General features: G+C 34.7%; 4 protein-coding genes across 6 annotated transcripts in view; 2 read left to right on the forward strand and 2 right to left on the reverse strand.

Annotated features, from left to right (window-relative positions):
* Positions 1 to 91: 91 nt before the first annotated feature.
* LOC112034682 (cysteine-rich and transmembrane domain-containing protein WIH2) lies at positions 92 to 1,870 on the reverse strand. The gene is made up of 3 exons (XM_024067503.2): positions 1,623 to 1,870; positions 1,355 to 1,535; positions 92 to 313 (listed from the first exon to the last, which is right to left on the reverse strand). Exons 1-3 carry the CDS (start codon positions 1,672 to 1,674, stop codon positions 268 to 270), a joined length of 279 nt encoding a protein of 92 aa, XP_023923271.1. The 5' UTR covers positions 1,675 to 1,870; the 3' UTR covers positions 92 to 267.
* Positions 1,871 to 31,844: 29,974 nt separating this feature from the next.
* Positions 31,845 to 36,586, reverse strand: LOC112034676 (exosome complex component RRP41 homolog). Of its 3 annotated transcripts, none has more exons than XM_024067494.2 (12): positions 36,415 to 36,586; positions 36,265 to 36,311; positions 36,101 to 36,161; positions 35,964 to 36,002; positions 35,798 to 35,865; positions 34,152 to 34,230; positions 34,030 to 34,066; positions 33,380 to 33,496; positions 33,194 to 33,279; positions 32,492 to 32,581; positions 32,234 to 32,293; positions 31,845 to 32,116 (listed from the first exon to the last, which is right to left on the reverse strand). In XM_024067494.2, exons 1-11 carry the CDS (start codon positions 36,466 to 36,468, stop codon positions 32,246 to 32,248), a joined length of 726 nt encoding a protein of 241 aa, XP_023923262.1. In that variant the 5' UTR covers positions 36,469 to 36,586; the 3' UTR covers positions 31,845 to 32,116; positions 32,234 to 32,245. The 3 variants fall into 3 exon arrangements, with proteins under 3 accessions (XP_023923262.1, XP_023923264.1, XP_023923263.1); XM_024067496.2 differs by having other exon boundaries at positions 31,845 to 32,122; XM_024067495.2 differs by having other exon boundaries at positions 31,845 to 32,174.
* Positions 36,587 to 51,417: 14,831 nt separating this feature from the next.
* LOC112034674 (nucleobase-ascorbate transporter 4) lies at positions 51,418 to 59,958 on the forward strand. The gene is made up of 14 exons (XM_024067492.2): positions 51,418 to 51,572; positions 52,235 to 52,332; positions 52,512 to 52,688; positions 52,903 to 53,003; positions 53,095 to 53,170; positions 53,520 to 53,579; positions 54,065 to 54,249; positions 55,179 to 55,275; positions 55,677 to 55,763; positions 55,842 to 55,900; positions 56,213 to 56,304; positions 56,482 to 56,559; positions 59,227 to 59,387; positions 59,492 to 59,958. Exons 1-14 carry the CDS (start codon positions 51,446 to 51,448, stop codon positions 59,708 to 59,710), a joined length of 1,617 nt encoding a protein of 538 aa, XP_023923260.1. The 5' UTR covers positions 51,418 to 51,445; the 3' UTR covers positions 59,711 to 59,958.
* Positions 59,959 to 64,639: 4,681 nt separating this feature from the next.
* The window catches only part of LOC112034684 (cyclin-D1-1), a 2,182-nt gene continuing 978 nt past the window's right edge, over positions 64,640 to 65,843 (forward strand). The window contains exons 1-3 of the mRNA XM_024067505.2: positions 64,640 to 65,295; positions 65,376 to 65,462; positions 65,562 to 65,843. The exon at positions 65,562 to 65,843 is cut by the window's right edge and continues 28 nt beyond it. Of these exons, the coding sequence (XP_023923273.1) occupies positions 65,014 to 65,295; positions 65,376 to 65,462; positions 65,562 to 65,843 (651 nt within the window). The 5' untranslated portion in view covers positions 64,640 to 65,013. The remainder of the gene's footprint in view (positions 65,296 to 65,375; positions 65,463 to 65,561) is intronic.

Genomic DNA, 65,843 nt, shown 5'->3' on the forward strand with positions numbered 1-65,843 from the left:
ATTGTAACATTCAGGAAGAGACATTTACATCAGAAGAAGTGACAATTCAAATGAAACCCACAAAACATATAGGTGATAACCAAACGTTCAATTGGCACACAAAAGGTTCATATTATTGAGAATGATAAACAGTCAAAAACGAAAAATAACAATACTACTAGACAATCGAAGATAGACAAAGTATTTGACAAATAGATTGGGAATCAAATTTCTCTACGCGATATGATTGTTCTTGCTTCAATCCATTTGCTGCAATATTGTCTCTCATCAGAAGCAGGCATCCAAGAGGCAGCAACAGCACAAAGCAGCCAAACTGAAACAATCAGGGGAATGCAATCATAATTAGTACTAGTACTAGTACTACTTCATGTATGCAAATTAATTACCTAGTAATAACTAAAACACATTGACCAAATAAGCAATAATTGAGTCTTGTTCATGATCATGAGTGTGCCTGCTAATGCCTATTTTACAAGAAAGAAAAACATATTTGTCAATAGACTCAAATAATAGTTCATTAATTTGCAGCAAGCATAAATTCACTGTAATTGTGTGCTTTTCTTGATCCGCATATTTTTGACTTTCTTGTAATTAAAAATAGTATACTACTACTACTACTCCATAGAAAACATCATTTAATAGAAATATTAATTACGTCTTAACCTGCTCTCTCTCTCTCTCTCTCTCTCTCTCTCTAAGGACTCTCCTTAATAAAAATAAATATAAAGCATGGCAGGCGAACCTAACCAGTAGCCAACTTTTAACAATGCCAATTAGTTAAACATATATAAATTACGTCTTAACAGACAAAAGGTATTTTCAACTTTTTCTTTTTTTAAGTTCGAAATTAGAATCAAATTTGTACTAAGAAAGAAAAGCAATCCTACCATAGCATAGTTTCTTTTTTTTAGATCTAGAAGACACAAATTCAAATTAAACTCTGCAAACTTGAATTTTTCTTTTTAATTATTATTATTTTTTTTAAGTTATCCTTTCTTTGGACTGATCTTCAAAAATGTTCTGTGTCACCGACAGAAGATATCAATCATGTGATTCTAGAAACATAAGTACAAACTCTTTTTTTCTTTTTTTTTTTCCTTACAAATTAAGGTTATGAAAAAAAAAAAAAAAAAAACTCAATAAATCGAAAAATATCAGACTGGCTCGATTCCCCAAAAACTAGAAAACCCAACGGCCAAATCATTGAGTGTGACAAGACAAGACCACACCACCCACGTGCGGCGGTGGGCGAGTTGACTCGTTCTAAACCCCAAAAACCCGATCCGGATCTGAGTCAACGAAAAGAAACAATCGAAATTATCCCAAAAATTAAAAAGCATATTATTATTATTACCAGCCTTCCATGCAGCCAACACCGCTACTCTGTTGTTGAGGAGGAGGCTGTTGATACTGAGGAGCATAGGCTGGAGGTGGAGGATATCCTTGTTGGGGATATCCCTGTTGTGGTGGATATCCCTGTGGTGGATATCCCGGTGGTGGATAAGCGTCCTTGGGATATCCCTCAGGTGGATAACCTTCAAAACTCAATAGATCCACAAAATCAGATCCAAACAATCAAATTTAAAATTAAAAAAAACAAACCAAAAACCAAACAAACAAACCTTGTGGGGGAGGAACACCAATAGGGGGTTGTTGCTGATTGTAATAACTCATTCTTTGCTTTGTTGCTTCAACAAGTTTCTGAGCATTAATTAGTTTTGAGCTTTTGGGTGTTTTTTTGTATCTGGGTTTTCTTTGTTTTTTATATATGGTTTGTTGGGAGAGAAATTGGAACCGTGTGTGTTGTGAATTGTGATGAGAAAAAAGGAGTTGGAACCGAGGTAGGTTTGTCTAGTACTTTTTTTTTGCGTTTTTGTGTTTTTATATTTATAAAACAAAAATTATAACTAAAACTATAATTGTTAAACACGTTAACAACGAAATGGTATTATTAGGTATGTTGACGATGAGGTGGCATGATCAAGGACTGTGATTGATTGGATTGAATCGAAATGTGTGCTGCGATTTCTCAAAAACTCATTGACACCGTGTCCAATACGCGTAGGAACACAGAGTCTCTAAAAACAAAAAAGTAAATTACAAAATTAGTTATTATTCTTTACGCTAGATTTTAATTTGATATCTAACTTTTCAATTGTGTCAATATAGTCCTTAACTTTTGATATTATGTCAAAACAACCACTACCGTTAAGTGATGGATAAAAAATACTGTCGTAACTAACAACTAAAATAAAAAATAATTTTTTTACCACATAGACTTCCATTTGAATTGCCATATCAGCATCATAATTAAATAAAATATTAATCTTTCTTCCTCAATTTTTAAAGAAAAAGAAATCTGCATTTTTTTTCCTTTCAATTTCTTGGCACCTAAACACACTCTAAAATCAAATCCTACAAAAATCAACCCTTTCAACTTTCAAATGACTTAATGTAAATATGACCTTCACATACTAAAATGAAAACATATTCAAACATTCACATTCATAATCAAACCCACAACTCTAAAAAAAAAAAACCAAAGATCGTAGATTGATTTGAATTGAAAATACCAATTTAGGTGGTTGAAACCCAATCAAATACATATAGCGAACCAGTCTCCTTAAGCCAACTACAACCCATATGGTGGTTGAAACCCCAAAACCCATAACGAGACCAACCATGGGAGATCTAAAACTTCTCAGAAGGTGGTGAGAATCGATCTGAGCTTGGGTCGATTTGAGAGTGAAAAAGAAAGAGAAAGTTATTTGGGTTTGGGTCAATTTGAGAGATCTAGCCTAGATTTTAGAGAGAGTAAATTATCGAAAGTAATTATAAAGATTGCACAGAGGCTATTCAGGGGCTGGGTCAGAGTTGTCCATGGAGGAGTTCAAGTTGGAGCTATATAGTTTGTAATCTAGCAAAGCATAGGGTTTTAGTGTATGTATTTTCAATTGGGTTAGTAAGGAAGCTAATAAATCTCCTCATGTGTTGGCGTCGGCTAGGTGATCTTTGAAGAATAGGTTTTTTTTGTTTCTTTGATTTAAGTTTAGGCCCCCAAGCTTTTTGCACACGTTTTCTTACAGGAGGTTTGCCTTGGTTCTAACATGGGTCTTCTCCTAAGTTGTCTACAGTAGTTTTCCTCTTTGGTTTTTTATTTTTTTTATTTTTTTTTTATTTTACAAAATAGAATTCTAATCTAGCTTAATCTAAGTATATATGTGTGTAAAACTCCCTAATGGAGACTTGAATCTTAACCCTTGATCCCCACACTTCACAGGTACTTATATTTATGGAGAGACCATTGCACCAAAGATATGTGGTAGTTCTCTAGATTTTTTAAAATGTACGCAGATATGTTTTTTGGTAGACAGTAGATATGTTTGATTACCAGGAAAGTGCAGTAAAAAATTAAAAGAAAGTATAAAGAATATGAAAAATTTTGGCATATTTTTTTAAAGATTTTTTTGGTACACAGTAGATATGTTATTTTTTGGATTTTTTTTTTCATATAAATACAGATATGGCATATTTAAATGTTAAATAAATTTTTAATGATCATTTTGTTTTGGACGTGAGGTTAGTCAATTTTTTAAAAAAAGTTATGCTAATATGGCAATCTTTATGTGGCATAAAAAATAATTTGTTATTATCATGTTTGCTACCTCAGCTTTTTTTTCTTTCAAAAAATAACGGTAGAGACTAAAATGACACAACATTAAAAAGGTTAAGGACTAATTTGACACAATTGAAAGGTTATGAACAAAATTGAAATATGATGTAAAGGATAGGGACCAACTTTGTAATTTACCAAAAAAAAAACTACCACCAAATTTTTTTTTTTGAATATATCATTATATACTTGTAAGGTTGAGATTTGTGGCCCAAGCCCAAAACAATTAATTTGTAGAGTATGGGTGAAAGAGCTAGGTTAAGTATGAGATTAACAACGACGAATCACAACTTTCAAGCACAAGTTAACATGAAACTACTCGTAAAGAGTGAATATCCGAAGAGCTACATTATTGATTATCTGATGAACAAAAATCTTAGGGTTACAGTCCAGTTCTCTCTTCTTCTATTTTCTTTTTTTCTCCCTGCTTTTTTGTTAGGAGTCTCTTTCCTTTATATAACCCCCCTTCTCTTCATCTCCATCGTCCACTTGTTCCTCATCCATGAGTTTACTTGAGTACGTGTCACGTCAAGCATCTTCTTTAGCTCTGTGTGAGTGGCGGTAGGTTAGGATGCACTGTTCAGGGATCTTCTCCACATAAATGCGGTCAGAAAAGTTGCTGCAGAGTATTAAATACGGTGGTAGCAGCTTTCTCTTTAGATATTTCTCCATCCTTATCGTTTCCCAACATACTCAGAGCTTATCTTGATCAGGTGGAGTCCTCGAAAGGTCATTTTGACCTTTTACACACTCAATTGATTTATAATATTCGCGTCAGAGGATTACAACCTCTTCGGACAGGAGATATCCTCTTCGGATTGTAATCATTCTTCCTTCTGAGGGTCCCACTTCCAGATGGGCCCTACCCTTACCATCTCCTTCTTCTCGGTCGCACAATAGCTCTCATATGGGTTCTCGGCCCACTATGTTGGACTGGGCCCTTTTCCCCCCACAATACTATATAATAAAAGTTGGGCATAGATATCATGGTTGCGCCAAGTGACTTCAAATTTTAGATTTTAAGAAAAAATATATATAATTTTTCTTCTCCTGTAATTTCTAAGTTGATAAAAATCTTATTCTAATTACAATTCAAATTCTATCTTAATTTGATCATAATCCAAATTCTTCATCTAATCATTTATTAAAATTCATAATTAAAAAATAAAAAGAAAAAGCAACATACTACACATTTATTAAAAAACAGCAACATACTACACATGTAGAAATTTATAGATATAATTTTGTTATTATCAACTTTTCTTCTATGACTTTATCACTTTTTTGGATAAAGTTATGTTGAGTTTAACTTTTTCTTATTTGGATAACTTTAAACTTCTAAGTTGATTATAACTTTAAATATATATATATATATATATATGTGGGGCCCGTGGGCCTGATAGCCTCGGCCCATCGTGTAGCAGGCCCAAGGCCCATGCCGAGGAGCACAGACTATTCAAGGCTAAATTGGGGAAAGCCTCTTTTCCCAATCCACGCCGAGGACCTCCTTATCCTCGGCCTGACAAGGATGATTTTTGGAAAAGACTAACCCCAAAGTAAGCTGTCACCCTCGTATTTAATGCACTCAACTAACCCCCCTAGCCGCATTAATGGGGAGGTAACCCCTTGGCAGGATAACGTTGATCAGAGTGAACCACTTGAGTACTGATAAGGCCTCTGATGGGACGGACGGCCAGAAGAAAGGCAAATAGATGATCAACAGATGGAAGAAGGAGATAGGAAGATGAAAACTATATAAGAAAAGCAAGTAAAGTAAAATAGGGGGGAAAAGAGGGAAGAAAAGGGTCTCCTCGGCCACGGGCCGAGGAGCATCCCCCCATTTGTAGAGAAACTCTTAGTATTTTTTATAAAGAAAGTTCATGCATGGTGATCGACGGCCAGCGCCTAAACCTTTAACCCACTCTCTATAAATTTATTGTTTGGGCTGGATTGGGCTGAAAACCCATTCATATTCAGGGTCAATCCAAATTGAGTCCCTACAATTGGCGCCGTCTGTGGGAAGGATTAGGGTGCTGGCCGGCGCACCAGGCGAGTGTTCTAAGTATTCGTTTTACAGTAGGTTGAAAAAAAAAAAGAAAAAAAGAGAAAAAAAAGTATATAGAAGATTTGACAGTAGAAAAAAACAAAGAAAAATCTTGATATTATTATTTTATGAATAGAAAAATTACATATTACAATCAGAGGCTCAGGCAGGCCTGTTTTACAAGCAAATTTACAAGCTAATACTACCAGCTATTTCTACAATCAGAGGCCCAGGTGGAGCCGCCCTAAGAAAAAACTAGCCGGTGGGAAGTGTCAAGCCGTCCCTTTATTGGTATAAAGAGAATGGGAGAGCTTGACAAGAGGCGGAGAAGGGGAAGGGCAATCATGTTCCCAGGCCACCAACAACTCCCTTCTCGGCCAGGCGGAGCTGGAACAAAGAAAGGAGCAGATGCATGGGCTCCGGGATACCTTCCCCCATGATGTTCCCTCGATTCTCTCCTGCCCTCACGAGTGTTAGCCGTTGGAGACGGCAACACTCGAGCACCGCCCATGAGGTGAATTCGCACGCCTTCCTCGTCGGGGGTGTGCTCCGAGGAAAGATGTTAGGTTCTTTAGCAACATCCCTCTGGGATACCTCGAAGGGCGCCATCGGGGTTACGCCTAGACTCTGCCGCACCGAAAGCCCAGTGGGGGCTGCGGCCATACCGGTTTTTGTCAACCCCGGTAATAATTCCGGCGAGGTTGTTAAAAGGGCATGGGGAGCTGGAAGAATGTGTTTTTCTTTTTTTCTGTTTGTGTTGAGAGGTCCATGGATTGTGGGGAAACCATCTCCTCACCTTATATAGGGGATTGGGGTTGGTGAGAATTAATTCATGCAGAGTTCGAAAAGAGAATTATCAGCTGGGCTAATAATGAAGCTGCCAATTTCCAAGGAGGCCGTAGACCGTTAGACTCGTGTTAATTCATGAGGACATTAATGAAGGCGCGTTTCGCGCACCGAGGCGTCCAGTGCGGAACACGAACAGACAAAGGGCACTTCATAAATGAAAAAGATGGGGCCTCGAGCTGGAGGCGAGATCAATGCCACGTGTAAAGATCATAATCTGACCCAAAGAGGAATCATCTCCAGTGAAGCGGTCTGAGGACAAACCTCTACTTATAGAAAATAGAAGTGGTAGACAGAGCCAAGGTATTGCATGGTCCTCGGACCCAAACCTATGCTAAAACTACACACACCATTATATCTGGGTACTAGACAGAACCAAGGTATTGCATGGTCCTCGAACCCAAACCTATGGGGAAACTAGATACTTACAGAAAATAGAAGTGGTAGACAGAGCCAAGGTATTGCATGGTCCTCGGACCCAAGCCTATGGTAAAACTACACACACCATTATATCTAATACTTACAGAAAATAGAAGTGGTAGACAGAGCCAAGGTATTGCATGGTCCTCGGACCCAAACCTATGGTAAAACTACACACACCATTATATCTAGGTACTAGACAGAACCAAGGTATTGCATGGTCCTCGGACCCAAACCTATGGGGAAACTAGATACTTACAGAAAATAGAAGTGGTAGACAGAGCCAAGGTATTGCATGGTCCTCGGACCCAAGCCTATGGTAAAACTACACACACCATTATATCTAATACTTACAGAAAATAGAAGTGGTAGACAGAGCCAAGGTATTGCATGGTCCTCGGACCCAAACCTATGGTAAAACTACACACACCATTATATCTGGGTACTAGACAGAACAAGGTATTGCATGGTCCTCGACCCAAACCTATGGGGAAACTAGATACTTACAGAAAATAGAAGTGGTAGACAGAGCCAAGGTATTGCATGGTCCTCGGACCCAAGCCTATGGTAAAACTACACACACCATTATATCTAATACTTACAGAAAATAGAAGTGGTAGACAGAGCCAAGGTATTGCATGGTCCTCGGACCCAAACCTATGGTAAAACTACACACACCATTATACTGGTACTAGACAGAACCAAGGTATTGCATGGTCCTCGGACCCAAACCTATGGGGAAACTAGATACTTACAGAAAATAGAAGTGGTAGACAGAGCCAAGGTATTGCATGGTCCTCGGACCCAAGCCTATGGTAAAACTACACACACCATTATATCTAATACTTACAGAAAATAGAAGTGGTAGACAGAGCCAAGGTATTGCATGGTCCTCGGACCCAAACCTATGGTAAAACTACACACACCATTATATCTGGGTACTAGACAGAATCAAGGTATTGCATGGTCCTCGAACCCAAACCTATGGGGAAACTAGATACTTACAGAAAATAGAAGTGGTAGACAGAGCCAAGGTATTGCATGGTCCTCGGACCCAAGCCTATGGTAAAACTACACACACCATTATATCTAATACTTACAGAAAATAGAAGTGGTAGACAGAGCCAAGGTATTGCATGGTCCTCGGACCCAAACCTATGGTAAAACTACACACACCATTATATCTGGGTACTAGACAGAACCAAGGTATTGCATGGTCCTCGGACCCAAACCTATGGGGAAACTAGATACTTACAGAAAATAGAAGTGGTAGACAGAGCCAAGGTATTGCATGGTCCTCGGACCCAAGCCTATGGTAAAACTACACACACCATTATATCTAATACTTACAGAAAATAGAAGTGGTAGACAGAGCCAAGGTATTGCATGGTCCTCGGACCCAAACCTATGGGAAAACTACACACACCATTATATTTGGGTACTGACAGAACCAAGGTATTGCATGGTCCTCGGACCCAAACCTATGGGGAAACTAGATACTTACAGAAAATAGAAGTGGTAGACAGAGCCAAGGTATTGCATGGTCCTTGGACCCAAGCCTATGGTAAAACTACACACACCATTATATCTAATACTTACAGAAAAATAGAAGTGGTAGACAGAGCCAAGGTATTGCATGGTCCTCAGACTCAAACCTATGGTAAAACTACACACACCATTATACTTGGGTACTAGACAGAACCAAGGTATTGCGTGGTCCTCGGATCCAAACCTATGGGGAAACTAGATACTTACAGAAAATAGAAGTGGTAGATAGAGTCAAGGTATTGTATGGTCCTCGGACCCAAGCCTATGGTAAAACTACACACACCATTATATCTAATACTTACAGAAAAATAGAAGTGGTAGACAGAACCAAGGTATTGCATGGTCCTCGGACCCAAACCTATGGTAAAACTACACACACCATTATACCTGGGTACTAGACAGAACCAAGGTATTGCATGGTCCTCGGACCCAAACCTATGGGGAAACTAGATACTTACAGAAAATAGAAGTGGTAGACAGAGCCAAGGTATTGCATGGTCCTCGGACCCAAGCCTATGGTAAAACTACACATACCATTATATCTGGGTACTAGACAAAACCAAGGTATTGCATGGTCCTCGGACCCAATCCTATGGAAAACTAGATACTTATAGAAAAATAGAAGTACTGGGCATAACCAGGGTATTGCATGGTCCTCGGACTTAAACCCATGGAGAAAATAACTATCTGAAGAAAAACCAAAGCGTTACTTAGAGTCAAGCTATAATACTATCTTTAGATTTATATTTGAAGGATAACAGATGGTTTCATGAGGCTAACTCCAGAATAGAATACGAATATTGAGCAGAGTACAATAGTAAAGCGAATAAAAGAGAACATCATTAGATGGAAGCAAAGTATTAAGTATTCAGTTCAAACGGAAAGTATACAACCCCCTTTACAACGCCACTGAGGCAAGAAACAAAATGAGATAAAAGAGAAAATAAACAAATTTATCCTATGTCGTATACTAGTCTCCTCAATTCAGTGGGCAAATTAAGTCAATAGGTAAATCAAAAGGCTTTGGCCAAGGCCTAAGGGCTTGATTTCGAAAGGTCCGCCGGAGGACTTGCCATGTCTTGTGGTATTTCCTGACCCTCGGTTATAACTTCCCCCAACGCTCTCTGGGGCTCAACCTCCTCGGATGGTTGATCAGTTAACGGTGCATCCTCGGCGGTCTTATCGTGACTCTCAATCGCTGGTAATGAGGATCCCTCCTCGGAAGCAGCTGGTGCAACCTCGCGAATGGCAATAGGGTAATATACCCTGTCCTCCCTTCTAAGATCAGATGAAACATCAACCCCTGCTTGGTTGAGGGCTTCATGCCAAGTTTGAGAACAGTAATGCCTGCACACTGCAGGAACTTGAGCCCGAAGGATGGCTTCAGTCTTAGCCACCCCTTCTGCGAAAGCATCCTCCTCTGTCTTTTCCACAGAGCGCTCAGCGTCTATTTTCGCAAATACCGCCTCGTCTTTGGCTCTCACAGCCTCGTCCCTGGCATACTCGACAACACCTTTTTCATGGATTGCCTTGGTCAAATTTTCCTTCAGATAGGTAATGTTCTCTTTGACAGTTTGTAATTGACCCTCAACGTCTTGCAAGCGATTAGTTTGATCCTCAGCTTGCTTCCTGGCCACGGCTAGGTCAGAGACAGCAGTATCCCTGGCCTTCGTCATTTCTGTCAAATCATCGGTCGCCTTTTTTAGGTCGGCCTCAGATCTCTTAAAAGTATTGGCAGCCTCCAAGAATTTGTCGCGCTCTTGCGCTAAGGCATTGCTATGGTCATCAACCTCCTCGCCTAACCTGAAAAGGGCCTGGATAGCCTGCCAGTAAAAACAAGCAACTTTGTAAAGAGAAAGAAAGATACTAAGCGACAAAATTTTGAATAAAGTGAATAGGTGCCAAAGGACCTACCATGCCTAGATATTTCTTAAGGTCGAGGACAACCTCTGACCCACTCATTTTTTCTAACTCGGCCATGTCAGTGGGAAGAAAAAGAGATTTCTCCAGGGCCTCGGCTACGAGAGCCCCCTCAGCTCCTTGAGACTCTCGCATCGACGCGTTATCCATCAGGGGCTGATCATGGAGCATGGCAGCGGGCAGCCAAGCTTGAGCCTCGGACTGCTGGGTGGCCTTCTTACCCTTCTGTTGACCACCGAGTTTCAGTTGCTTCGGAGGCCTGCAAAACTTACCCTCCTCGGATGGGGAATGGGATTTACTCCCATCCATTGGTTCCTTACCCTTGGAAAGTCTTTTCCTTTTTGGGTCGTGAGATCCGGTATGAGGTTCTGATACTGTAGGAACAGAGGACGACCTGGTTTGCATGGTTAGAATCTGGGGCTGAGGTGCTGGGGGCTGGGGCTGCGACTCCCCTGGTACATCCTTCTTGGAACCGCCTTCGAGCAGGTCAAGAAGATTGGTTTGGGGCTGTCTTTTTAGACCCATCTCAGCCTGAGTACCAACTCTTAGGAACTGGAGATCGGCTTCGGACAAATGAGGGTCTCCTAGGTCACCAGGGGGATCCTCAGACTGATCAGATAGGTCAAACACACTATATTCGTCCTCGGAGGAACTCAGTTCAACCACCTCCCTTGCCTTCTTAGATGGTCCTTCCTCGGCCACCGTTACTTGCTGGGATGAAGAGGGACCTGATAGCGGAATGCCTTCAGGTATATAAGACCCCTCAGTAAATGCAAAACCGTCTTCCACCACGATAATTTGCGTAAGCCGAGGGTCATGAGCTCTAATTACGTGCCTCGGGACTGGGAATGATTTCTGAGCTGAGTCGCATCCGAGGATTTGATGAGCAGCTCTGACCTGGTTATCAGGTTCGTTCAAGAAGAGGTCCGATCTAAGAACGGTTTCCAAATCCGCTTTGTTAACCAGGTGGAAATGACGTGCAAAGGCGTGCGGATCTGCGAAAAGAAAAGCGAAATTCCTATGGTTAATCAACCAAATCGAATATACAGGTATAAAACTTGAAAATACTGAAACCTAGATTGTCTTGTACTTCAGATGCCCTACCTGGCTCCCCCTCTACTGTTGGGTAGTGAAAACCATTGTGCCACTCCCCCGACACTATGAGGAAGTCCTAGGTCAACCCCTTATTGGAATCAGGAAGACACTGGATGAGATGAACCCTATCGTCCCTTGTCTTCATATAGTACGTCTTACCCCTCAGGTGGTGAAGGTTGTAACACCAGTTCACATCGTGGTGAGTCAGTCTCAGCCCCATTTTCTCATTCAAGGTATCTACACACCCTAATATCCTAAATACATTCACGGCACACTGAGTAGGAGCCAGGCGAAAATGCCTAAGGTAATTGAGGGTCACTGGCCTCATAGGGATTCTCATCCCTCCCTCTACGAAAGCAACTATCGGGATCACGACTTCACCCTCTCTCCTCTTAAGGTACCACTCCCCTTCTTCACAGTACTTCAAACTCACATTATTGAGTATTCCATAGTCGACAATGAATTTGTTCATCATCTCGTCGGACTCGACCAACTTCTTAAACTTACTCATTCCCCAAAGACAACTAAAAGTTCTAAAAGAAGAAAATGAGGAGTAAAATCAAGGAAATTTGGGGTCGCTAGAAAAAGAAGACTTACAAAAGTATGACGATACTCTTCAGATAGTGTACAAGTCGAACCAGATTCAAATCATACGCATCAATAATTGTAAGCGCGAAAATGATGAAACCAGGCGGTTCAAACAGGTATTTATACTCCCCCTTAGGTTCCCCAAATGTAACCGCTTGCTCATAAAAGCAAAAGATCATTCCGTTGAAAATGGGAAACGTGGTGCCGCCAAAATTTAATGTGGGCACCCATTAAGTCTTGAAACGCTAAAAACGCGCATCGGGCAGTCAAAAAGCTGCCAGCATCAACACAAACCGAAGTGGGGCAACTCGTCTAGAGAGCCCGCAGGTATCAAAACCCTCCTTCCCGTCCGAGGGAACATGCAGCAGGGTTTTGAGGGGCTATTGTGGGGCCCGTGGGCCTGATAGCCTCGGCCCATCGTGTAGCAGGCCCAAGGCTCATGCCGAGGAGCACAGACTATTCAAGGCTAAATTGGGGAAAACCTCTTTTCCCAATCCACGCCGAGGACCTCCTTATCCTCGGCCTGACAAGGATGATTTTTGGGAAAGACTAACCCCAAAGTAAGCTGTCACCCTCGCATTTAATGCACTCAACTAACCCTCCTGGCCGCATTAATGGGGAGGTAACCCCTTGGCAGGATAACGTTGATCAGAGTGAACCACTTGAGTACTGATAAGGCCTCTGATGGGATGGACGGCCAGAAGAAAGGCAAATAGATGATCAACAGATGGAAGAAGGAGATAGGAAGATGAAAACTATATAAGAAAAGCAAGTAAAGTAAAATAGGGGGGGAAAAAGAGGGAAGAAAAGGGTCTCCTCGGCCACGGGCCGAGGAGCATCCCCCCATTTGTAGAGAAACTCTTAGTATATTTTATAAAGAAAGTTCATGCATGGTGATCGACGGCCAGCGCCTAAACCTTTAACCCACTCTCTATAAATTTATTGTTTGGGCTGGATTGGGCTGAAAACCCATTCATATTCAGGGTCAATCCAAATTGAGTCCCTACAATATATATATATATATATATATATATATATCTATCCTATTTCCTTATTGCCATTCGTGCTTACTTACCTTGTTCCTTCTTCTTTCTTTTTTTTCTTCTTTTTTTATTACTTACATTATGGTCAATGGTTATATTACTTTTTTTTTTTTTTTGGATAAACATATATCCTAAGTTAATTCTTCTTCTCTTATAATTTCTAGAACGATTAGAAATCTAAGTTCCTTACAATTGAAAATTCTCTCTCTCTCTCTCTCTCTCTCTCTCTCTCTCTCTCTCTCTAATGTTTTTCATTGTATTTTTATATATTCTTAGGCACAACTTCTTCTTCTTCTTCTTCTTTTCTCTCCCCCATTATCAATAATTCTCATTCTCTTACAATTTCTATTTTGTTTAGAAATCTAACTCTCCTTTATTTGTTTCTTTTTTTTCTTATTACCTAGGCAATTTGATGTTTGTGAAATCTATAGTAAAAGTCTTTATCAAACCTACAATCCAAACCATTACAGGTATGTATTTCTCTTCTTTGTTTTTGTTTTTGTTTTGTTTTTTTCTTAAAGGTTTTGCTTATGAGTCATAAATGTAATTTTAAATTCATGATATCTATTATATAAACCTCTATAAATATTATTTAAGAATTATCAAATTTTGTATTCTCTCCTACAACAAGGGTTCTATTTGTATTTGTGTTATGTTTATATGTGTGTTATTAGATTAAATTAATTTTCTTGAGAAGTAAAATTTTTATGTTACTATTTCTCATTTTTTATTTTTGTTGTTAATGATATTATATGTGTGTGAAAGAAATTGTCTAACATTAAGAGCATGTAACTTTTTTTATTATTTTAAATTTCACTGTAATTAATTTTTATTTGGGTTTTTACAAATATCAATATCCATACCTATATTTATCACCCACAACACATTTGAATAGTATTCATTAAATGTTTTTATTAACATAGCATGTTATAAATATCAACAACATATTCCTTCACAAGATTGCTATTAGCAAGTAATATTAAATCTACATCATGAAAATGAATTCCCATCTTAATATGATCGTGCAACTATTTACTTGAACTAATAATTTTTTTTTAACAATTGCCTTTATCCTTTTTATCCATTAAGACTCCTTTAATATTAAATCTTCATGACTCTCATCTAATTTTTAAGGAGATCCCGTTTAGATAAAAGAGGCCATTAGTGTATCAAAACGTAACTCTAAATAAAGGTTTGAAAAACAAAATAGCATGTAGTCTATACTCTTCAAGTACATAACAGATTTTAGATGTACTACAAATATTCTGGTAAATGAAAAACCTTTGGTTAAGTTTCCTTAGGTTTTTAATTATTAAATTCTGGAATTTTTTTCATATAAATATGTTGTGTGATTGTTTGAATCCAAAGAACAATACTTTTTTTTTAGAAGACAAAGAACAATACTTGATATACAATTTATATGATCTAGACTCAAGTGATCATTAATTTGTTATTTTTTCAATAAAATTATTCCAAAAGTTTATAACCAAAACCGTGCAACACACGGGAGTAATGCTAGTATATATATATGATAGGTCAAAAACGTATTGACCCATTGTGATGAATTAATTGATTAATTAGCCAAGTTTATTAATTAATCAAATTAACATGCAAACGCGTGGTAGCACAAACAAATCACCAATAACTAAATATGTAGCGGAAAATAAATTGACACGGTAATTTGTTTACAAATAGGGAAAACTTACATAGTAACAACCCCACCAGATGATTTTAAGGTCATCACTCCCGAGAATTTACTATTATCACAACAAGTGGTTACAAGTAAAGGAATCTCATTACCTTATACTAACCTACAGTTGAACCCTTATCCCAATATCCAATTGGACTTGTTCTGTAGTGACAATCTCTCCTTGTAATGCACGTCTCCCAATACGTGACTAATCAATTGTGCGGATCCCAGTACGCAACTTCAATCACCAATTAGAGAAGGTTGTTGGCTGCAAAGTTTTTCAGTTCATCACACGATGAAAATTGAGAAGCTCATTGATTACAAAACCCTACGGTGTACAAACACAGTAGCTTCTTCACAAGAAAGATGAATTAGGGCAAATTCTGTCTACGGTCACAATTTGCTTGAACAAACTTTACTCAACACTTGTGCAACTTGTGTCACCTTTGATGACCCTTAAAATAATCATTTTATATGTCTAGGGTTGTAAGAAAAGAAAGTCCAAATATACAATCACAGATTGAATGAAAACAGTCCTGAAAAACTAAATTTTATAAACACAGGCTTCAACAGCTCTATAGGTCTCGATAGATAGCTAGTTGTCGAGCTAGCTATAGAGCTTTAATGAACAGTACTTTATGCACTTAAATCTTGGACAGACTTGCATGGTTTTAACAATTGAACTTGAAACAAGTTTCTTGAAGTATTAAACACATCTTAAATCTACCCAAATACAAGTAAAGTGCATTTTGTCAAAGGATTAGCCAATTACATAAAGTAGTGACATATGTTTCTAACAAGTGAATCACATATGTCCTAACAATATATATATATATATATTAGATCAGTCTGTGTTGTACATCTACAGGTTTAGTGACATAAATTTTCTAATTATTGAGGCAGTGGAATGTTAGTATGTTAGACAATAATAACTTTTTTTTTCCCTTTTATAGATGTTAAGAAATTCAATATATAGAGTTTGTTCTATGATTATCGTTCTTTATCATACATACATACATACATATATATATATATATATATATTGAGAAAGATATCATGATAATATCTTGATATCTTAATAAGTTGTAAAATCGTCATGCATTCTTGTTGCGATGGTCACTCCACGAGTATAAGTACTTGTGGGGTGTGAGGGGTAAGGGTTAAAGTTTAAGTCTCTATGAGAGAGTTTCACACACATATATACTTGATTATGTTAGAGTAGAATATTGTATCCTTAATATTGACTCTTTTGTTAACAGATTTGTACCTCAATTGAAAAATCTTGAATATATATATATATATATATATGGGTTGGGTTCAAGTTACATCTGGTATAACTTTAAGCAATGTTACACCACCCAATAACTTGTTATTGAACTAATATTTTGAAAATCCAACTGTTGAATTACATATTCTATATGTTCTTAACATGCATGTCAATTTTCATATCAATCGAATGTTATTTACCATTTGATCCATAAACTCATTTTTTATGCATTTTTTTTTAACTATAAAAACTTGAATTTTAACAATTGATTGATGACATGGCTATTAATCTTTAATCACCTTGAAATTTTGCAAGCATGGAGAATATATAAAAATATTTTAATCTAACAATGGATTTGTCAATATTAGCATCCAATTAAAAAAATATTTAGTGGTGTAACATTACTTAAAGTTACAACAGGTGTAACTTGAACCCAACCCTATATATATATATATTATTTTTATTTCAATTTGGTTAGCAAAACAAAAATTATTTTTAGGCGGTAAAAACTTAACAGAAAAAAAAAAAAAAAAAATCTTGATTTTGACCTATTGTATTTTTTTATTAATTTTGTTGGTACTGGTCAGAAACTTATAATTGTTGAGAATTAGAAGGGGAATTTCTAAATCATATCATATATTATTTATTGAAAGAAAAATTATATCATATCATTTCATATCTTCTTTTTTTTTTTTTTTTTGAGAATCATATCATATCATATTATATCATACCGTCATACACACTTTGCGTGTGCAATAATGTTTTTTTTTTGGTTTAGTGTTAAAATGTTTAAAAGTGATATATAAATAACTATGTGTATTTTTTTTTTTTTTTTAAGAAAGAGATAAGATAATGTAGAATAATGTTTAAAAATGAGATAGAGATAGTGTCCTAAGTTTTAGGCTGAATGAAGAAGATAAAGGAAAAAATCTAAAACTTTGGAATAGTAAATTACTCTTTTAACCAGTTTGTATTTTTTAATTTAAAATTATTTAACTAAAAGAGATGGATATTTTAAAGAGTTTAAGAATTTGTACGAGTGTATTTTAGTACACAAAATGTTGAAAACCAAACAGGGAATCCTACTTTTTTTTTTTTTGGTAGCAAAATTATAAAAAATAAAAATAAAAAACTTGTGTTTTTATTTTATATATATAATTTTTATTTTGAAAATATAATTTATAAGTAGATAAAACAATTTAAAAATCAACAAAAGAGTAGCCCCATTTTTTAGGCAATATTTTAGTAAGAGTTAGAATAGTATTTTTACCGAATTGTTATTTAGTTTTGTCTCTACTTAAATATAGGAGTGTAGGAGCATTCAAAAAAAAAATGAGGATCCCAAACAGGAGAAACCCTTTAAATAGTAGTATTGATAATAAAAGTTAGGCTTAGAAGCCGTGAATGATTTTTTTTTCCTAATACATAACTTTATCCTAATAATTCATCCTCTCTTATTAGAAATCTAAATTCCTCACAATTGAAATCTTTTTATATATATTCTTATCTAAAGAGGAAAATATAATTTGTCGAACCTCCATTTTGAGAGGTAATAACACGACTCCACCCATTCACGTGGGTGTTGAGGTACAAATTTTTGGGTCCTAATCTTATTAACCCACTCACTAAAAAAATACCCATACAAGCCCATAAACTATTTTGGGCCCACATAAATATTTCCTACATACTTACCACATATTACCCAAATACTCTCCATGTTATTATCCAGCTTGGGTTCCCACAAATATTTCCCATATAAGCCCTACAAAATCCTACAAAGCCCAATACTATTTGGCACCTATTTTACAAAGCCCAACACTATTTTGGCACCTATTTTACAAAGCCCAACACTATTTTGGCAACTACTTATAAAGCCCAAAACTATTTTGGTACATATTTGCAAAGCCCAAATATTATTTTGGCAACTACTCATAAATCCCAATAATACTTTGGCCCAAGTACTATTTTGGCAAAAATAATTACACATAAAGCCCAAATACTATTTTGGCAAAAACAATTACATTATGTTCAAAAGCCCAAAACAACTCCTTGGCAAAAACATATTTTCATATACTAAAGCCCCTAACTCATGGGAAATATAAATTACTCATCCCTTAAAAATACTTATCTTACAAAATTTATGGGAACTATGCTTATTTTTCTATAATTAGCTAACTACGAAAACCTATGTATATCACCCATGGCAAAAGTATTCATTTTGTAGGGATGACCAAGCCCAAAGAAGCTCATCTACAAGGCCCAGCTGAGCCAGCCTAGCTCATATGCAAATCTTAGTAGCTGAAGCTCATGTGAGCTATCAAGTCAAAGTTCAGCACAACCTGACAGCTGGGACCCACTACCATCAGTTCCAACTTATCAAATCAGACCAGAGGAGGACACGTGTCTAGCAAGGATTAAACCCTTCCTTACCAAGTTCATTTTCATCACTTCTCATGTGACATAAAACTGGGATGACATGACATAAAGCTGATAAGTTTCAGCCAGCTATCTTCCTTTTCTTTTCTAACCCATTCGATCAAAGGCTAAGGGCAACCATAACCAGACCATGAAAGCTCCTGGAGTAACTTGAAAACAACTCATTATCATGTCAAAAACGTTTACTTTTTGGTTCATGGACCAAGCACATGAACACAAATGGGAAAACTTAGGGAAATGTGGTTTGGAGGGCACCAAAGGGATCTCCAATAGAGTTCCCAGCAAGGGCTCCAAGATTGACACCTGGCTTGGGAGTGACACAATCTGCCCTAGAGAGCTCTGATTTTAGTGGCAGCAAAACCAAGACCATTAGCCTAATACATGCTTTAATCCCATCAGCTTTGGACAATCAACAGTTAATGCTAAGTCAGAACTCCAGCTGCCATTACCCAAAACAACAAAGAATACTCTAAAGCTGAACTTACCACTCTTGGCCAAATCCTAGGAACGATTCTCCAAGGATTTTTTGAAGATTGAGGAAGATTTAGCAAAAATTATTTGCTAATTACCCCCTCAAACTCAACTATAAATGGAACTCTCCATTAATCCTTTAGGATAGATCAAGAGAGCCTAATATAGACCAAGAGATACACCAATAAGGAAGAACTCTCTTAAAAACTTCTCTATTATCTCCATCTCTAATCTTCTTTAAGCTCTTACTGAGGTTTTGAGTCTCTTAGTTCTTAGTTTCAAACTTAGAAACTAAGTTCTTTAGCCTCTAGCTCATAAATACCCCTCATACCTTTACTTATAAACTCTCATTCATTGCCAGCAGAAAGCTCCAGCAGCTTTACTAAACACTCTATCTCACTACTCATACTACCCAAAATGACTCTCTCTACTCACTACATATACCATATCCACGAGCATACCTTGGCATCATAATGATCTTGTTGCGCTAGCTGGAATCTTTCTCGCTCCCTTCATCTCACACTAAGTTCCTCATTACTTGTTATAATGGAACATATGATATTTGTTTATTCATTTACTATTGAAGGTTTTGATGTAATTGTTACTATAGAGTTTTTCCCTCATGTTATTCTATTAGAGGACTCTTCCCCAAAACCAGTGGATGATGATTTTGAAGATGTAAATACTTTCCTTAATCTGTGAAATAATTAACGGCTAGAAGTTCATTCTACTCTGTTTCATTTTACTGCTATAATACTTTACTGCTGGAATACTTTACTGTTGAAATATTTTACTGTTGTGCTAATTCTTTATTGTAGTATGTTTTTTATTGTGCTGACGTGTCTGTTGTAGGAAGTGTTTTTGGGCCATCTCATAACCGTTTTCAATCCCATCCTAGGCCCAAGGCATAAAAAAAGGCAAACTCTTCAAATCTTCACCGATAGCATTTAGGCTGTGCTTCAAGGCCATCGTCGAGTTTCGGTCTAGGCCCTCAACCCAACATAAATCTCATTTGTCAAAAGGAAAACTTTTCCGCCCCCGACAATGGGATTGGCCCAACATCCTAAAAATGGGTCGGGGGCGTGGTCTCTCACATTTATATTATAAAATTTTATCATTTAGAGTCAAATCTTCACTTTGTCGCTGATTGAACTTTGATACCTTCATTAGTAGAAGTAATGAAGTATATAATGTTGATTTTGATTGTTGATTTCTCACCAATGTATTTAGGGAAAAAAATAGTGCCTCGTATCTCTTATAGCTCTATAAATGACTAAAAAAAAAATTAAAAATTTATATCTTAAGTAATGAGATGCAAGTCTTAAAAAAAACATAGTAAGGAGGTACAAAAATTTATCATAAACCTAGAATAAATTTAATAAAGTGTTCTAAAAGTTGTGGACGCTCATTAAAAAAATGTGGATATTGATAGACCACATTTTCAATTTAGCACAAAGGAAAAGAGATGAAAATGGCCAAATACCACCATTTTCAGAAATTTATAGCAATTAAGCACTGTTTCGGAACTAAATGGGAATCTACCACTTTTTATGTACTAGAGCTCACTAAACTTGAGTTCTAAATGGTACTCGAGTTTAGTAAACTCGAGTTCCTAGTTTCATTCCATCGTGGCGCTGCTAACCTGGAATTTGTGTAATTAAAAAAAATATAATGTGGTACTCGAGCTTGGTAAACTCAAGTTTCATCCAACACAATACTCGAGCATTCTAGGCTCGAGTTCTTTGTAAATAAAATGCTCATTATTTTTTTCTACGGTACTCGAGCTCACAAGCTCGAGTTCCTTGTAATATGGAACTCGAGCTTGGTAAACTTGAGTTCCTTATAACTTTTTTTTTTTTTTTTTGATAATCGACAAATAAACATAAACATAAAAATAACGTAGTTTTTTTTTTTTTTAAATGTTTTTATTTATTTAAATAGAATCATTGTAAAATATCAAGATTTTAATTTCAAAATATGAATTTTTAGGCCACTTATACCCCTTGTTCATTCATTTTTAACACACTCATCAATTTCTTACTTCTTAGAAGCGTTATGGTCAAATTGGTTAAAATATTGGGGTTACAATGGGAAATTAGAACAACATGTAAAAGAAAAATCTCACTCCACTTTTAGCCATGGGCACACCGAAAGAAGTTTAAGCTACATATTGTTACTTTATCAATCCTGTTCGGAATGACCGTATGGTCAAATGATTGATTAGTAATGCAGAAAAAGTGGACCACTCGGATATAAAGAAGAACTTAAGCTTTACCATATATGGATATGTAAATTCTTGACTTGCAGTGTTTCTAATAGGAATTTGAAACTTTTTTTTTTTTTTTTTTTATGTATATCTAAATGTTTGGCTGATGATGTGAAAGTCGTTTTGGCAACTTTTTTTTCTTGGCGAGTTGTAGAACCCCATGTTTAGATATTGTTCATTGTTTTCTCATAAAGCATACCTCCTGAAATTGTGTTCTCTAAATTTAAAAGCTAAATCTGTATGCTTTTTCATGTTTAAATTTCATAATAATCGAATCTATTTTTATGCATTGATAAAATCTGTTTCTACATTAATAAAATTTGCTCTCTACACATCATGTTTATTGGATATTCAAATCTGCTTACTGCATTCATAAAATCTGTTTTCTGCATTAATTAAAATTGTTCATTGTTTTCTCATAAAAATTGTTTACTGTTTTCTGCATAAACTATTTATAGGATTTTGCATAAAATTATTTTCTGTTCAGCAATATTTAAAAAATGGGATGAAACCTTCCATGGGTAGGTTAATAGCTTTGCTTTGACCAAGTTACAAGTATGGGACCCACAAAAAGTTGAAAATTTTAAGTGATGACAAGCTGAGTAATGTGTGCCAAACGGGTGGGTATAAGAAATTTGAGTATTTTGAGTGATGAGTGATGAATGATGAATGATGAGTGATGAGTAATGAGTGATAAAAATTGAGCGAGGAATGATGAGTGATGAAAAAAAATTAACCAAACAGGGCCTTAATGTTTTGATAGCTTTTTTCATTTCTCATAAAAATGATGTCAAAACTTTTCTAAAATTGATTATTAACTAATGCCTTAAGGGTACTCATTAGCATTGGTTAACAATCCAATTAAAAAAAGTTTTTATGGATAAAGAAAAAAACAATTAATGTTTTGACAGCTTTTTTTATTTATCATAAAAGTGATATAAAAAATTTCTTAAAATGGATTTTTAACCAATGCTTCAACGACACTTGTTAATGTGTCCTATAAATTATATGTGGTCTCTGGTATAAATGTAAAAGTAAAACTCTAGAGTCTAGTCTACGGAGCTTGCCCGATCAGCATGGCCCTCAACCACTAATTTGATTCATCTAAGTTAAGGTTTCTTGAATTCCATTCACTGATTCACATGGCAAGGAAGATTAGTCCAATCATAAAGAGTTCTGTTTTTTAGACGGCACGTTACACCGTAGTGGGAACACGATTTTTTTAATGTGTTCTTTTTTCAGTTCACTCAAAAACATCCTTAGTAAAATTTTATAAAAGTATTTTACTTTAAAAAATTTGGTAAAACAAACACGTTGCAACTCCCCCCCTCTTTCGAGCTAATTGCTGGTTCGGTGTTGCCAAATGGTGGATTGGTTTTTATTTTATTTTACATCGCCCCAAACACAAAAAAATGAAAATGATTTATATAACATTTTCAGGAACGGAACTAAACATTAAAATAAAATATTATCTGAAAATATTTTACAAGTAAACAGACAGGGCTTACATGTTATAATTGATGAGATAATTGGGATATTAGGTTAGGATTTAAGAAAAAGAATTGAAAAGAGAATGAATTGAAGAACGAAAGCAAAACAGATAATTTGAAATGGGTCAGCTTGACCGTTTAATATCGATAGCAAAATGTCATAAGCGATTATATACTTGCTACAATGAACTTGTTTAGTATAGAGATCCATTAAAGATATGCAGAAACTCGATGACACCTTGAGTTTTGGATTAATTGTAAGTTTTTAAAGAAGATATGGCCAAGCTGAATTGAATTGGATGCGTAGAAGATTGTGCTCAATATGAAATGTAACATAAGACATAAATTATAGCCACAGATCGGCGCACCGATGATTAGGATAATGACATCGACAGATGAAATTGGCCTAATGAAGGTGGCACCAATAGTCAAAATGATAACATTTATTGTGGTTTATGGAAAATTGCAAAGTAAAGTTTGAAAAATTAGATATTATACCCTAAAGTTTTATTATGTTAGCAAAACTCCACACTCCGTTAGTTTTGACTGTTTAGTTACATATTGGCATGTTGATGGGCATATATATATATATATATATTCCAAATTAGTCTCCCAAAACGATGTCGTTTCACTTAAAACAAAGAGCACTGTTGATGCTTCCAAAATGAAACAAAGAGCATTGTTGATGCTTCCGAAATGACATCATTTTGGGAGGTTGATTTGGCAACCAAAAAAAAAATACACACATTAGCATGCCGGCATGTCACTTACTAGTTAAAACTAACTGAGTATGAAGTTTTGCTAATAGAACTAAACTTCTGAATATAAAATCTATTACTCAAATGTGAACAAAATTCAAATAACCCCCAATTTTGAGGTTATACTTTGCAATTTATTAATAAAAATAAAAAAGAAGAAAGAAGAAAGAATAAAGAAGGAAGATGACATCTTTTGTGGACCACGTCACCGGTAGCTAGTCATCAATTGGTTTGCGGGGGCACATTTAGCTTCTAAATTAAAGCCATCATGTTGAATGGCTGTGTGGGATTAGGTTACCTCTGCGAGGCACATAAAGTGACCCATACAGTTTACAGATAAGGACAGGTGGAAAAAAAAAAAAAAAAAAAAAAAAAAAAAAAAAAAAAAACAGCAATTGGGACTGTGGGGTTGGTTGGGTCCTGGGAAATTCAAAGTTTCAAACCCAATTCCCACGGAAAGAATAGGGCAATGTTATTCGGCCACAAGCTCTTGACAAAACATATTAGTTGTTGCAGTCAAATTCATTTTACATTGGCGATTAAAGGATACATGTCCTCCATTTTAATTTTATCATACCCAAAAAATGAATGCATATATAGGGTCTGTTTGAATACAATTTATTTTGTTGAAAATTGAAAACACTGTAACAAAATAATTTTTAAATATGTAAAAAGTGCTGTAGGATCTAATTTTAATAAAAAAATTGCTGAAAAAGTTGTTGAATAGTACACTGGTGTGCACTGTACATTGACTGAAAGTCAAAAAACACGGCTAACCAGGAAAAAAAAAAAAAAAAGAAGAGGCAAAACGCACAAACTAAAAACGCAGATGCGCAAACGCTGTATCCAAACCGGGCTATAAAGTATTAACTATAAAGAGATTATTTATTTTGTATTTTTTCTACATAAAAATAGGTAGTTATATAGATTAAATTGTTGGATCGATATGGTTAAGTAATGAGTGTGCATTTAAATACCACTTATTTTGTTAAAAACTAAAATTAATAAAAATAAAAAAGTTACTGTTTGAGTTTTGGTTACTGTTCATATGTCTAATTGCATTGTTCATGTCCCATGAACAGTGCAATAGGCACTGGTTTAAAAAAAAAAAAAAAAAAAAAGCTGAAAACGCAAACAAGGGGACGTGGACGCGCAAACCAAATGAAGCTTGAGTATCATATTTGAAAGGTTAATTCTTCAAATTTAATATCTCTCATGCTTCTTTTATATAAATAATTGTATGACCTATTTAAATAATTTAGTGAATTATATAAGAAAGATGCATGTAGACAATCTTATTAAATGTTAAAAAAAAAAAAAAAAGTTAGGAGAGTCATCTAGCATGATTTGAAGAAAAACTTTACCCCTATCAAAATTCCTTTGTCAATTTTTTTAAAATAATAAAATTTCTATGTCATTACTCATTACGAAATGGAATATGGTGTAATAGTTATATATAACCACTCTCTCATATAGAGATGGATTTCATTTTGGTGGAGTCCATTGATTCGTGACGTGAGAGAGTGATTAAGTGTGTGTTTGGAGAATGATTATAAGCTATTTTTTTACTTATTTTTTTCTAGGCCCAACACTACTTGTTGTGTCAATTTTATTTTAAATAATTTAACTTTTAGTTTTTTTTCTTACCCAAAATAAGTAATTTTGAAACAAACACAAAAATATTAAACAAGCAATAGATTGTAGAATCATTGACAACTCAAATAAACAAACAATGTATCCATTGATAGTTGGCAGGGCCAGCTTGATGCATTTAGGGGCCTAAAGTGAAATCTGAAATTGAGGCCTTATATATATATATATGACTTTTAAAAAAATAAATATTACTTAAATTCTACTATCTTGTTTTAGATGCGAAATTATTACTAATTAACATGAATGATGTAGATTTTTTTTTTCTTTTAGAAAGTCTGTAGACATAAAAAATTGACAAAACTTTCACACCTATTAATATGGTAGATTGATAGTGGTAAGTAAAAGAGCAATATATGTGGTGGATCTAGGTAAAAACTAATAAAAGTTTGTCAACTCAATTATTGTGGAAAAACATTGTGAATTTTTTTTTTTGGTGTATTACCTTTTTTTTTAGATGTGTTACATTCACAATATTTTTCACAACAAATCCTAATTGTTAAGTTGTTACTGGTTCTAATTTGAACCCACCACTGATTTTTTTTTTTTTTTTTTTTTTATCAATAAGTGACAGTTTGTAATAACCTACTACTTAAGATTTGTTGTAAAAATATTGTAAAAAATGTTGTGAACGTAACATTTTTGCTTGATAAAAAAATTTATTTTACATAATGGCTAATATTTGGGCTTAATTAAATTAATTTTTTTTTAAGAAGGTTTTACTTGGAGACTTAGGTGACCATATCAATTACTTAGAGCAACCACATTAGTCCGTGTATTTTACATATCCATTTTTACACTAAAAACCTACTTTTTCTATTTTATACATTCATTTTTACAAAACATCCACATTAGTTTATCTATTCTATAAGATATTTCAATAAAATATTCATTCTTCTCAATTTTTTTTTATTATTTCTCTCAACTACCTCTTTACATATGCTCTCTCTCTCTCTCTCTCTCTCTCTCTCTCTCCATTGTTCTGATTTGTTGCTCTCTCTCTCTACCCATCTCTCTCTTTATCTCCATCTCTATATCGGTCAGATCTCCATAGACAGCTTCACTCCTCAAACAAGACCCAATCTCCAAACAAGACCCATCTTTATACCCGATTAGATCTACAGCAAGCACCGATTTACAAGCAAGCACCGATCTACAAGCACCAATCTCCAGCAAGCACCGATATCCGAGCACCGCTCTCCAAGCATCGATCTACAAGCAAGCACCGATCTCCAACAAGACCCACTCCCTCTCAGTCAAGCACCGATCAAGCAACTGTAGCGCACTCTCTCTCTCTCTCTCTCTCTCTCTCTCTCCATTGTTCTGATTTGTTGCTCTCTCTCTCTACCCATCTCTCTCTTTATCTCCATCTCTATATCGGTCAGATCTCCATAGACAGCTTCACTCCTCAAACAAGACCCAATCTCCAAACAAGACCCATCTTTATACCCGATTAGATCTACAGCAAGCACCGATTTACAAGCAAGCACCGATCTACAAGCACCAATCTCCAGCAAGCACCGATATCCGAGCACCGCTCTCCAAGCATCGATCTACAAGCAAGCACCGATCTCCAACAAGACCCACTCCCTCTCAGTCAAGCACCGATCAAGCAACTGTAGCGCAATCATCGATCAAACAAGACCCACAAGCACCGATCGTTCCAGTCAAACACCGATTTATCTCTCTATTGGTTTGTCTGTGTGTGTTTGTTTATGTGTGGGTGTGTTTGTGTGGATGTGTTTGTGTGTGGGTGTGTTTGTGTGCATCTGAGGAAAAGAAGATGAGGAGTTGAGGTCGTTGTGCACAGAGAAGAGAGAGAAAAATTGGTGCGAATTGAAATTAATAAAATAATAAATATATATGCTACAAAAATCGTATACTGTAGTTCGTGGAAATATATACACAATTTTACACAAGTTTAGAAGCACTGATGTAGTGCTTTTTTGAGGTAAACTATGTAAAAGTAGTGTCTTTTTCTATTTTACACAAGTTTAAAAGCACTGATATGGATGCTCTTACCCAGTAGAGCCGGCATTGACAAGTGGCTTAACGTGCAAAAAAGGTGATGAATCATCAAGGCATTTCGTGGAATACTATGGCAGGCCGGTGTTGTGTTGTCCATAGCTCTTGTTCTTAAAAAGCCAAATGGACGAGTTTTGAACTTTGAGGTGGTTAACAGAGCGAGTTGATAATGTTGCTTGCTTTCTTTTCTTTTCTTTTCATTAATTTATCATATCAAAGCGGCAGACAGAATGAAGAGGAAAAAAACAAAACAGAAACCACATGTGGTATTGTATTTGTGTTTGGAAAACTTTCAAATCTTTATACAGTCTGGAAAATTAAGTGGTCAATGGTTGTTAGAGTTCCCAATTAATATTTTATTTTAATGTTAAAAAATGACTAAACAAGAGTTTTTTTTTTTTTTTTTTTTCCTTCTTTGGAGTGAACATTTAAGTTAGTGTAGATAAAAATAATATTATCATTCAACCACTTTCAACGCTTGACAAAGTATTAAATAAAATCAAACTTGATGATGTACTGTTTTCTTCCTCTTTTTAATAAATTGAAGTCGTTCGCATCAAAAATAAAAAATAAGAATCAAACTTATACAGTATATTTTATTTGCTAATTATTATTATTATAAGATTATGTTTGAACTAAAGCAGAGGGGTTCTAGCAGAAAATTGTCTTTCTAGCTAAATTTCCACCAAACCAGCTCATTGCTTAAATTGCAAGGAAAGAAAAAAAAATTCTTCTCGACCTGTTCTCTTGGTTTCCAATTTTTTTTCTTTATCTTTCTTTTTTCAATAATATTTTTCTAATGTAACTGAGGAACTGCCATGCACTCATGTTTAAAAACAATATTCAGTTAAAGTATCTCTCTCTAGATATGTTCGTGTGTGTTTTTTTAAGTTCTTTATTTATTTATTTTTTGAAGAATCAGTAAGGACTCTTTATTTTTTCAATATAGAAATTAAACCCAGACTGAAACAGTTTTAAAGTGGGGGGAATCAAAGCTCCAGCAAATATAGATTCTAAGCACAACCATATTCTAGCCCTCTTCTCAACCCAAAAAAAAAAAAAAAGATTCTAGCACACCAGAAAAGACTATTACCCTTTTGACCCTTAATGGGATTCTTTTCATTTTTTACCATTTAAATTTTAATAATTTTATTTTGACCCCTCATACTGGCTTTTGTTTTCATATTGCTCTTGTAATCTATTTCCGTTAGTCAACAATGAAATACCTGCATTCCATAGTATTTTAGAATTATTATCTCATGAAATAGTTAAATAAGAAGTGCGTTCTATTTTCTCAAAAAAAAAAAGAAAAAAAGTGCGTTCTATGGTTAGATACTTAGATTACTAACAGAATTGGACGATAAAGTTAATATAAAAATATAATGAACATGGAAGATTAGAATGAATATTTTGATATGTAAAAAGAACAAAATGAAAATTGCTCCAAACTTAAAGGCCTAAAGAGAGGTTTTCTTTTGTTTTGTTTTTTTAGAAATACTATGTCCATAACAAATTATAGGTAATAAGTTATTATTGGTTCTAATTTGAATCCAACATCGATTTTTTTTTTTTTTTTTTAGCCTACCAATAACAACTTTTTACTTAATATTTGTTGTGAAAGTGTTATTAATATAGATTTTTTTTTTTTGTTTAACCAAACAAGTAGATCGTATTGAGCATAGTATGGGCCTGAGTGAAATAGGACAGGTTGATCAGAGTTACCCAAACGAGTAGTTTCTGAAGCCCATCAAACCTCCTTGGAAGCTAAGTTTAAAAGATAACTAGGCCACGCTTGGGAGCTAGAGAAAATGGTTTTGTTTGAAAATGAAAAGGCCCAAGTATTTTTTAGGCCATCCATGAGTATGGCAGACGAGGATGGCCTAAAAAAGTAGTTAGGCCCTTAGAGTATTCACAATGAGGATTGTAAATGTATGATGGTACTATAGCACAATGCCAAAAGATTATATTAATATTTTATTTCTAAATATCAGGCTTTTCTCTCTCATTCACACGATCTCTTATCTCTCTCTCTCTCCATCGTTGAAGCCTCACCAAGATGCCATAGTTTCAGTCTTGCTGCTCAACACCACGACGACTTAATGGTCTAGCTTCCCGATATCGATTTGGATCTCGGATGGCAAAGCTGGGTGGGCCACGATTTCTTGGATTTCTTTGGAGATTGGTGGAGTTGTTGTGGCGGTTGGGTCGACAGTGGAAGTGGGTTTGGTGTGTTGGTGGCGGCGGTGGTGGCGAGAGTTGAAGCAAAGAGAGAGCATGAAGCCTCACATGGTCTCTCATCTCTCTCTCCATTGCTGAAGCCTCACCAAGATTGAAAAAAAAATATTTTAATAAAATGGTAAAAGAATAGAGTTTTGGGATGTTGGGTATATTGTAAAATGGTATGGTATAATTGATAAAGTAGCTTTTTAAGATGGTAAAATAGAATAGGATAACATTTCCCATTGTGAATGCTCTTACAAGTTAAAACAATACCAATCCCTTCAATGCTTTTTTTTTTTTTTTTTTGACAGGACCAATCCGTAGTGTCATACATAGCCGCCAAAAAACTCAAAACTTTGAATCGATTTTTCATTCTTTTTTATTGTGTACCATATCATATTGTGTATTAATAAACAATATGTTTTTAAATAAATAAATTTTTTTTACCAAATAGGTCCTTATGAAATTTATCTAAGGAAATAATATCATTTGTAACTCAACTTTGTGAAAATCGAGTTTTAAGTAAAAGTTGACTTTCCAAAAGTTGAGTTCTATGCAAATACCCGCTAATGTGGCATTTTAAAAAACACTCATCCCATTAAACTCAAGTTGCACAATTCTTTTTTCCTACAAACTAAAGTTTATGAAAATTGAGTTCAAAAATTAAAAATTAAAAAATACTAGGAAAACTCAAGTTCTAACACGACTAGTGAGCTGCATTGAACTCATCGCACTTGGAACTAAATTTTATTAAACTCAAATTGCACTGAACAAAATTTTACCAAGAACTTGAGTTTATGAAAAACAAGTTCATTGCCAAAAATAAATTTAGAAGGTGAAAACTCGAGTTCTATGTAACACAATCGTTGAGCTAAAAAAAGTTAATAAGGAACTTGAGTTTTATAAATTCGTGTTTCACTTAAAACTTTTGAATTTGTGCCAAGCTATCTTTTAAACTTAGCCAATCTTCATCTCCTTTGACTTTTCTTCTGTTCTAGATCATTTCTGTAGCTCTTCTCACATCATCTTGTTTCTCTTCAAATTATGTTTATTTCTCACCTTTCAATTCATTCAAAACTTCTTATTATTCCTTTGAGCCATTGGGTATCTCAATTTACATGTAAATAATCTATATATCTTAGTCAATTCTTTTCTTAGATCTAGTTGATATAAGTTATCATTTTTTATTTTTTATTTTTTATACGTGTATGAAGCTCTCTTCTGGAGACTTGAATCCTAGCCTTTACCCCCCACACCCCACAAGCACTTATACTTGTGGAGTGACCATTGTGCCAATGGCGTGAGGTAGTAAGTTCTCATTTCTTAGATATATAATCATACAATCACTTTTTTATAGCGTTTATGTCATATTAAATAGTTGTAATAGAGTTGAAATGTTGAAGATGTGCATGAGTTTTGAATGCCATGACCTTAAATGGCTCCGGACTTTTGTATTGTGTATGTAACGGGTAATTGGATCCACGGAGAATTCCAAACATCTAGAGCAATTTCATTCTCTATTTCTAACACACCCCCTTACTCAATAACTCTCTCTTTCTTTTTTATTAATTTTTTTAATTATTTTTTTTTAAAATCAAGAATTGATTTCCATTTTCCACACCCAAGATCCTTGTTTTGGTTTTGGAACATTCCAAACCTGTTTCCCCTTGAGGCATTTGGCTGAAAGTAGATTAATGCAATCTTATCTTCCTTTTTGATTATATTCCAACCCAATTTGGCAATGACTGCTGCGTTCATATATTTCATTCTTTTAATACCAAGGATAATGGGTGTGCAAATCAATCCTACATGCAAATTGAAATATATTTGCAGACTGTATAATTCTGATATTTTACGGACTTTTGCATTAGTTGAAAGTTGAAACAAAAAGAGGATTTTTTTTTTTTTTTTTAAATAACTATAAAACCCAAACAATATTATTAGTTAGTCAACGTTTCAAACTAATTTAATTTATAGACAAATCGAGTGTCTCACACTCGAGTTCCAAACTCGAGTGTGAGACACTCGACTTCTAGTGCAATTTTGCACAGCGAAGTCGAGTCTTTTGGACTCGATTTGTTAGAAACTAAATTAGTTTGAAACGTTGCCTAACTAATAATATTGTTTGAGTTTTATAGTTATTTTTTTTTTTTTAAATCCACAAAAAGGTCTAGCAAAATGAAATGCTCTATTCATCGTAGTGGATGATTCATGTCTACACTAGTATACTATTTTCATCCAAGATGGTCTAGCCATACAGAGCAATTGGGTACAGGAGATTTCGTTAAGTCAGTTCAGGTCCCACTATCATTCAAAGAGAGAGAGAGAGAGAGATGCTAAATAAAAACCATTCATTAGGGGAAGGGAATGGAACAGAATCAACTCTACGCTATATGCACCAAAAAGGTTCAACATTAACAAGTTACCAACTTTTGATCAAAATTCTATATGACAAATTCAATTTATGGTTTAAATACTAGCAGGGGATAACTAGATCAAGCTCAAGGTATGGCCCCAAAAAAGAAGACAACATTTCCAAGAGATGTGGCAAAAATTGGGCAAACATGCTTTTGCCAAAATCCCACAAGCGGGGATCAATTAAAAGTTGAAACAAGTGCAGTTAACTCCGAAATCCAGACTTGAAGTCTAATGATGATCAAGCCAAGCTGAAGCTTCCAAGGAAGAATGTTAGAAAGGAGATGCTTGCAGGTAGAAATTTAAGACCTGAAAGACATAATTAAATGTCTAGTTCCATTGAAAATCAAGGAGTTTGAGTTTCTTACCATGTTTATAAACTATATACCCCGGCGGTATTCTAGCTGCTTGGTATTCTCTAGCATTATCTACGAACAAAACCAATAGAAAAATCCAATAAATCCTCATGACCGATAAAAAAAGAATTGAAGCAATATTACCTCTGTATAGATGTCATTCAGCATTGATCAAGTACAGAGGTCACTCAATATATTCTAACTAAATCAAAAACAGTGTGAAGGCCAGCGTTATCATTGGCTACCAAAACAAAAAAAATATGTACTTACTTCTCTAATGTAATTTGCTATTGCTTTGCAGCCTTCAATTGCAAGTTGCATGACCTTTTCAAAAATGTCAATTGGTAACTTAGAATCCATCTGCAAGAGAACATCAGACATGAGTGCTCCAAAAAATATATTTATATATTTACCTTTTTGGGTGATGCTGCTAAATCAAACAAGGAAAACCCTTAATGGCAAAGTAATAGGGATGCACAGAATGATCAGTATTAATTGAACTGTTGAACCTAATAAACTGCAAAAATTTCAAAAACATCACCCAAACTTCAAGGGAAAATAAGTTCTACACTTCAAAAACACTGCAAAAGCTGTATCACACAAATCAATAAGGCAATTAATCAAAAGCCTAATACCAAATACTCAGGTTGAGTAAATAGATCAGTATAATAATCAAGGTAGGTTAAAACAAGTTCTGAACATTACAAATCCTTGTAGGGCAAACAGGAATGGGAGAAGCATACAGTTCAGCAATTGGTGGCTAGGGATTGAAATGTAGGCAAAAAAGTTAAAGTGGGGAGAGAGAGTTTCAATTTCTTTATATGTGAGGCTCAGAGCTGTTTTGAAATCCAAATGCAGAAACTTTCAAAAGCACAAAAGCACTGAATGAGCCCATTATGTCAAACATCATGAGATTTTAGACCTGTAAGAGGCACTGAGAAGGATAAATAAGAGCAGATTTTCAGATGTAACCTGAAGAAGAGTCACTTTGTCCAACTTAGGTAGAAATCCCACGGTGACATCAGGACCTCCGGCACTATCTTCTACATAGTTCAAATCTGTTTGCATGACAATTTTCAAAATAAGAATTCATTTGGAAAAGCAACAATGTAGATGTACCAAGAAACCATTAAAAAAAATAAAGGCACGTAAATTTACCAAGCAGTGGAGTGCTATTGAGATATCCAGAGCTACATGAAGTAACAAGATCACGCATTGGGATCCCAGCATCTGCAAGGGCTAAAGTTGCAGCATTGATACATGCAGATCTAGTTCCTGCAGAAAACCAGTTCCCAGCTCATGAGTAGAATTCAACATAACATTTTAGGTCCATTTGATAACATATTCAACTGGTATTATGTACTCAGACTCGTGAGCTCTCTTCCATATATGCTTACAGTGTGTCCTTATTTTATTAATATTATTATTATTTTTATTAACAATAATTGTCTGCAGTGGCAGCTTAATTCTTAACCAAACACTGGCTAAGAATGGCATGAAACACATACAGGAATGTATCTTACAACAAGAATGTGTGCCAAAGTTTCTATCTATTATCTTACATAGTAACTGACTAACTTCTCTAGAAGGCATTATCTTAAAAAAGAAAAGAAATAAATAAGAACTTCTATAAAGATAAAATGGACAGAAGATAAATGAAAGCATACCCACAGACACACACACACAAACACAAAACGAGGGAGACAGAAAGGGCATGAATTCATGAATTAATTAAAAAGATAAAGATACGAGCTGATGATCAGTCAGGAGTAATAAGTGCATGGGGATTCATTTGAATCTCAACTTACCACCATCTGCTTGGAGTACTTGGACAAAAATATCTATCTGCAAGATTACAGACAAGGTTTCAGAAAAGAACTAAGAATTACATATTCATTTAGGAAATGTTTCCAAGATGCTGGAACAGAACCTGAGACCGAGGCATCAAATGTGTCAATATGCAAGCTTCCATGGTCTGGCGAATTACCAAAGATATCTCTGTGGATCGTCTGAGTGCAAGAAAAAAACTTGTATCAACAACAGAGCAAACGATCAAACATATGCATGCCAAGAACCTTGTAGCTCAACTAACACCTCTTAGTGTTTCCAATGGAGGCATCCAGGGTTCAAATCCCCCCTCCCCAACAAGTGAACTATCTAAAAAAGATCATTCATATGCATGTCGTATTCAGATTTTGGTGATGCATCAAATTTCATGATAGATAGGGATTTGACAATGGCCAATAAAATGTTTACTTTGAATCCATTCAACCAATCAAAAAATTAAAAATATTACAAATCTAATAGGTAGCCTTATTAGCCATTAAGAACAGTAATATCATTGCCAATGTTATACAAGTTTACAAGGCAATATCATTCTTCAATTTGAACATCTTGTTACAGTGAAACCAGATAATATGAATGCCTAGCATCACGATCTGGAAATTATACTATTAACTGGAATAATGAAATTTATGTGCAAAGTAGATAAAGACACAAGTAAGAATCATGGATTGTCAATTACCACCCTCCTCCTCTCTCTTTGGCCACTGTGAGTTCATCCTTCTTGCCAATTGTAAGAGCACGCAAGCAGAAAAAGAAATACTTCACCAAAAGCTTTAACTCCGGGAAGCCTACGAGCACTAGCTCTAATGGCATCTCCTCCTGTGATCTATATAGGAGGCAAGCAGGCTGCCTGATGCAGGGCATTTCAAGTATCTATATCTTAATCCTCTTGTAACTAATCAGTTACTTAGATGATTGCTTAAGCATCAGCCAATAGGATTTAGACACATGTCAACCATCTAGAGGTTGTCAATGCCAAACAACTTGTATAAGTAGCAGGATGTAAGCACTTTGTAAATAAGGTTTTTTTCATGTGAATGAAATAAGCATTTGAGAGATATTTTTGAAGAACTTTGTGTTCTTTGTATAGGTGCCTAACCACCTATCAATTTGTTCTAAGGAACTCACATCCCATTTAGTTCTAATTCATATCACATCCCGTCATCCTCCCTACATCACTGCCACCAAGCTAAAGCATATATTAACCTCACAACACATATCAGAAGCAAAGGCAGTATAGAATATCTCCATCCCTCTTGGATGATTAAAATCAAGACAAGTTTTGATGCTTGTCAACTATATAAGTTGGTATTTCAAGTAGAAGTGATGCATAAGAAGGTATTTCTCATTTTTTTTTTTTTAATGAACATGTCGAATAATACTTCTAGAGACAAGTTGATGGAGTCCTAACTTATTCAAAATTATGAATACCGTGAATGAGATACTGACACGATTTTAGTTCATCAACTACCAACAAATAATAGTTTTAGACTCTCACAAATTATTCAGCCTGTCTACAATTAGATAAATACACTCCCCTAAGAATCAGAGTTTAGAAACTGTAATTTCTAAATTACAAAATTTTCTCTTTAGACACATTCTTTATGCATTTAAAACTACATATATAATAGCGCTCGCTTTTTATGTATAGACGATACGCGCAGCTCTACTGATTGAATTATGGCAATGTAACAAAATAGGTGACCTAATAAAATGAAAAAAGAGGATTACCTGTCACCCTTTGGTTTTCTCATGCGATCCCCGGTACTAAAATTAGCCATGCTATAATCACAGCGCACCTGAAACATGAACAAACACGAATAATACGATTAGAAAGTGAGAAATGCATCTATAAACTTGTCTTTACAAAGAAAAAGAAAAAAAGGAAGTGAGTTACCAGTGCTTGGTCATTAATTTGTTGAGACCTATTTTGGACCTGCAAATGAGCATACATTATTTATTATTTAAATAAATATCAATGAGATTGCAAAAGAAACAAACAAAGACTGGCTTTCTCAAAAAGTAAAAATGCACCTCTCTAGGGCCATATACTGCAGCAATGACTTTGGTGTTACCCATCTCAAACACAGCGGAACTGAAATTGATATTGATATAATAAGCATGCATTGCATACTTAAGAAAGAAGAAAAAACACAAACACCAGCTATTCTTAAGAAACAGAAAGGTAAAGTACCTACCCGTCAGCTTTGGCTACAGCACCAATCTCAGCTCGAATTTGTCTCATCTGTCGTCTTTTTTTTTTTTTTTTTTTTTTTTAGAGTGAACAAACAACAAAGGTTGAAAAAACATGAGAATAAGCGAAAACGAAAGAGAGAGAGATAATATACTTCCATGGGACGGCGACCATCTAATCGAAGACCTTCAGGGCTTACAAACTCCATCTCTATTCTCTACTACCAACCAAGGCAACGGGAACTCACAAACAAGAGAAGAGAAGTGGGACTCCCAACAAATTCCCAAATCTAAGCAATGGCCACCAGGGCAACAAACCACATAATCTAATCTAAAACCCTTTGCTTTAAACGACGCCGTTGCTATTAATATACACTTGACAAAAACACTATCTATTTTGTTCCTACATTTTGAGGATAAAGTTAATTTGTCCCCTATTATTTTTAACTTACAATCAATATAATCACTACCGTTATCTCACTAATGAAAAATACACCACATGTGCAAAATAGTGTTTTGTCATGTGCAATACACATGATTAATTTTAACCACAATAACCTCAACCAACTCTAGTTAACTCACCCATATTTCTACTAAATACTCAACAACATAAATTTTTTCCTCTATCTTCAACATCATTGTGTTAAACATATTATAGCCCAAACCAATTGTAGATTCATGTACTTGTAGAATAAACAAATTAACCATGGAAGTCTATGGTTAGCCAAGGTTACTCTAGGGATTCCTAGTAAGAGCTTAATGAACATATGTAGCCATTACGGGCGTTTCACCTTGGACGTAGATTGTCAAGCTAAACCACGTAAACCTTTATATCTCCCTTTTGTGCTTTTGCTTATCATCATTCAACAATCACTCACAATCACACAACTTCTTTAACATCGTCCAATCGACCACTAAGCTTTGATCAATCCTCTCACTCTATCGGCCACTCTCCAAACCCTTGCTTGCCTCCACTATCAGCTAACCCATCGAACTCCACCTTCCACCATGTCTCTGCCGCTTTGTCGCTCCAGTGGTCAAAACCACCACCCTCACCTAGATGAAGATAGAGAGATCTGCTTTTTTCTTTTTTTAAGGTTGATCTTCCATTAAAACTAAATTTCTTTATGATCTATTTTTTTTAGGGGGAATGTGATCTATTTATTGACAACTATGATTCATTTATTTTGTTTTTAAAATTTTGGAGTCTTGTATATTTGCATTGTATTAGTGGCGTGGCAATTATTGAATTATCAAGTCCCCACTTCCCTAGCAATCGGATTATTAAATAATAATAATAAAAAGGTGTGGCAATTAAGGCTCCGCTTAGGAGGAGGGAATGGAATGGAATGGAAAGGAATAAAATGAATAATTTTATAATATTCTTTCCCTCTTTTGTTTGAGAGTTTTAAGGGAGGGAATGGAAAGTCCATTCTCTTATTTGGGAGTTTAAGTGGGAGGGAATGAGTAAGAGGGAACATTCATTCCTCTCTATTCTCTTAAAATCTCAAATTTTCATTCTCTCGAAATTCAGAGGAATGGGAGGGAATGAAATTAGATTTAATGATTTTTTTACTAAAACTCTCAAAATATCCCTATATATTCAACCTTTTATTTTAAAATAGGGGTCTAATAATAATATTTTCATAAAATGATTCCATTCCATTCCCTCCATGTTGCTCCCAAACAGGATTACTTATATTCCGTTTATTTTCATTCATTTCCATTCCTTTATTTTAAAACATCCAATCAAGGTTACTTAATTCCATTCCATTCTTTTTCATTCATTTCCCTTACTTAAATACATTCCATTCATTTCCATTCCCTTATGATCAGCTCATTCCATTCCATTTCATTCCCTTATGAACTCCTAAGCGGAGCCTAAGTTTTTACATGAAAAATTTAGTATAAAATTATAAAGAGTCATGTTAACGGGTGCCCTTAAGGCAATTGTTATAAAACTATATTAGGAAAGTTTTAACACAACTTTTACAGGAAACATAAAAAGCTGTCTACAACGTTAATTGTTTTATAATTTTCCCATAAAAAAATTCCTAATATAGTTCCTAAACCAATTCACTTAGAGCATTCATTAACATTTTCCAATTATAAATTATATCATTGGTTGCATTTGTTTTGCTCAATGAAAAAAAACAAGGAGGCAAGCGGATATGACTATCCTCCATGGAGTAAGCAATGCTTGAGTGGCCTAGATGGGTCTACATGAAGGGGTCTCAAGTGGGGTACTTCATACTTGCAGGAGTTTGTTTAGGTGGATTGAGTTATAACTTGACCTCATCTAAAGCACTAATGGTTTTAGGCCATGAAAGGCAATATTTTTATAATCAAACTAACATCATGTCAAATATTAGATATGAATTAAAATTAAACATTTTTTTTTTATATATATACAAGATAGAAATTCTACTCTAATCTAATCTAACTATATATGTGTGTGAAACTCTCTCCTGAAAACTTGAATCACAGTCCTTGTCGCCCCACACCTTATAAACACTTATACTTGTGGAGTGATCATTGTGCCAAGAGTGTGCGGTGGTAATTAAAATTAAACACTTTTTTTTTAATACAAGATAGAAATTTACTCTAACCTAATCTAAGTGTATATGTGTGTGAAACTCTCTCTTGGAGACTTGAACTCCAGCCTTTGTCCCCCCACACCCCACAAGCATTTATACTTATGGAGTGACCATTACATCGAGAGTGTGCGGTGGTTAAAATTAAACACTTGAACATGAACAGATTTGTAAAAATAACAATAGGGTTATTAATGGATTAATATGCTAAATAAATGGAATACAAACATATTTATTTCACTAACTCAAACACCAAGCAAAAAGGAAGGAAAAAAAGAAAAAGAAAAAGAAAAAAAAGAAAGAAATTCTTTCTGGCGCTTCATTTCATGTCGTCTGCTACATTTTGTACCCCTCCAAAGAAATGACAAATAGTTAGGATTGTAATAAATTTATATACTATCAAAAGGCTTGTAATAAAAATAACAATAGTGTTATTAATGGATTAATATGCTAAATAAATGGAATACAAACATATTTATTTCACTAACTCAAACACCAAGCAAAAAGGAAGGAAAAAAAGAAAAAAGAAAGAAATTCTTTCTGGCGCTTCATTTCATGTCGTCCGCTACATTTTGTACCCCTCCAAAGAAATGACAAATAGTTAGGCTTGTAAGAGCACCCACAGCAGATGTGGGATATGTGCCAAATGCTAAATATTTGGCACATATTCCACACCAAACACCAAAAACTCCTTTTATCAGATGTGCCAAATCTCAAAAAATTTGCCACATGTGAATAGTACCGTTGCAAATTTGCAACGGTACGGACGAAGAATGGTATAATTTTTATTGTTTTTTTATTCTCGTTTCTCTATCCTCTTTCTTCAGTTTATTCTTTTCTCTTCTCTCTCACCTCTGTTCTTTCTCACCGGTTCCCTCTCACCGATTCCCTCTGTCTTATAAATTGTTGATCTTGATCCGTCATCGCTGATCCTCATTGTCGATCCATCATCGCTGATCTCTCACCGATTGCATTTTGCATCATCATTGCCGATCTCTCCGGGCATCGTCATCGTCATCGCCGATCGGAATCGACGTTGAGGTGAGATCGGAATCGACATTGAGGTGAGATCGGAGTGTTCGTCATAATCGTGGGCATCGACGTTGAGGTGAGGTGAGATCTTGATCATGGGTTGCTGGTGCTAGTGGGTTTTGGTTGCTGGTGCAAGTAGATTCGTGGCTTTGGGTTGGCGGTGCTAGTAGTTTTGTGGGTTTGGGTTACCAATGCTAGTGGGTTTTGGTTGTGTTTTTTGAGTTTGAGTTGCTGTGCTAGTGGGTGTTGCTCTATTTTTAATGGGTTTTGTGGTGGGCTGTTGATGACGGTGGTTGTGCTAGTGGTTTTGTTTTCAGTTTTTTGTTTTGCAATGGATTGTGGCTGCCACGGTGGTGGAGGTGGTGGCGGCGGCAGTAGTGTTGTGATTGTTATTTATTGTGTTAGATATATTATTTTATTGTGTTGTTTATATTATTTTAACGTGTAGTAAATATTATTTTAATGTATAGAATTGAATGATAAAACATCTGATAAATGGGATGTTATAAAATGATGTGGTAAAATAATAAAGTAGGTCTTTGGTATGGCAAAATGACATTTTTTTGCAACATCTGTTGTGGATGCTCTAATAAATTTATATACTATCAAAAGGGTGGGGTCCCTCTTAAGATTAGTTTGAACTTTGATCGTATGTTTAATCTTTGACCACATGTTTAATTGGGATGAAAAGCAAGAAAATAGAAAATGGGATGGATAAAAGTTTTCCATCCTGGCCCACTATTCTTTCTTCCTCTCTAAATTGAGGAGAAAATAGAAGAGAAAGTTACATTGAAAAGAAAAGTATAAAATTATCCTCAGTTTTTTATTCCTTTATTTTTAATAACGCGAAAATACACTTTTGGTCTTTATATTTTGGGCCAATTCTCATTTTGGTCCTTAAATTGATTTTGCTACTAATGTAGTCCCTAAAAAAAGAAAATCGATTTCATTTTGGTCCCTGCTGTCAACCCATTAACGGAAATCTCCTATGTGGTAGACGGAATGCTATGCTTGCTGACATTGTGCTAACGTGGCCATTAAAATATTATTAAAAATAATTATTTGGCATTTTTAAATGCCACGTCAGCATTTTAATTTTTTTAAACAAAGCCAAGTTAGAAAATTTATATAAACAAAGAAATTAAATTAAATTTGGGTCGACACATAGTGAATATGGTCCTGAATACGAGCGTTTATACAACTTTTGCTCTTTTGAAAGCCAATACCTCGGTGCTTTTCTACGAGCCTTCTCTGCCTCAGTTTTATCATTGGGCAAAGTCCCATCATTGAGAAACGAGACTATTGGTTCCATCCAGCTAGGGCCTGCTCATATGAAGTTCACCATTGTTAGGGTCTATTTTTCATAAGTAGGGGTCACCAAGTTTTCTACTAGTATAATCCTCAGAAGGCTTTCTCTAGCCAAGGTAGCTAGAGTTGCCAATGAATCAGCATGAGAATTTTTACTCCGAGGTACTTGTTCTAAAGTAAAAGACTCGAAGTCGGCCTGCAAACGCTTCACTTAGTTTAAGTACCACTGCATCCTTAGATCCTTTGCCTTAAATTAACCCTGAACCTGCCTAGCTACTAGCCTTGAATTGCAATGAACTTTCACAAATTTTCCTTCGAGCTTCTTGACAGCATTTAACCTCGCTTGGAGGGCCTCGTACTCAGCCTCATTGTTTGTGGTCGAGAAGCTTAATCTCAAAGACTTCTTTAGCGTAATTCTTTCTTGGGAGATTATCACGATTCCGATCTCCGAACCCTTCTGGTTAGCTGCCTTGTCAACAAGCAACTCCTAGGTTCGTTGAGATGAGATTGTGTTTACCCTAACTCCTTTCTTGGGCATCCTTATCTCTTGGGAATCAGGCTGGTCCAATTCTTCAGTAAACTCCGCTACCAAGTTAGCAAGGACTTGTCCTTTCACCGATGTCCGAGGTAGATATCGGATGTCGAATGCTCCCAACATTGTTTCCCACTTTGCCACTCTTCCAATGTAGTTAGATCTCCCAAGCAGTGCTTGTAATGGCAACTAGGTGAGGATGATGATTGTATGAGCTTGGAAGTAGTGTGGAAGCTTTTTTTTTGGCATGAATGATGGCCATGATGGCTTTTCTAGGTGAAGGTATCGAGCCTTGACTTTCTGGAGGGATTTACAGACATAATAAACTAGCTTTTGGGTTCCTTCTTCAACTCGTACCAAGACCAAACTTACTGCAAGTGACGTAACAACTATATAAGCATATAAGACCTCCTCTTTCTTTGGCTTGGCCAGGATTAGAGGATGAGCTAGATATGTCTTCAGTTCTCAAAGGCCTTGTCACATTCCTCGGACTAGGAAAAATCCTTCCATTTATGTAATAATTGGAAAAATTGTTTGCATCAGTCGATTGATCGAGATTTGAATCTATTCAAGACCGCCATCATCCCAGTTAAACGTTGGACTTCTTTAGGATTCCGATGTGGATGTAAATTGTGGATGGCTTTATTTTGGTCGAGGTTAACTTTGATTCCTCGGTGAGTGATCATGTAACCCAAAACTTTTCCCGACCCTACACCGAAGGAACACTTGGATGCGTTCAAAAGAAGCCTATGCTTCCTTAGTACTATAAAAACTTCATCTAGATCTGCCAAGTGTTTTGATATCTTCTTACTTTTCACCATCATATCGTCAATGTAGGCCTCTACATTTTTGCCTAATTGAGCTTTAAACATCCTTGTCACCATTCTTTGGTATGTGGACCTAGCATTCTTCAAGCTGAAAGACATTACTCGATAATGGTAATTCCCTGTTGGAGTAAGGAAAGCAGTTTTCTCTTGATCTGACAGTGCCAACGGGATTTATTGATAACCTTGGAAAGCGTCTAGGAAGCTCATTCTAGGGTGGCTAAAGGTTGCATCCACAAGTTGGTCAATCCTTGGAATAAGGAATGGGTCTTTGGAATAAGCCTTGTTGAGATCTGTGAAGTTCACATACTCTCTCCATTTCCCAGATTTCTTCTTGACAACTATTGTGTTGGCCAGCCATTCTGAATAGAAAACCTCTTTGATAGCCTCGGCTTGCTTGAGCTTGTGGACCTCTTCCTTAACCGCATCGGCGTGTTCCTTGGAGGACCGCCGAGGTTGTTGTCTCCTTGGGACTGCATTTAGGTTCACATTTAGACTATGACATATGAATCTTGGGTCAACTCCAGGAGCTTCATATGCACTCTAGGTGAAAACATCTAGATTTCCCTTTAAAACGTTCACCAACTCCTCTTTTTCGCTTGGTGGGAGCTTGGTTCCAAGTTGGAAGTACTTCTCCTCGTCTTCACCAATGACAATCTTATCCAGCCCCTCACATGGTACTAATTGATTTGAGGATGCTAGCAAGTCGGGTACTGATTGTTATAAGGTGGGAGTTGACTCCGAGGAACTGACTTTAGATGCTTGTTGCCTAACTGTTGCCACGATACATTGCCTGGCTACTGCTTGACATCTTAATATTCTCCCACCCCTCCCTTGGTAGGATATTTCAACTTTACATGTAGAGTGGAAGACATAGACCCCATAGCATGAAGCCACGACCTTATTAGGATTGCCGTATAGGTAGAGTAAGCTTCTACCACAATGATATCTACATTCACCACCTCTTTTCCTGTCTGGACAGGTAGCCTGATCATACCCTTGGAAATAATAGTCTTCTCGTTGAATCCGACCAAAGGGACATCGTACTTACTAAGGTTTTGGGCTTTAATCCCAGACCTTTGAATAAATTTGGATACATGATCTCAGCCGCACTTTCCTGGTCTATCATTACTCTCTTGACATCAAAACCCGCGATTCGCAAGGTTACTACAAGTGCATCGTCATGGGGCTGAATTGTTCCTTCCTTGTCAGCCTCAGAGAATCCCAGGACTAGCTGCTCTTGCAGCTTAATTTTCTTAAGTGGCCCACCTTCTTCATCCACTTTTGACTATAAAGATAATGTCATTACCCCGCTGACAGAACTGAGGTCTTTCCTTGGGGCCGCAAAAATGACAATGATTGTTTCCAAGGAAGAACGAGGGACAGTATTTCTTTAAGACCCTAACGCAAGCTTCTTTCCTTGAGTGCCAAGCTGGAGCAAAAACTGCTTCAACTTTCCAGATTTGACCAATTGGTCAAGAAAGAGTTGCAACGTCTTGCAATTCTCTGTAGTGTGACCTTGGTCCTAATGGTACTAGCAGTAAAGATTTTGATCTTTACTGCCATTTTGTTGGGCCACTTAAAATAAGACTCATTCTTGATCTTTTCTAGCATTCGATAGATTGGCTCCTTAAACATCGAATTCACCATTTGGGGACTAGTGGGCTTGTGGGGTGCCTGGCTAAAAAACTCTCTCCTTAAACGGTACAGTACGTATTGGTCAGACCGGTTATCTCTTCGGTCGGGTGTAAAGATTTTGGCTTTCCCCTTATTCTAGCTTTAATTGTCCTCAGCCCTTTTGTGGTCTTCAATTCGATCCATTAATTGGCACATGCTTCGAAGTCGCTTCATGGTGAAGGATTTCCAAAGGTTTGAGTGTGTAGGAAGATCCACCTTGAAGGTTATGACGGCTACATCCTTAAAGTCCCCATCAATTTCATTACAGAGCTCCCAGTATTTATCAGAATAGTTTTTGAGGGTCTCCCCCTCTCTCATAGACACTGAGAGCAAAAAGTCTAAAGGCCTCGAAACTTGACTGCAAGTCATAAACCTAGCTCCGAATGCCCTTCTTAGCTCCTCCTAGGAGCTTACAATCCTTCCTCAAGTCCATCAATCTACCTCAGGGAATAGGGTCAAGGCTCGAGGGAAAGACTTCACACATGAACACCTTGTTCTTAAAATGGATGCCATCCTCTGATTAAAATGACTCATATGTTCAACCGGATCATTCTTGCTATTGTATATTGTGAAACTGGGCTGATTGAAGTGGCAAGGGAGCTCAGCCTGCTCAATGCGTCTGGTGAAGGGTGAACGAGATATTTGAAGTAGTGCCTTTCCCATGGCATCATTTCTCATGTTTCTTCGTTGTGGAGTCCTGGATCTCTTGCGGTGGTATCTCTCATCCGAAGTGTAATGGGATGATGATGTAAGAGACTCACTGGGTGGAGTTCTGCTTCTTTGTCGGTAATTTCGATCGTCCTTAGAGCTAGAACTTTGGCTTGGGGTAGGAGTCCTCTCTTCCCTTATTCAAGCCTTGCGATGAAGGTGTTGGCATAATCAATCCACTTTCCTTTTGAGGTTGTATACCTCCTCGTCATGTGAGTTGTGACTAGCATGATGCTGACCAGTACGATCTGAGTGTACAAATAGAGCTCTTCAACTATGTGTGTGCGCCATATCACAGTCCCTTCTTTGTTCAAGGCTTACAAACTATTCCCTCCGTTGGGACCCAACAGATTCTAGGGAAGCATTTCTTCTGGGATTGGCCATCCTAAGAAGACTTTTACTCAAGGGTACTTAGGTGATTTTTCCCACAGACAATGCCAATTATGGCGGGATAAAATAGGTCAAACTTGCTTTTTACCTCACACAATTAATTTATAGAGATGGGATACCAATCAACCTTTGTGACCCTTGTTTAAATGAATTAAGCTTGAAATGAAAGGATAAGTGCTAAGAATAAGTATGAGACAAGGGAATTAATTAACAATAGTCTCGGATTGCTTATATTATGATCCTCAGAATTGGTCTAAGATACATATTACACTTGTTCTAAGGTTACAATGGTAGTTTTCTATTTCCCTTTTTCTTTAGATGTTTCATCCCTTCTTCACAGAGGCCTTTCTGCCTTATATAGTCACCTAGGTTGTATCTTGGCCTTCCATTTGGAGGGTTATGGTTCATTTCCCTTGATACTTGTCTCATCAAGACCTTACTAGAAGGTTTCTACACCAGGCTATGAGTAGTGATGACATTGTTCAGGGGTCATTTCCTCATTAATGCGACCAACTAAGTGGGTTCAAAGTATTGAATGTAGAGGTGATGGTTGCTTTATCTGCATTCTTCCATTTCTTGCTTGACGACAAATCTTCCTTCTTTTCCTCAGTTTATGCTCGATGGTTTTCAGAACTGTTCCTCGGCCCTCCTAAAGACACGTCAGTATCCTCAGGGTCCTCGGGTATTATAGTATCCTTGTGCTTGTGGTGAGTTGTTTATATTTTCCCCGAGGACTCATTGCCAGTTCTTTATGAGGTCTGTTCTTTTGATATTGGCCTTCTCTCATTTGTTCCTGTTCTTGGATACTCATCCTCCCACATAATAAATAAACAAATGTAACTTCCATGAAATTGATAATATTTTTATTTATGTTTGTTAAAAAAAGAAAAAGAAAGAAGTTTTTTTTTTTTTTTTTAAACAGATCAAATTCTTCCCACAGACGGCGCCAATTGTAGGGACTCAATTTGGATTGACCCTGAGTGATGGGTTTTCAGCCCAAAAAGCCCAAACAATAAATTTTTAGAGTATGGGTCCAAGAACTAGTACTGTTTTTCAGGAAAGGTTCTACTCATCAAGTAATAAGGGATACTTTCGGTTCGCTCTTTGAGGAAAACTATCCTCGGCTTTCTTTCAGTTGGTCTCTCTCTTTCTTTTTTTCTTCCTTTTGTTTTTTTTGTTCCAAAAGTCCCCTCTGTTTTCTTCGTTCCTATGTTATATACTCCGTTTTCCCCCTGTTTCCATCGTACACGTGTAGTTCTTATCCTGGGAGCTCTTTTCTGTCCCATCCAGTACTTACCGGAACTTTCAGCTTAGTGGTCATAAAGCTGCTTAGTTACTGTTCAGGTATCACCTCCACATTAATGCGGCCAGAGTGTTAGTTGGAAAGCATTTAATGTGGAGGTGATAGCCTTTAGAAGATATTTGCTACCTTCCCCGACGTCTCCTTAAGCTATACCCAATTTCCAGTTCAGATACAACTTGGCGAAGTCTTTCCGTTAACATGAAGGTTACCCTGACCTCGGACTTTGGTGTCCTCGGACGTGTATTATGCCGCTGTATATAATATCTACTCGTTTCTTTCGTACTACTCATTTGATAAGAATAAAACTTTTTTAGGCTGTCCTCGGATAATTACGTGTTCTCGGATTGGGCCTTTGGGCCCCGAGCCCACTTCTGAGGACTACTATACCTTTTTAACTAACAGGCCCCCACAATTATTATTATATAATAAAAGTTAAGTTTAGAAACCATGGTTGTGCCAAGTGGCTACTCTTACTAATTAGTAAATTAATTTTATATTATTTGTTAAAATATATTTCCTCAAATTAAGGAATAATATTTAACAATGGTTTAATTTAAGTAAAACTTTAGCATTTAAAATTTTTTATTCAAATTAAAAGTCTATTATAAAAAATTATAAACTTAAGTCTCAAATAACAACCAATGTTTTCTTTCTTAAAAAAAAAAGAAAAAACCTCACATTTTGACTTGTACTCCAATTGAAAGTCTATTATCAATATTTTAAGAAAAAAACCTCACGTTTTGACTTCTACTCCAACTAAAAGTCTATTTATCAATATTTTAAGAACAACTAGTTAGTAAATTAATTTATACATTTAAATTTCAACAAATTTAAATTATATTCAAACTAAAAGTCTATTATCAAAATTTTTTAAACTTAAATATTTCAACAAATTTATTCAAAATAAAAGTCTATTATTGAAAATTCTAAAAGTTGGGCTTATAAGCAAAAGCTGCGCCAAGTGTCTACTCTAACAAATTAGTAAATTAATTTTATATTATTTGTTAGGATATATTTCCTCAAATTTAGGAATAATATTTAACGACTGTTTAATTTAGGTAAAATTTTATCATTTAAATTTCAAAAAATTTAAATTCTATTCGAACTAAAAGTCTATTATAAAAAATTCTAAACTTTAATAACCCAAACAACAACCTATGTTTTCTTTCTAAAAAAAAAAACTCATGTTTTGACTTCTACTTTAACTAAAAGTTTATTATCAATACTTTAAGAAAAACTAATTAGTAAATTAGTTTTATACATTTAAACTTCAACAAATTTAAATTATATTCAAACTAAAAGTCTAAATTATCAAAATTTTCTAAAATTAAATATTTCAACAAATTTAAATTCTATTCAAACTAAAATTCTATTATAAAAAATTCTAAACTTAAATCTCAGACAACAATCCACGTTTTCTTTCTTCTTCTTTTTTTTTTTTTTAAAAAAAACAACTTTTTGACTTCTACTCTAACTAAATGTCTAGTATTAACATTTTACAAACAACTAATTAGTAAATTAATTATATATTATTTTTTACGATATATTTCCTCAAATTAAGGGACAACATTTAACAACTATTTGATTTAAATAAAACTAAAAGTCTATCATCAAAATTTTCTAAACATAAATCCCACACAGCTCACTTTTTCCCCCTCAAGTTGCATCTTATTAAATAAATATTTTATTAGGATATTAAACTATAAGACTCTTGACTAAGGGATAAGATGTAACAATAATTTAATTTTGATAAAACTTTATCAACTAAGTTTTAAAATTTTAAATTTTACTCCAACTAATAGTCTATAATTTATACACACACTACTAATAACATGATTCCTTGATTGGGTTACATTATTTTGCACATTAAAATATCCTCACACAAATTCTTAAACTTTCTAAAACACCCATATCCTTTTGTTAAATAATTTTAAAGTTAAAAATACAAATTGGTTAAAAGAGTATTTTACTATTTTTTTTTTTAAATTCCTAAATTTTAGGTTTTTCCTTTCTATTATCCAATATGAATTACCACTTTTTATTTTAAATTCAAAATTTCAAGCTTTTATCAACTCTTGCATAGAGAAATATCCTAAAAATTAAAACACTATATCTATCACACTTTTAAACATTATTCCATGTATGTTATCTTTTTCTTAAATAATAATAATAATAATAATAAAAATACTCATAGTTATTTATCCTAAGAATTAAGACACTACCTATAACTCGCTTTTAAACATTATGCCACTAAACCCAAATTGCAAAAAATTTATTAAATTTCTTTAAAAGAAAAATTAAATTTGGTTATTTGGTGGCATACAACTACTATACCTAAGAGAGACCTAATTGTTTGAATAGAAAAAACTAAATTAACGTGTAATCATTATTCATCAATATCTTTTCTAATTTAACGCCCAATGGACTCCTTTCTTTTTCTTTTTGTCTTTTCTTTTTCCATATCAACTTCTTGAGAAGTTCCTTCTAAGTTCTAATCAAACTATTTTTTCCCTTTACTTTTTTATTCTTTGGATAAACATCAAAATTTAATATAGAGTTATGATTAACGTTAATTCCAATTGCAGTTCTTATTTAGCTTAGATGTAATTTAAGATTTATATTTATATATCAATTAATAAAAATTACAATGGATAATGAATATATCCTTAAAGTAATTGAATGAAACATATCCTCAACATAAAATCTACAGTTTAATTGGATTATTTTATAAGCTAAGTTCCGTTTGAGCTGCTAACATCCAATGCTAATAATAATATATAAACTAGAAAAAGAACAACAAATGCAGTGCCACCAATTTTTCTCAACCATTTGTAAAATCCATCTCTTTGGCATTCTGAGTCTTTCAATGCTCAATAGAATCACTCGGTACTCATAGATGTATTAATTTACTAAATCTGGGATGTTATTTTATATTCAACTTGACTTGCTGCTATATTAATTTCTTGAAATCATAAAAGCTTATTTCTGGATTTATTATAGTCTAACTTTGAATTACAAGATTTTTTACACTTTACATGCTCTTGATTTGTCTTTCAAATATACATACGATTAGTTTGGTTATGTATATTATAGCAGTTTGCCTTATTTTTTAGTTTTGAGTTACATAGTTGAACAATGCTAAAATAACAAGAGTTGCAAGATTAAAACGAAGATTAATTATGAATTTATGACAATCAAGATATGTAGATTCAGCCAAGAAAAGACAAAGAATCACAATTCAAGAATCAACTATTCTTGCAACAGACCATATAAGCAATGAACATTTGAATGTACCAATATGGTCATACATTTATTTTCATTATAAATTGGTAGCAAATTACAAACTCATCTACTTGAATTGTGTGCATTTATTTTATAATAAATTTGTTTTCAAGTGTTTTCAGTCAAATAATTAATAATTTTTTGGCATAAAATTTTCCTTTTTCTTAAAATAGTTGAACAACTTTGAAATAACAACATGTGTGAGATTAAGTTGAAAATCCATTATGAACGACGACAAAGAGCTACAAATTCAATCTCAAAAAGGCAAAAAAACACTATTCAAGAATCGAATATTTGTGCAAGAGACCATTCATCTTAAAAAGAAGATCGTTTTCTTTAAAGATCTGTTATGCCGTGACAATAAAAAAAAGTCAATGACAAATTCTAAACAACATTAGCCTCTACTCGCAAAGTCGAATGTTCATCCATGACTAATTGTACGTTGCTTTGTCTCGAGTAACAAATCCTGAAGAACTATAGATTTTAATATAGAATAATGACAAACAAGAATAAGGATATACTAAAAATATATTCTAATGTAAAAAAATTTGATACATGTAACTACAAGTCTCATTATAGCATAATTGGTATTTTTCATTGAAGTGTAATCATTTTATATTTGATAGTTGTTACGTTAATACAATTTATTCCTTTTGTTATTATATTATATAAATTTATAATCCATTAACTAGTGTTTAATAGAGCAACCCATGTCCTATTTATAGTCAGGTGGGAAAGAAAAAAAAGAGGCAACCCATAGAGTTCATTTTTCAAATCTTTGCTAGGAGGATAACCTTCCATACAAGACTTTAAGCATATATAAATAAATAAAGTTAAAAAGGGTAAAATAGAACCCTGATGTTAGTAATCATAAATTATGGAACGCCAAAGTCCAAAAAAAAAAAGCCTAGAAGAAAAGGGAACCTCAACGGCAAAATGCAAATTCCATGTCAGGTCTCCAAATATATTGACCCGAAACGTGCAAAAGCAAAAACCAAAACACACGCACCCACCCAGAGAGAGAGAGGGAGAGAGAGAGAGAGAGAGTGTGTCATTTTCCAATGCTGAGAGAGAGAGAGAGAGCAAAAGGTATTGTTGTGTAGTGTTGTGATAGATAGGTCGTCAGTTGGTAGCTTTCCAAAGAATATAATTAGCAATGAAGAAATGATTAGAGTCCCTCTTATGCTCACTCTCACACTCTTCTTCTCTCTTTTCTTGTGAACAAATAAATAAATAAATAGGAATGGCAAAACAAGCAGAACACAAGTTAATATAATATAATTATGATAATGTCATCCATCACGTAACTGATGTTTTCTCTTCTCTGCTGGCTGCTGCAACGCATTGTGTCATACTAAGTCATAACAACGCCGCCTAACCCTGCCCATCATTCTTTTTTCATTACTTTTTCCTCAAATCCTCATTGCTTATCACACACCCTTTTTTTTTTTGTTCTCATAAAAAACCATACAGAGATTCTTAAAGATACTCATTCAGAGCACACAAACAATTAAGCACAAGAGTTTTTAGAGAGAAATGGCTGTAGGAGGAGGAGGAGGTGGAGGTGGAGGTGGAGGTGGAGGTGGCAGTGAGTTTCATCCACACCCGGTGAAGGAACAGCTTCCCGGCATCGACTTCTGTGTCTCTAGTTCTCCCAATTGGCGTAACTCTCTCTCTCTTCTTCTTTCTAATGCTCTGTTTAGTTTACTCTGTTTTATTCATTTTTGCTTCGCCTTCTTCAACTTCACTCTGTTCTGTTTTCCTTTTTACTCTGTTTTTTGTTTCTTTTCTTTTTTTGCTTTTCCCATTTTTACAAACAAAAATCGCTTTTAGTTTTCCGCTCCTTTTTCTTCATCTTTAGCACACTTAATCTCTCTCTCTCTCTCTCTCTCGCGTTATTGTCACCATTATCGAGACCTGAGCCCTTCGTTGTTTCTATGTTATTCTTATGTATATTTATTAGTATCTTCTCCTCGTTCGTTTGGTTCCCTAGAATCTAGATAACTAATGGAAAGGAAAAGGAAAAGGAAAAGAATGGGGTTGTCCAGATTAAAAAGAGAAAGAAACAGATAGAAAAATTTCTGAAAGTTTTGATTCCTTAAATGCTTGTGTTTTTCGTTTTTTTTTTAAAAAAACTAAAGAATCCATTTGAACTGAACCATATATTTTATATGGGTTGGCTCCCCTGTTTTTCTTACTTTTTTTTCCCCCCCTAAAAATTAACATTTGCAAAATTATTTTGATTTTAAGGAAAACTATTCATGAACTTGTCAATTTGAATTGTGCAAAAGTATTGATAGCTAAAATTGGTTTCATTGACTGTAGCTGAGGCCATACTTGTGGGATTCCAGCACTACCTGGTGGTGATTGGAAGCATTGTTATCATCTCAACCATTATTGTTCCTCTAATGGGTGGTGGCAATGTAAGAATTACTCTCAAAACATGCACAAAAATATATCATTCATTTTCCTACCTTAGATGATTAAATTCATCATTTCTTAATTGATTAAGTTTTTGGGACAATTAGTAATTTATCATGGTATCAAAGTAAGCGGTCCTGGGTTTGGTAATTTACCATAACCAAATAACACATTATTGCAGAAGGAGAAGGCTGAGGTGATAAACACTTTCCTCTTTGTTGCTGGAATCAACACATTGTTGCAAACGGTTTTTGGGACTCGGCTACCGGTGGTAACGGGGCCTTCTTATGCTTTCATTATTCCAATCATTTCCATTGCCTTGTCGAGGAGGTTCAGTAATAATGTAGATTCCCATGAGGTTGGTTTTCACATTAACTTACTCCCTTCCCAATTTTTTAGAGTAAGATTTGATTCCAAGACTAAATGAGTGGATGACAAAAGAAAATCCTTAGAAATGCTTTGTTATTGGGAAAGATGAGTAAAGAATAGAGTACACTACTTATTATTTGTTGGATATGCCGAATTTTGTGTGCTTATGACTTTTCTTATTTGTTTGCTGAGTACTATTTTAGAGGTTTAAACAAATCATGAGGGCCGTACAAGGAGCACTTATTGTATCATCTTTCTTCCAAATGGTTGTTGGATTTTTTGGTTTCTGGAGAATCTTTGCAAGGTATTGTACCGGAAAAGAGTTCTATTGGATTTGAGGATGTTGTTAGTTACTCTTCAATTGTTTGATTAAGGAGCTATGTCTTATTGTGCAGGTTTCTCAGTCCTCTTGCTGCGGTTCCTTTTGTAACTCTCACTGGACTTGGCCTTTTCGTACATGGTTTCCCACAGGTAAGACCGCTGAATTTTTCATTCTGTTATTATTTAAGCACATAATTGTTGTAAAAGGAACTACTTCTAGTTTTATATTTTCCTTAACCTCTAATAATAGTTTAAGTGATAATCAATGTAATTCTTAATCGAAAGAATCATCTTTGATAACGAATATCTAATCAGGGGGAGGAAAAAAAAAATGAATGGAGATGCATTGCTTCCTACAGGAAGTTTTTGCAAACCCAAAAGTCAAATTGCTGACAGACCTTTGCTAGTTCAAGACTTATCTTGTTTAGTTGACTTTTTTTTTTCCTCCTACATGTATTGTCTTATGAAAGTAACATTTTTGTTTAATTGTTGGTTGTAGTTGGCAAAATGCATTGAAGTTGGACTCCCAGAATTGATTATTCTGGTTGTTTTATCTCAGGTAGGCAGCCTCCCTAAGCAACCTATAGTTCATCAGCTAAATTTTCATTAATATTTAAAAATAAAGGACATCTTTAATTATTCTTGATATTCTTATTTGTATTCCTACTTGATAAAGAGGGTATTTAAAAATTACGCTAAGTCTTCTTCTGCTTGAAACTTCTGTTTGCATTCAATCTTTGATTTGGTTAAAAATTGAAAAGAAACAAATGATATATAAGATCTAAGGAAGAACCATGTAATGGTGCCTATGGGCTGGATATCACTTCCCTGCATGGTGTCCTCACTGTGGAAGGAATCTTATAATCCCTCACCTTTTTTCAAATTTACAAAGAGAAAAGAGTGTATCAAGTGCATAGAAATTAAGAAAACTTTTTCTGCCTTTTTTTTTTGTCTCTCATATTTTGACTTTTGAGACAGGTAACTTGAATTTCTTTTGCGCTTTTCTCTTATGATTAACTAATTTAATATTTGATTGATTTGCAGTATATTCCTTCTGTGCTAAAATCGAACAAAGTCATATTTGTTCGATTTGCTGTTGTACTCTCAGTCGTGATTGTATGGGTATATGCAGAAGTTTTGACTGTAGCTGGTGCATATAACCGTCGATCTGTAAAAACTCAATTAAGTTGCCGCACAGATCGTTCTGGGCTCATTAGTGCTGCCTCTTGGTGAGTGATATGTAAAATCTCAGCTGTAGTCCATTTAATTGCATCTCTCATTTAAGCACTTGTCTTCACATGTTTAATTAATTACAAACTATACTATTTTTGTTATTTTCGTTTCTTTTGTACAATGTCTTGCTTGAGAAACAGTCCTGCAATGTCTTGTTTTTGCCAGCTGTAGTGTAGATCATATACAGTATTTAGATCTTAGAAATACCACATTAGTTAAAATCCTAATTATGTCTACTTTGTTTTAAAATAAATATGTTCTGTTGTGCAATAAATAACACTACTACTTAAAGTGTGCACTTGTTGAAATGTAATAAATATCAAACTATATATAGTACCATGAAGATGAATCAGTAACTTAGTAGTTGAATGAAAGATCTTTTACATGTTCTCTGTGAAGTTTCCTGATTATTCAATGGCAGTAATATAGGGAAAAAAGGATTACAAAATAATACGCTTTTGTTTTTGTTCTTCAAAATTTAATTTACTTAGCATAGGAGCTTGCCATGTTCTTAATAGGTAACTTGAAGCAGTTCACACTTCACAATGATATTGGGTGGTTTGAGTTATATATTTGTATATTTTGGATTATGCCATATTAACAATTGTGATTTATATACTAGGCTACTTGAATATGCAATTTGTTGATATTGTTGTCTTAATCCGTAGTTGGAAGTGATGAGTAATCCCCCTTTACACCTCTCAAGTGTGTTCCCTTGTCAAGGTTGAAAGAAACCCGGATTTTTTTTTTCTTTTTTGTGAGTAAGATTTTACTAGAACTTTGTTTGTTGATAAATGTGAGTCATTAGATTGTACTTTGTCATTTGAAATTTTAAACAAAATGTTCTTGGCCATTGTAAATGATTAATCAAATGTATTGCATGCTTCTTGTGGGCACTAAAACTATTTTACATTGCTATATGCAGGATTAGAGTTCCATATCCGTTTCAATGGGGGCGTCCTACATTTAATGCTGGAGATGCTTTTGCAATGATGGCTTCTGGTTTTGTTGCTATTGTTGAGGTTTGATTTATTCCTGAACCCCTTTTTTTCTTTTTGTAATAAAGATAGTAATATGGTGATTTGCCTTTTCTCATTATTGATTATAATGAGAATGCAGCAGAGATCAAATTATGCGTACCAATGCTCATCTATAGATTTGGCTTGTGTTTTACAAAATAAGCTAAGACAATACTTGTGAACAATGAAGATGTCTACTCTACTTAAGATGCATGTAGTAATAATTATCATAAGGTGGATTTATCTTTTGAAATTATTTGATGGAAAGAAAATTGGATATAGTTGTGAAACTGCTTTATGGAAAACCCATTCTCTTCCTAACCTGTACTAGTATACATATGAAGAGAGTCCATATTACTTTTGTCTTTTTTAATCTTAATTTCTACTCTCATTTTCATGGGCAGTCCACGGGTACGTATATTGCAGCAGCAAGATATGGGAGTGCCACTCATGTGCCTCCTTCTGTACTCAGCCGTGGTGTTGGCTGGCAGGTACAATTGATACTCTGATGTCTTATTATCCATTAATTGTTCATTTTTTGTAACTGGTTTAATTCTAATAAATTTCAGGGAATAGGCACTTTTCTGGATGGAATTTTTGGTGCAGGAAGTGGCTCCACTGCATCAGTGTAAAAATTTATAAAATTAATTACTTCCTTAGAGAATCTTAGATTAGAACTTTTGCTAGTTTCACTTTATTGCTTAATTATATTGTTTGCACAACCAGCTTGTGAAAATTGGCCCTGCTTGATGTTTCCAGCCTTTAATGGTGAAATATAATGATCTTCTGTAGATGGCTTTTGAAGACCTATGAGGAAAAACCTTTGTTCTATTTGATGTTTTGCAATATATCTCTATCTATCTCTCTATCTATACACACGCGCACACACACACACACTCAATGATGTGATCTAACTATGTACCATTTATTCCTTTCAAAGTGAAAATGCAGGTCTGTTAGGATTAACACGGGTTGGAAGTAGAAGAGTTGTTCAAATATCAGCAGGATTTATGATTTTCTTTTCTGTTTTAGGTGCGGAATCTCATACATTATTAGCTTAATTTGTCATTGTTACTTGATATGTTTTTGAGACATATTTCCAATTTAAGTAATAAGGGAAACAGGGGCTTGCCATTTGTCTTAGATATTTTCCAGAGTTATTATACATAACCTAAAGAATTTTCTTATGGGTCCATAATTCATGTCCAGGAAAATTCGGGGCTGTCATTGCTTCTATACCATTACCAATTGTGGCGGCATTGTACTGTGTTCTCTTTGCCTACGTAGGTATGTCTCACATTTCTATGGTGATCAAGATAGAAATTGTTAATTTTTAGTAGTTTATTTATTTTTATTTCTGTTTAAGCCATGACATGTATGGTCATAGTCAACGGCAGAACTAGAGATTTTCTTTCTGGGAAGGGGTGGATGTAGTATAAGTTGTGTAATTGTTATGTAAATCATTCAAGAAAATGTAAACTTTCAATGTTTATTTTGCTTCTTTTTATTTATTTATTTTTACTTATAATTTGATAGTTGGGGGAGGGTGGATTTGAATTCTAAATGTCTTTAGAAACACCAAAAAGTGTCAACTAGTTGAGCTATAAAACTTTCAGCTTTATTTTACTTTCTTGGTGAACAAAAAGAATACAAATAGATATTCAATGTTAGTATAACGTCATTAAAAAAAATTTTGAATTGAGAAACGCCAAAAGGTGCCAACTAGTTGAGCTATAAAACTTTCAGCTTTATTTTACTTTCTTGGTGAACAAAAAGAATACAAATAGATATTCAATGTTAGTATAACAACATCATTAAAAAAAATTTTGAATTGAGTTTCAAGATTTCTTTCTTTAAAAAAAGGATGCTTATTACATTTCTTTGTATACTTATTTATAGTTTAATTAAGCAAAAATGTGTAACTGTTCACTATTTATAAGAAAATATTTTTAATATTTTGACCTACTGTACCTAATCCTATTATTGATATTTTTATCTAATTGATTCAAATATTATCATTATAGTTTTTTTTTTTTTTTTTTTGGAAATACATTAAAACACATTCAACAAACTCCAATTTGAATACTTTCTCAAATATTTTGTCTATACAATTCTGACTTTTAGCTTTTCTTGATGGGTAAATGTGGAAAATTTAGTGCTACATGGAAGTGCAATTATTTATTGGAATTGGAAATACTTTGTTGATGGATAATTCTTAAGAATTAAGCACTAAATGGAAGTATAAAAACAATTAACTAGAATTGGCAAGGAATTTAAATTTGGCTTCATTTCTCTTCGACACTATATATTTTATTTGGGTTAGGGGCACTGTTTCAAATTTTAGCAAAACAGTTCCCCCCCCCCCCCCCGGGGGGAACATAGTATTTATATTGGAGGAACTTGGATATCAAAAAAATTACGGAGACTTTGGGAGCTCAAGACCTCTCCTGGTCTCCAGACTCCAAGTGGCCTCGTCAATAGTCATAGTAGAGTTAGAAATGTCTTGAAGAAGAAAATTTAAAAAATTATAAGTTTGGTGACCAAAAAATAGGGACAAAGAAGCTAGGACATGAAAGCATATGAAACTTCATTTTTCTCTTATTTCCTATGGATAAGTTGATCCTTGGAAACTTAAATAATTTTTTTTAAAAAATTATCTGTTTCTAATAGAAAAATGTGATGAAGGACCATTACAGAAACTAGTTCAAAATCATTAGAAATCAGTAGTGAAGTTTTGTCATCTATGTTGTTTAGTTAATCAGGACAATCAGCCCCTTCAAGATTAACTCGCTAGTTGTATCCGAATATTTAATTTTACAGATTTGATTGTTTTTCTTTCTTCAAGCGGTTGCAATGGTAGCATGTTAAAAATCACAAATCTCAAATCATTCAACCGTGCCATTCTCTAAGTACCGAGTCATCTCGTATCATGTTCATAAGCCAAATTCCTATTTTCTAACTTTGCGGTTTCCTTAAACTTCAATTTCCTTAGTTTGAAGTGCCCATATTTTTTTGTCCTCGTTTCTTTTTCTTATTTTATTTTATTGATCTAGTGGCAAGAAAAGCCCTTTGGATGTCACGAAGAATCGACGATTTATGTTGTTATGTTAAACCAACTTTCCATTTATCAATTACAGATCACTCTCCCTTCTTTTTGTCCCATAGGGCCATATTTCTCAAAAGAAAATGAAAACTATAAAAATCTGTTTACAAGTTTTATCTCTTTCGTGATCCTGTTGCATGTTTCATCCCATGGTAATCATATCTAGACATATAATGAGAAGATACATTGTCTATTTTCAAAGCTTGTTATGAGATTCTTATTAGGATGAGGATTTCAACCTTCTTTTACACAATGATTTCTTCCCCATTGAAATAGTCACTTTCATCTCTCATTGCCGTACATATGTTGTACCTTTGTAACCATGTAATAGACTTAGCCTACATTCTGTCTAAAAATTCATTTTAAAGAAAGTTTCAGAAATTTGACTGCAATTCAGTTATATTTTTGAAAGAGTATCCATGAAAAATAAGAATCATTTCTGCTTGCTTTAGACGTATAAAGCTAGGATTTTATTAAAATAAATAGAATGTTTGTTTGTTTTTGTTTTTGATCTTGATTTTTTTGAATTGAAGAAGACTGGTATGCTGCCTTGCCTTTTGTTAATTGAGTGTTTCAACCCAGATTCTTACTATGGAGGAGACTGATAGTGCCATTGAGCCAAAAGGCTTTTGACGAATATTACCTTTCTGTTCACAGTTAGTGGGATATTTTTGCAGTACTACATTTGAGCAACAAATTGATTAGTTGAGGAAACATGGCTTGGAGATAAAAAAAAAATACAACATTACTCATCTTTCTTAAATATTTTGGATCTGAATTTTAGTTGTGCTGTTTAATTTCTTAAATAGTTTTTAACACAATCATTTAACACTTTTCTTTGGATCGAGCAGTTTCAGCTGGCCTTGCTTTTCTTCAATTCTGCAACCTGAATAGCTTCCGGTCAAAATTCATTCTAGGCTTTTCCCTCTTCATGGGTCTTAGTGTGCCTCAATATTTCAACGAATACCTTTTGATAGCCGGTCAGGGACCTGTCCACACTCGTTCTAAATGGGTGCGTATGTTCACCTTTTCTTATAGCTTCATATTTATTTACTTTTTGTATGGTCAAATTGAAGTTATAAACTTATATCTGTTTGCACGTCGGACTACTTTCAGTTCAACGACATTGTGCAAGTGATTTTCTCTTCCCCAGCAGCAGTGGCTGCTATAGTTGCTTTTCTTTTGGACTCCACTCTCAGCCGTGGCCACGACTCAACCCGTCGAGATAGTGGGAGGCATTGGTGGGAGAAATTCAGATTCTATAACCAGGATACTAGGAGTGAGGAGTTCTATGCATTGCCTTGGAAGCTTAATAGGTTCTTCCCTTCATTCTGATTTTAGAATGGAGAAATTTTAATGAACATCTCAAATTTGTTGTGCCTATGGCAGTCTTTTCTTCTGCCATTGCATTTCCTAGTATAGAATGAGAAAATATATAGCAACAGTTGAGCATAAGACACTGACTTCTTGTTGCATACATAACTGCCTAAGTCTTTGTATATACCTTCTTATAGTCTTCTCAAATATATATAATGAGAAAATATATAGCAACAGTTAAATTTGTTGCTTTTATAAAGCCAAAACTACATTAATTGTTGCATTCTATTATGAAGTGAAAAATCTGTTTAGACCTCTTATACCAATTGAAATCATTTTTATTTTGACTCCAACCAATTTATATAGTGGAATAAAAAAAATTACTTTTAACAAGTTTCTTCACAATTTTCATACAAACAAATATATTAATCAAAGGTATCAATATTAAATTTAAGGCAATAATAACAATAATAAAAAAGAAGTAAAAATATACAAATTTGGTAATGAAGTAGTAGATCAATGGAGCATCCTTCAATGAAAAACCACTTGGGGATCCAGTCCTATAGAAAATTCACTATAAAGGAATAGTTACAACAATCTATTTACAAAGTTTCTATACGTTTAGATTCTCTGGAATCCTTTTACAGTAATTTTCTCTATGAACTCCTCATTGGCTTGGATTAGAACATTTGGCAATTCAAAGAACCTCTTTGAAGATTTGCTGCAATGAACTCATTGGAAAAGCTCCTTTCAAGAAAGGATCAAGACTCAAGTTCTATAAAAACATAAGTTGGTTTTTTTTCTTGTTTTTGAAATAAAGCAAAATGATAATTTATTTGTTTATAATTAGAAGATAGGAACAGAATTAAACCTGTTTAGCCCTAGTATACCCTTCTTTCTTACATCTAAAACTAAATGGCGTACAACAAGTAAGCAAAAACCCCCTTTTCTAAAAAGTAGGGACGATAAATTGCCTCACCTAAGCAAAATTGTTGTTTGCTTGAGCGAAGTTCTTGGATTTAGCATAGTTGCACTAACTTTAAACAATCATACCTTAATCGTTTCATACCAAAATGGGTCAAATTTGTTTCAATTTGAAGCAGCGAATGTTTACTTTTTAATGAAACGAGTTTCACTTAAAAAATTCATTATAGTGCAAAATATGAGGGGAAAAGATCATCAACTTCTCATCTTTGAATAAATTAAAACATTATCTTCTTTGAACAACTTTTGACCCAGATTCAACCCTCACAAAATTTATTGATTTAGAGACCGTTTGGGACCAGCGTTGGCGTTGCACGTTTGCGTTTTTTCCATTTTTTTTTTTTTTTTGCTTTCAGCCGTATAAGAAGACTTGAATCACTGTTCACGGTACTGTGCGGCTACTGTTCAATAAACAGTAGCCGCACTTGTTGACTTTTGTCCATGAACAGTACATTTGTGCACTGTTTACAGATCCACAATTTTCACTTTTCAGCAACTTTTTCATTAAAAATGGGTCCCACGATACTATTTACACATTTAAAAATTATTTTGCTATAGTGTTTTCAGTTTTCAATTTTCAGTTTTCAGCTGCATCCAAACGGGCCCTTAATCAAATTTTAATATGTTTTGGTTCTAGGATTTGCCAACATATCTTGAAACCCTAACAATCTCCCTATTTGACAATTCCATGGCAATACAAACTCAATGTACTACAATTAAATCTCAGAAACCACATACCAACCTAGACTTTTTTTTTTTTTTTTTTTGAGGGAATCATACCAACGTAGACTTAGTTTCAGCTACATGACATGTCTAGATAATAAAATCTGTCTTTTCCTGAAACTTGGACAACCGCATTAAAAATGCATAAAGAACAGGTATGGGTAAAAGTGGTTAGTCCTTATTAAAAAAAAAAAAAGTTTTGCTTTTAAGCTTTAACATAACACAAGATTGTTCTATGTAAATCACACACAACTAGTCGCCTCAAAAAATTTATCCTACTCCCAATTTTGTCCGCTATGACGAAAGATATGAATTCATGAAAGTCTATACAACTCTCCCTTAATAGAGAACCTCCATGCTTAGAAGAGGATACTACTTGTACCAACTTTTTTTTTTTTTTTTTAAAAAGAACTCTCCCCTATGGAAAAATACATAATGATTTCAAAATACTCTTTAGAAGAACAATTTGGAGAAAAAACACACAGAAACAAAATGCTATTTAAAAATAATGGGAGTCCATAGAATACTAATATTTTGTTTTTCCTTATACGCAGTTTTTTTTGTTACTATGTGACCCATTAACGTCTTTATATAGACACTTCTAGGCATAATTATTTAAGAATATGCATTGTATATAACAATGATATAAGAATTCAAATATCTTTCATGTGTTAAAAATGTTTTGTAAACTCAAACTAACCTCTAAAGTAGAGGAAAAATAATAATTATGAAGTCAAATATTATTAAAAATTCAAGGTTTTCAAATCAATCAAATCTATTTAAAATTGACTCCATTTTTTTTTTCACGTGTTCACTTTATCTCTATATTATGTACTTAAGTCTTAAATGAGTGGTGATTTTCACAATAATGAAACAAACAACCTTCTTGATAATTCATTCATCATAGTGGCTTTACACTAATTTAAAGGTAACCATTTCCATTATCTTTTTAAGGAATTTTTTTTTAATCAATGTTCACATCAATCCTTGAATTAAAAAATCAACCTTTTATATAAATGTTTGTTATATAAACTTAACCTCAACTGAGTTTAAATATTAATAAACAAGTGTGAATGTGATGATAGAAAATACAATATGCATACATGACTTATACATTAACACCATAAATTTACATTTATCTTAAAATTAGTCATGCATTTAGTTTTGCTACACACTCACACACACCCACTTTCTATGTTGTTCCACAATGTCAAACATGTTCTAAGTCAAGAGAGTGGGATTTATATTCATGTTATAAACTTTAAGATTTTGAAAAATAAAAATATCAAAATACACAAAACAGATTGAAAGGATTGATATAAGAGTAATGCAAAAGAACACTCATTTGAGAGAATCTTTCTTCACCCACACAACACGACTTAAGGCTTTATAGGTGAAGAGAGTCGAGAAAAGTGGAGTGACTATCAAAAGATTTGAAAGTCCTTTGAGAGAATGACAATTTTATCATTTGTTTTGCAAGGATCAGTAAACTCATGCTTCTCAATTGAACATGATTAAAGAGATCCAATTGTGTGGAAATCCTACCATAGTGAGGCGTTCTTTCTCCTTCATAGGTTTGGAACACATTTTCTAGTGTGACATTGAGTTTTACAAACATCACCCACATTCACATTAGAATTTTGAACAATATCAACTTTTGGTCCTTTCACCTTTAGGGTATCAATTTTAAAATTTCCTTGGCTTGATAGGCAACCTATGATACATACCATTAAGATCTAAGGAGGAAACAACTTGACCTTAGAGCATTTACATCCGAGGATGTAAAAAAAGATTAATTTTAATTTTTACGTCCTTAAATACTACTTTATTTATTTTACAAACACATTTATGTGACCAGCAATACCATAATGGTAACAACTAACAAGTAAGAATAAACTTACATCTATTTTGCTTCCTGGGAGGGGGGGGGGGTCAAGATTGGCTCCGTGCTGGGAATATGGGTTCGAATTCGGAATTGGTGTGGACTATTGAGTCGGTGCTGGGAATTTCGTTGGGCGAGTCAGTATCGGACTCGGTCGTACTGATCGTTACAACGTCGTTTGCTGTGATAATTGGACTTTTGGTTTTTGTGTGGAAAAGATCGTCGGATCGGAACAGTAGTAGTTCAATGAAGCCGGTGGAAGTGCCTAAGTTCTCGTCATCGAACAAGGATGAGGACGATGAGGGCTTGTTCTTCCCTCTCTCTCCCCTTCTCTGTCTTGTGGCTGCCTGGGTGTTTTTTTTTTCAAGCCGTAGCTGGGAGTTTACAATTGGTAGAAAATAGTTTTTTAATTTGGTAAATAATGTTTCTCATGTGTAATTTTATTTTGTAATTTTTTAATTAAAAATATGCCACATCATTAAAACAAAATGTCAAGTTATTGTTCCGTTAACCACATAAGTAATACCGTTAATGGCAATTAGTAAAGGACTTATATTGTTCATTTTGAAAACTTGAGGGACTAATTGCACACGCTTCAAAGTTAAGAAACCAATTGCGCACATAGGATAAACTTAAGCGGCTAATATTGTAGTTTCGCCAAAAATATATAAAAAAAAAGTCAAAACAATCAATTATTTTTTTTCTTTTTTTATAAAAAGTTTTTATAAATATTTTTTTAAACCAACTCCTATAGGACATTCATTAATTTTTCTCTTTTATATTTTTAACAGAAATATTTAGAATAGATCTCATCTTATTCATTCTCCCAAAAAAAAAAAAAAAAACTCATCTCATCCATTATAATTATCAAATTATTAAAAAAAAAAAACTTATTCAAGAATAAATAGCACTAACTACTTTGGTAGAAAACTGGAAATAAACAACTTACAATCATTATGTTTATATTAAAAGTAATTGACTTTATTCAAAATATTTATTAAGAAGTGCAAAAGATTCCTACTCATAAATGCACATAGCCCCCAAAGAAAAATCACTGATTCAGGAAAAAAAAAATCAGAAGAAAAATACTAATTTTACGGACAAGATATACTTCGAATTGTTGGTTCTTAAATCTTAAATGGAGAGAGAAATATATTTGACAAAAAATCTCCCATTTCCATTTCTTTCTTTGACATTTATTTATGAATAAGTTTATTGACATATATATATATTGTTGTTGTTGTTACAATTTATTGAAATAATAATATCAGTAAAGTTGTAAAATTAGAGGATTAAAAAATAAAAAATAAAAAGTTAAATTTTTATATTCATTAAATACTGTAAGTAGAAAAAGAAAAACCTGCAGAAATGAGTACATTCCGACATCTCAACTATTAATCGCCATTTACATTAAAAGCTAACAGCTGCCAAAACCAAACCTCCGCCTTTCATCTTTGTCCACATGACCTCTTATCGTTCCTTTTCTATTTCTGTAATCCACCAACACCCGTGTATCCCTTTTTCATTAACAAACAATTGAGTTATTACTACAAATAAATTACTATATTAAAAAATAATAAATTAGTGAGTGAGAGCCAGAGACATCTATATGTTTTCCCATTCAGACCCATATAGAAAGCAATGACCAAAACTTTAAATCCTCGTGTCGCCGCCGCTACCAATGTTGTTAAATCTCCCTTAGTTTCTCACTCTCTCCTCCGCCGCCGCACCAATGTCTCACTCTCGCTCCTCCACTTCTGCTACTAACTTGTACTGCGCCGAGGACGCAGACGGCGTCGTATCATGGGAAGCTGGTAATGACGACGACGACGACACGTGGATCTCATCCAATCACCGTCCATCCTCCTCCTCCTCCTCCGATGATGGTTTCGATATTTCCAGAGTGTTCGAGTTGGAGCCCCACCACATGCCCCGCTCGGATTACCTCTCACGCTGTCGTGACCGCTCCATCGACGTCACCGCTCGCCAAGACTCTATCAACTGGATCTTAAAGGTATGGCATTTATCTTATTATCAGCGCGTAACGTGTGCTAGCTAGTATGATTTTTCATGTGTGGAATTTTATTTTATTAGGTGCACGCTTATTATCACTTCAGACCCGTAACGGCGTTTCTGTCTGTGAACTACTTGGACCGTTTCCTCTCCTCGCATTCTGTATCGGTAAGACAGACAGACAGGCTGAATTTTTTTCTTCAGTAAAGAAATAATATATGAATGTTATAGCTAGGAAAATGTCTGAAAGTGACATACATATTTCAGCAACAACCAAATGGATGGCCATCTCAGCTGCTATCGGTGGCATGTTTGTCATTAGCGGCCAAATTGGAAGAGCCCGATGTGCCACTCCTATTAGACCTTCAAGTATCGGACGCCAAGTACGTGTTCGAACCCAAAACGGTTCAGAGAATGGAGCTCCGAGTCATGTCATTTCTCAATTGGAGATTACGCTCCGTCACTCCCTTCGATTTCCTCCCCCACTTCATCTCCAACCTCCCTTCCACTTCTAAACCCGACTCCTTCAATCGGGTCTTCTCCGCTTCT

This window comes from Quercus suber, unplaced genomic scaffold, assembly GCF_002906115.3.
Source record: "Quercus suber isolate HL8 unplaced genomic scaffold, Cork oak 2.0 scaffold_57, whole genome shotgun sequence".
NCBI lineage: Eukaryota > Viridiplantae > Streptophyta > Magnoliopsida > Fagales > Fagaceae > Quercus > Quercus suber.

Bases quoted from the DNA above. Each gene is read 5' to 3' on its own strand.
- LOC112034676 (XM_024067494.2), bottom strand. From the start codon at position 36,468: ATGGAGTTTGTAAGCCCTGAAGGTCTTCGATTAGATGGTCGCCGTCCC. The intron at 36,003-36,100 runs GTGCATTTTTAC...GCTCATTTGCAG, and splicing joins CAGTATATGGCCCTAGAGAG to GTCCAAAATAGGTCTCAACA. The intron at 32,294-32,491 runs GTAAGTACATAT...TTTTGTTCGTAG, and splicing joins TAGCAAATTACATTAGAGAA to ATAATGCTAGAGAATACCAA.
- LOC112034674 (XM_024067492.2), top strand. From the start codon at position 51,446: ATGGCTGTAGGAGGAGGAGGAGGTGGAGGTGGAGGTGGAGGTGGAGGT. The intron at 56,305-56,481 runs GTGCGGAATCTC...ATTCATGTCCAG, and splicing joins GATTTTCTTTTCTGTTTTAG to GAAAATTCGGGGCTGTCATT. The intron at 56,560-59,226 runs GTATGTCTCACA...TGGATCGAGCAG, and splicing joins TGTTCTCTTTGCCTACGTAG to TTTCAGCTGGCCTTGCTTTT.
- LOC112034682 (XM_024067503.2), bottom strand. From the start codon at position 1,674: ATGAGTTATTACAATCAGCAACAACCCCCTATTGGTGTTCCTCCCCCA. The intron at 1,536-1,622 runs GTTTGTTTGTTT...TGAGTTTTGAAG, and splicing joins TGGTGTTCCTCCCCCACAAG to GTTATCCACCTGAGGGATAT. The intron at 314-1,354 runs GTAATAATAATA...TGATTGTTTCAG, and splicing joins GTTGGCTGCATGGAAGGCTG to TTTGGCTGCTTTGTGCTGTT.